Genomic DNA, 71,140 nt, shown 5'->3' with positions numbered 1-71,140 from the left:
AAGGGAGCAGAGATCTTCAGTGGACAAAAGATGCAACCTGAGCCTTCAACCAACTAAAGAAAGCCCTTATGTCAGCTCCAGCCGTAGGACTTCCAGACATGAGTAATCCATTTTTCCTGTTTTCTCATGAGAAGCAGGGGATTGCCTTGGGAATATTAGCACAGAACTTAGGCCCGTACCAGGGGGCAGTGGCCTATCTTTCCAAGCAACTGGACACAGCAGCTAAAGGATGGCCAGGGTGCCTCAGAGCAGTTGCAGCAGTAGCAATAAACATCCAAGAGGCACACAAATTCACCCTAGGCCAGAAGATGACTGTGCTAGTATCTCACACAATGTCTGCAGTCCTTGAGGCAAAAGGGGGACATTGGCTCTCCCCACAGAGATTTCTGAACTACCAAGCCATACTGGTAGAACAAGATGATGTCGAAATTGTGGTAGCTAACACTGTGAAGCCAGCTTCCTTCCTCAGCGAAAGTATGGGAGAACCAGTGATCCACGATTGCCTGGAGACCATTGAAGCCACATACTCAAGCCTCCCAGATCTGAAGGGCACCCTGCTTGAGGATGCTGACACCTGGTTTACTGATGGAAGCAGCTATGTCGTCAGTGGAAGAAGGCATGCTGGGTATGCAGTTACCACAAGCAAAGAGGTAATAGAGTCTGGACCAATACCAACAAATACATCTGCACAGAAGGCTGAAATAATTGCCTTAATCTGAGCCCTAGAGCTGGCAAAAGGAAAAGAGATCAACATCTACACGGACTCAAGGTATGCATTCGGAGTGGTTCATGCTCATGGAGCCATCTGGAAGGAAAGAGCACTGCTGAATTCACAAGGCAAGAGTATTAAACACGCACAAGAGATACTGAGGCTATTAGATGCCATACAACTACCTGAGAGAGTAGCCGTAATGCACATCAAGGCACACCAAAAAGTGAGCTCTGAATTGGAAAAAGGGAATATGCTGGCAGACAGAGAGGCAGAAGAAGCAGCAAAAGGTGAGGTACCTGATAAGGCTGTTGAGGCAGCATTGATTCCAGATGGAAAAGTTTCTATTGAAGGTAAGCCAGTGTACAATAAGAAAGATAAGAAACTTATCAAGGTAGAAAAGGCAAGCTATAACCAGGAAGGATTGGTTGTAACAGAAGAAGGGAAATTTGTAGTACCCTCCTATTTGTCGTGGTCATTAGTACAGAGGGAACATGAGAAAACACACTGGGGAATAGATGCCCTGTATAACCATTAGAAAGAAAGAATCATGGCCAGGAAATTGCAGGGCACAGTGATCCAAGTAACTCATCAGTGTAGTCTTTGCCTCCGAACTAACCCTAAAAATACCCCAGAGCCTAAAGTGGGACAAATTGGGAAAGGTTGTGGACCTGGGCAACAATGGCAAATTGATTTTACAGAACTGCCCAGGAAGCGAGGGTATCGTTACCTATTGGTGTTAACGGATACCTTTTCAGGATGGCCAGAAGCCTTTCCTGCCGGGACAGCTAAGGCCCGAGAGGTGACCAAAGCGCTGTTGCAAGAAATAATACCACGATTTGGAGTTCCAGCCACCATATCCTCAGATAGGGGACCACACTTTATTTCGAAAATTGTGCAGCAAATAAGTCACCACCTGGGAATAGACTGGGAATTGCACACCCCATACCACCCTCAATCTAGTGGCCAGGTGGAAAAGATGAATCATTTGATTAAACAACAAATTGTAAGATTGGGGCAAGAAGCAAATTTGCCCTGGCCTCAGGCTCTCCCATTGGCCTTGTTGCGAATTCTGACAAAACCAAGGGCAAAAGAGAAACTAAGCCCTTTTGAAATATTGTATGGAAGGCCATATGCAGTTCAAGGGGGAACAGCATCCATTCAAGTAGGGGAAGAAACCCTACATGGATATATGGTGGCCCTAAATAAACAACTTAGAGAAATTGAGAAATATGTGGCTGGAACTCAAAACAGAGAACTGGATGGGGCAGTACATGATGTACAACCTGGGGATTATGTGTATGTTAAGTCTTTTGCAGAAAAAACCTTAGAACCACAGTGGGAAGGACCATTCCAGGTGCTCCTCACTACCTTCACTGCAATCAAGATCAAAGAACAGAAGGCCTGGATCCATCACTCCCGAGTGAAGAAAGCCCCAGAAGGAATTTGGAAAGCCACACCAGGCGATAACAAACTGAAGCTGAAGCTCACTCGGAACAATGAATAAATGGACTAAGAGTTATTTTGGACATTATGTGGAAAGTTGTAACTATTGTAGTAATTACTTTATCCATAACAGGAGTCAATGTAATACCACGAAGGTATAATGTGACTGGAATATACCAGTGCCAAGGAAGAGCTTATGATCCTTACTCTCGTAAGGCTTTAAACAAGATACTAAAAGCCACAAATGCAAGCTTGTGGGAGGGAAGAAATGTTTGGGGATGTAAGTATGCATTTGTACAGGATGGGTTCCACAAGGCTTACCATCCACCCATGAAACTCATCAGGGTTAGTCCTGAATGCTGTGATAAACGCTTGAGTAAATGTCTGGAGTTTAGGCTCAAAACAGAAGGGTGTGCGATAAGGGGGTATGACATCGACTTTAACGTCACTCAGGTATGTACTGAGTACCATAAGAACCAGACCAAGATTACTCCACCAGTGCCAAGAAAGGCTGTGACTATACACCATGACACAGATACCATCAAAGGCGTTTTTAAAAGGCTTGAGGAACATTTGTCTCATCATTGGTGGGATGTGCTTTTTGAGTAGTCACCAACAGCAACCGGAATATTGAATACCTTAATCCACCCTATAGTTGTGTTGCTTATTTTGGTCAGCATAAGTTTAGTGTTAGCCATTGTAATACTTGTTTGGAATTGGAGGATGCTACGACGAGTGGCAGCTTTAAACTCACTGTCAAAGGCGTATGGCTTGGTCTTGAGAGACACTAGCTGTACAGCTTGGACAGATGAGGAAGACTCTGTATACTGAGTAAAAGAATTTACTCATTTCAAAGAAGAAGTGGGGAATGAGACGTTAATTTTGAGGAAGTTGCTGAACTAGCTGAAATAGATCGGTAATCTTTGTTTGCAGTTAACAGAAGCCAGATCTTAGATAAGCTACCCCGGATCTTGTAACTCATTTCTTGTCAGGTTTATGTTTATGTAGTTTTGCTTGTAATGAAATACAAAATGTGGTAAATAGGACAGAAGATAGCTGCAGATTTCCTGCTTAAAGGACCCATTGAACACAGGAAACTGTAAGTTCTACCAAGGAATCATTTGTCATGAATGCATTGAAAAGGTAGAAAGGTCAGGACGAGGAAGACTCATCTTACTTCCTCATTTTGGGTGACCCCTCCCCAAAACAGACCCCCAACTCATTTTAGGAAACAAAGTACGCATGCTTAATAGCCTTTTTGCCAATTAGCATACCAAGCGAGGAATGGGAGGTTACAGGGGTATGAATATGCATTTGTATTTTGGATATTCAACACTTTTGTAAATAAAAGGCTTTGTAATTACCTGTGAATTTCGCAGTGCGAATTAGGGAACTATCCCGCGTGCTGCCCGGCCGTAATAAACATACACTTTCTAACTTTAAACTGTTAGAGAGTTTTTGTCCGTCACAGTTGGGTATTGATACTAGATCAATACCCATATTTCTTTAATAAGTCACTGAAGTGATTACCCATCTCAAACCTCCAGTTGTACATGGGGTGTGCTTGGTGAAATGACTTTAAAGAGCTCCCCTGTCTTCCAACACACACTGAAGCCAGCATTGTTCTGGCTGTGTTAAGGCTTGTTTTGACCATTATTTTAATTGGAGTGTGATGGATGGTGATTTGGTTTGACTTTTTAAAATTTTGGCTTTGTGTCCAGTGATTTTTTTTTTTGTCAGTACAAGAAAATAATCTTCAAAATAAGTCTTTCTGTCTGAGATGTTCATTTTTCTCATGCTAGAAAGGCCTGTAGAGATCAATTATGGGAACAAAGAATTAGAATCTAGCTCCTCCTCTGGTATTAATTAAATCTTTTATCCTATGGTGAGGAAACAGCATATTAGGCTTTGCCACAGTCCTCAAAGGTATCATTACCACACTTCAATGGATGAGGGCAAATAAAGCCAAAGGAGGCTGTAATTTGCTTTAGGTCATTTTTCCAAATTGATGCAAAATAAAAAGCAGCACAAAATGCCCTGTTCTAGACCAGTTCCTCTTTCCATCAGCCGGTGGCACGCAGGGCAATGTGGGCAGTGGTTTTAGGTTTTACCCTTCCCGGCCCTCCTTGCACATCAAGGATTGCCAAGGCCTCCCTTTCCACTGCCCGCCTCCCACGTGGGTTTGTGTGGGCCTGGCCTAGGGACTGACACTTTGTCACCTCCTCTGTCCCTGCCTTGGGCAGTGATCTCCAGGTTCCACTGCAGGAAACTCTTTTTCCCCTCCTGAGGAGCAGGGGATGAGTTGGACGGAGGCAGGGGGAGCAGCACCATGGAGGCAGCAGAGCCAGCTCTGGCTCTGGCTCTGGCCCTGGCCCTGAGCGGCTGCGGGGCTCTAAGTCTTCTGTGCCTCAGTTTTCCCTTTCCTATGATTAAGAAATTTGAGATTTTTCAGTACTTCCTATATATTTTTTGCCTAAAAGGAACGTTAAAATAAGAACTGACCAAGGAGCATCTTAAAATCTGCGCTCTCCCTGAGACGACAAACGTAGGGCATCACATCCAACGATCTTTGTGGCCCCTTTTTTTTGCTTTAAAACCAACGACAGGTCGACTATTCCGCACAAAGTATCTTGTTATTCCTTCCTTCCTAAACTTCATTCATATAACTCATTTTAAAGTCGCCGGCTAACAGTCCGACTGTCCCTAAGGCTGCAGAGGGTTTTCTGAGGCGATCTCTGGTTGCCGAGGCCGAGGAGCGAGCGGGGGGATTTGGTTCCACCTCAGCCTTGCCATCTGGTGGCCCCGGGGCTCCCGGAGGAACGAGGTCTGCTTGCACCATCTAGTGGCTTCAGGTAACCGAGCCAAAGGCATTTTCTGTTCCCAGCACGCATCCCCAGCGAGCCTGGGTAATAAAAATACAGGTGACGCATCTGCAGTTTCGGGCAACTCCAAGCGAACACAGGGAATGCAAAGAAAAAAGAGCAAACTTACATCCAGGAATAAAAAATGAGAATTTTCTCTTAATAAGTTCTTTTTCCCCCCACACACACGAATTTTATTTACCATTACCATCATTCGAAGCGCAAAAAAGGCAGAATCCTTAAGAAATAAAATAAGCAAGAAAGTTCTTCCACAACAATACAAAAGAAGGCATCTGTCCAATCTCACTTCCAGGATCGATATTATGGAGGTCAGACCGTGATCATCATCAAACATCCTTCCTTTTGCAATTGCTTAAGAACAGTTTTGCTTTCCTCCAGAGAGAAGTAGGGCTGTGAAAGCAAAGCGAGAGAGAGAGCATCTCATCACTCTTATTGAGTGAATAGAAATAAAGGCATCTCCAAAGGCTTCAGAAGTACAACTGGAATGACAGGAGCGGCATTATTCAGGGATAGAGTCATATTAAAAGGTCTTTGGGTTTTGGTTTTTTGGGGTTTTTGGGTTTTTTTTTCCATTGAAGAAAATAAGAGTTTTGCCATTGTCAGTCACTCTGAGTGCGGGAATTTACCTGAGCTGAGCAAACAGCACCTCGTTCTCTCACCATGGAGATCCATGGTTGTGCCAGAGGATGGAAAACCTCCAGGAAGAGAGAGGCACTTGGCTGTGTCAGGTTATGTTTAATGAATGCCTAAAGACGTCTTCAAATACTACTGATTCATTCCTCAAGACAGCATAATATACATAGACAGAACACATCCACTAAAAAAACACAACCTGCTAAACCACCCAGACAGAATTCTTTGTAAATTATATCCTTCACTCAGAATAGCCTTTGAGTCATGTTTGAACAGAAGTACACTGTGACTTGGAAAGACTTTCTAGGAATTTCAGCGCTTGCTGTTTGCCATGAAGTGTTTGTTTCTAGGGTCCTCCTGAAGAGTGCCCTACACTTTGCAGAGCCAAAGGAGCCTTTGGTTTGAAGGGCTCTGGGACTTTAAGAGAATTTGAGCTCCAGAGGACAATTTTTAAAGCATATTGCTTTCCTCTTGTAAATACGAAGTTAACTTCACTCACTGTGATCTCTGGGACTAAAAATTAAATTTATAAAGGAAAATAGTCCAGAGAGTTATCCTGATATTAATCTTGCAGGAAGTAGCAGGGGTGTATTCTCCAGACTGCAGGGATCCAGAGATCTCTCTGTAGAGCTAAAGGAATGAAAGGATGCACCTTGCTTTTCAGTCTCCAGAGATCCATATAAGCCTGCAGAAATGAAGGGAGGGCTATCCTATATCCAGGAGATCATCTCCCTCCCAGGTTTGACAGTTATAACCTATCAGACCATTTGTGCATTGCCCAGCTCCCTCTCAGACATTGTAATCTGCTTTGCTTTGATTTTCTTTCTTTTTCATTAGATCATGTTGGTTTAAGCCCTTCTTGCTATGAAGCTCTCTTCCAGCTAAGCATCTTTCTGTAGGAGTCTGACAAATATTTCAGGGAGTGAGCCAGGAAGGCTCTGAATGGAAACATCTCCTGTGAGGGGACACACTAATGCGTCTCAGTCTCTTCTCAACAATAACAAGCATCCAAGTGTGGCTGCTGTTCTGGCTGATCTCTTTTCTGCACCTGTTCCAGTTTGGTTCTAAGGCATCCCTTGCCTGTGAACAAGTGATGCTCGTGGACCCCAGAGTACAGATTCTTTTACTATAAATCGCTTAATCTGGGCAATATAATAATATGACTATAAACACTCCTATGGAAGTACTTCTCTGACACACATGCCTTCTAGCCCAGTCTCATAAAATGTGATGTTGATTTGAAATTCTGCAGGTTTATCATGTTTTTCTTTCCCCGCTCTAGAGAGGAGGAAACTGATTTCTTCTATCTGTGCTTGTCCAGTTTTTGCTGTGCTGGATTACATCACTCTTGCAGCTTTCCAGGCAGCTTCAAACACCTTGAATGAGAGCTATCCGTCATGAACACTAAATTAAATGTCTGAAGGCTGACGAGTATTCAGAGCTACCCAAGAGATTAATGTAGAGATCAGTAATAATATTTATAAATACTGACACCCAAAGCCAATGCATTGGTCAGGCATTCACTGATTAATTGATTGATTGGCCAGGCTGAGTGTCCAAGAGCTGGACTACAGCTGGTGGGGTGAAGTGGCACAGCTGGAGCAGGACAGATGGGCGATGCAGACACTTCCCTTGTCATGAAATTTCATGGTGCTGCAGGAGGCTTCTGCATTCGCGGCTCCTATTTCACCGAGTTTCTTCTTTTTTGAAATACACCGCAGCTGCTTCACAGATCTACTCAATCACCCAGTGACACATATTTGTGCACGTGCCATAAGGAGTTTCTCTTTCTTGCTCAGCCAGGACAGGCAGGAAGTGATAAAGGCTGCTTTAGTTACAGAGATGCACTCTGCAGCAGGCATGCAGCTAGAAACTCTTAGATAAATGGGGATTTAAAGTCCTTATCTAAGATGCTCCAAGGAACCGCCATAATAAAAGTAATAAACTCCAGAAATAATAATTACTAACAGAATTCAAAACCCCAATCCCATGTTGTGTTTATAATTTCATGATTTTTTTCTGACTTTGACAGAGCTGCTTCCCTCTGAAACTGCTGGAAGTGTAATCAGAGTGAGGGACCAAATCTTTTGGCCTCCTTATTTATAATTGAGCTGCTCTGAAAGGTTGTATAGCCCCATGGTGATGCCATTCAGACTAAAAAGCAGGTGAGAATTTTAGATCAAAGCAGCATTTGCCAAAGGCAGCCACTTCAAATCCTTCTGTGTGAAGTGGTAGGCTGGAGAATTTTACAGGAACAGATTCCCTAATGGTTTTTTATGGCATCTTTTTCCAAACGCTGGAAACACTGAGAACAGTTTCTAGCATGGTTTCCCTTTCCCATCAGTAAAGGCTTATAATTGAGCAAATAAAATACCTGACTCTCAAAACACTGGACTTCAATTAAGCTCAAGTCAAAGTGTTTATTGGAACATCATCCCTAAAATCTATTTTAAAGTCACCTGGAGACTGAGTTTAATGACTACCTTAGTTGCTGTGTTTACAGTGTTGTTATTATTGATGCTGCTGCTTCACTTTTAATGGAAAACAAGGCCAGGAAAGGGAATATATCCACACTTCTCCAAGGAAGAAATAAATCGCTGATCATGGCAGGGTGAGCTTTGCTTTCCTAGGGATCATCACACTCCTGAGGCCCTGCCTGAGGATACAGGGACATGATGGGCCACTGATGGGAGCTCTGAGACAGGGAGCTCTGTTCAAAGCCAATGACAATGGCAAACATTGCAAAAAAAACCCCAAAAAAACAAAAAAAAACCCCAAAACAACAACAACAAAAAAAAACCCAAAAACAAAACAAAACAACAACAAAAAAAAAAAAAAACAAAAACAAAAACAAAAAACACCCACATGACTGCTTAATGAAGGTGTTAAGACATATCTTAATGTCCGTCTATCTTTGACCAAGAAGAACTTGGATTTATTGAGAAGTTGCCTTTTCTTCAGAGTCTGTAACCATGTCCTGATTTCAGGTCAGTGCTGCTGACCTGGAAAAATATCTAGTCCTTTCAAGAGAAAAAAAAAAAAAAAAAAAAAAAAAAAAAAAAAAAAAAAAAAAAAAGACAAGTAATCACTAATTTTGGCTGGTTTTTTGCAGGAAGAAACCTTCCCATGCAAGGACAGTTTAGGCATAAAATGGCTCTTCTAAAACCAGGATCAAAGTGATTAATGGCAAAACATATTCTATTTGTCACTTCTCTCCAAACCCAACTTTTCTAAAGCACTATGAGCTTTGCCATGGATATCAAGAAGATCAGAATTCAGCCTGCTCCTTCCCTAATAGCATTTATGAGTGGCTTTTTAAGAAGGCAAACACATGTACTCTTGGCAGTCCTTAATCTGTTTGAGCACAAAATGTCTTCATTTCCCCGGCAGAGAAAATTGCCATAAAAACCATTTGGCAGCGTAACTTTTCTTGCAGGGGAGATAGAAAAGAGGGGCTGTTGGCTGTCAAATGTTAGCCCAAACATTCACTATTTACAGATCCATTCAGAAAATTTGACTTCTTAGTGCAGCAAATTATGTCCTGCTCCTGAACTCCAAGGAAAATTCATGAGCCTCCACTTGCTCTCCTATTTCCTCTTCCCAGGAAGTACAAGGCTGTCTTGTCATAACGTTATTTAAACTGTTTGAGAAACTTTTTTTTTTTTTAAATCAAGAATGCCACATATTGCTTTGTCTGAAGTAGATCATAGCACTATTTGGTGTTCTCCTGAGAGATATGGAAAAGCTTGGGATGAGCCTTGGAGAAAGCCAGTCTCTTTCATCAGCAGCGTCACCTGTCATCTCTGTGTGAAAAGCTGCAGTTACAGCGACAGCATGGGAGGATCACAAAGAGCTTTATCTCTCAGGTCCTTCCCTCCTTACTGACATGAATGTCCCGTCTCACAGAGTCATTCAAAGGTGGAAGCCTTTCCAAAAGCCCTCTTTTCGCCATCCACGTTTTGCAGTTCAGCCAAAAATACCACCCTACACTTAGATTTGCTTTGAAAACACTTGCAACTTCTGGCTTGCAACTGTATTTGGAAAACCATCCATTAAGCATTAGTGAAATCTAGGCAGTCAGTGCTCTCCTGAGAGTTTGGATGGTTGGTGAGAGATAAACAACCTAAAATCATGTGCATGATCAAGCTGGTGAGCAGAAGATTTGATATATAGTTGAATTCCCCAAATTCCCAAATTCCTTTAGCAGCAACATCTTCTGTTACTTTCCACAAGAAAAGTATAAAGTGGGGAAAATATTAGAAAGTGAGTGTACCCACAGTCAGAACCCCAGCCTCCAGCTCTGGTAATGTTTCTCAGATCTTTTTGCCACATGTGACAAGAGAGAGCAAACAGGTGGCTCTGCCCCACAGGGCACAGATCAGAAAGCATGATGACAGTCTGCAGTGCACAACAGATCAAGGAATTCTCTTCCAGCAGCACATCAAGTACGTTGGCAATTTTATATGCTGATTCTGTGGTGTTCTCTCACTCGGTTTTCCTGTTCACACAGGAATTTGTGGAAGCAGATAATGTAATGAATCAATGTTGTTCGACAGCATCGTTACCCTGATTTCTCATCAGTAGATGCTTAACATAGAAATTCATTTTTCACTGTCAAATTTCAACTCTTTTCTTCTTGCTTTGCTTTACTTTCCCTTCTTGCCCATTGCTTTCCATTTCCTCCGGACTTTGGTGCATCCTGAAAATACACAGACATAAAGTTTTATGCACAAGACCAGTGTTGGAAGGATTCTGTCTCTGGACAGATGCTGAGAGCTTCATCAGTTTGAAAAGGCCAGAACTAACCTCAAAAGAGCTACATTTTATCTACTCAGAGGCTGAATTTTTAACTCAAAGGAAAAAAAATTAAAAAAAAAAAAAAAAAAAAAAAAAAAAAAAAAAGAAGAAGAAGAAAAGAAAAGCTCAGATGCACATGCAAACCCATAAGCACACAAGCCAACTAACATTTGTTCAAGCACTTCCTAAAACTCTCTAATGAAAGCCATGTGCAGACAATCAGTTATTGGCACGTACAAGCAATACATTCATGGACTTCATTGCTCATGAAGGTTTGCACTTAGACCTCAGACTGCTATCCTAAAAATATTGGCTTCATATATGAGAGATCTGCTGTCTTCACATAGCAATGATTTGTTGTATGAGTGATGGAGAAAATTCCTCGTATTTCTGCCACTATCTGTGCCTGTGTACATTAACAGAGTGAGTTGAAATTTATCCTGAGCAGCCTAATCTGCCTTGCTCTGTGTGTAAATGCAGGCTGCCAGGTCAGATGGCTTGAAAAGTATTTTTTCTACCTTATAAGTAGTGCATAAGGTGAGGAAGAAATGAAGAGAGCTCAGCTAAATACTTAAAGTTGGTCTTAGACTGTCCTGACGGACCATGCTGAATACAGACTGTGGAGTTGCTTAGTAAGAGTAATAATAACAATTTTTAAAAACATTTATTGTTGTTACTTACATATAAGAATAATAAATTTTCAAAAGGTGTTTTGTTTATGAAAGCCAGGTTAAATGATAAGACCCGTCCTTCTGGGTTCACAAAACACTCACTTTGCATGCAACAGCCACACGTGCTACATTTGATGCTCCCTGTGGTCTGGAAATTGGGATCACAAGGTATGCTGGGAACCTGGGAGCAAAGAGGACTGCAGGGACTGCTCCCAGCTGGAGTCCCAGCCTTCGCCTCTGCTGAGCCTGCCACCACACACGCAATTAGCATTCATTATATGGCAGTGTTTTTATGATGTGGGTGCATCTCCACCTGGAACAAGTTGAAAAAGCATAAAAGCCATCCAAGCGTTATCAGATGTTATTAACGTTGAGCCCACTAAAATCTGGACTACATCTGAACTACTGGCACACAGATGACAAGCCCTACATCCCGTTAAGAATTTCCTGAGTCCTCAGACGTAACGCTCATGCAAAAGATGCTTCTGAACAAAATGTCATTCTTTGAATAACAGAGCAGATGATAAGAGAAATGTTTCTGATGGTTTCATTAATGGCTTTTCAGTCCAGACCCTGTATCTTCTTTCTGACACTGTTTTATCTCTGAGGAGGATCCCTTGCACAGAGTTTCTGCCCTGCTGTGGCTGCTGGTGGGGAGACCTGTGCTGGAGCCCATCATCCATAACCACTGTGTTGATTTAAGAAGGGCTCTCCAACCAAGCTGGCTGCACAAACCTTCTCAAACCATAAGAACCAGCTCCCACTGTATTTATAGTCTCAAGCATCTCTTCACCATATTTTTGTCGACACAGAAAATGGCTTTTTCCTCCGCCGCTGCTGTCATTTTCTCCTTCTAACCCTTCTGCTCAAAGATTATTTTCTGCTCCTTCCCCTCATTCCTCCATGGTTCCCCTGTGATTCCCACACCAGGAATCCCCTGCCCTCTGCTCCTAAGTGCTCGTGACAGCTGCCATCTTGGCCCAATCAAGGGTGATTGATCCAGCATCCTTCAGCGTCAAGTGCATTTGATCTGTAAAGCTCTCCAGCTGGGGCTGTAATAACTCATATCCGCTGTGGGTTGCACATCAAGCGACTCTTTCCCCATCAGTCACGTCTTCCCTGATAGCAGAGTTCTTCAATGAAGCCCTTCACATCTAATCCACTGTCTCATGCAGATCGTGATGGGAAAAATTTATGAAAAGCAATATTTTGTACTGCTTTGAAGCAAACAAAGCTGATCTCCGTGTCAATTTTTGTTGAATAAAAACTTCTGTGGGCAGACACTGTGAATTCTTCCAGGATTTAGTCCATGATAAGAACAGTCAAGTCATAAATATTTATGCACTAAATGAGCCATTACTCACTACTTTGTTTCATTTTCATTAACTCTCTGACTATGTTTACTGTATTTGCATTCAGATCCTTCTCTGCTGCTGTCACTGTCAGCCCAAGGCTGCTGCACACTGCTCTGCCATCTGGAAACTGCCTTCCAGCTCTGAGAGTAAGAGAATCAGGCCCAGATATTCCTCTTTGTGTGGGATCACTGTTTCAGTGCACCTGAACAGGAGACATAAATCCCTTCTTACACCTGACAATGCAATGGGTGTCCAGATCTCCACCCTCCTCTAGGTTCAAGACACAAGCCAAATGACCACACTGCTTTTACTGCAGACTGGTTGTGTTGTGTTGCCTGAGTCACAATTTTTGGTGATATGTTTTGCACAATCGAACTGGACTGGTTTGTCTACCTGGCACACAAATATGAAACTAAATATCTATATGGGTATTAGATTTGCTGAGTGGGGGGTTTTTTGTTTGTTGGTTTGGTTTTTTTAGCTCTGTAGCAATATGTTTCTATGTATTACAGGCATGGAAATCAGGCCAGAACAGGATGGACAGAATACTTTCTGTCTCTGTGAGATAGTAGGTTGCAAAGAAAAAAATCCAGAGACAGCAAATTCTGTAGAGAGGTTTCTCCTCATCTCCGGTTTAGAACTCAGTGATTGTTGAGCCAGAATTGTTATCTTTGGATTTAATTGTTTTTAAAGTTTTTCTTTCATGGTTTTGTCCCATCTCTCATTGATCTAATGGTAACATTTAATTGCCACATCTTCCCATGACAAGGAGTATCTACGGCTTAATTATATGTTGTTGCGTGAAGGACCATTATCTCTTCTTTCTGTTTCTTTTCTTAAGCCAGTCACATGTGGGATTCATTTGTCAGCCCAAGCTCTCATAGTGAGAGATGTTTGAAAATCATTCCATCATTCCTTGTTTCCCTTCTCTGAGCACTGGTAATTTTACACATCTCTCCATCAGTCTCTCACACCTTTCCAGACTAGAGAGCTACTATACGTGTCCTGTAGGGAAGTTGTTCCCTTTGTTCATCCTTTACCCTGGCCATAAACTTTTTTCCAAATTTATATATCCTTTGGGAGGTGAAGGACCAGAGCTCTGCACAATATTCAAGAGTCAGGTGCATTATTGTTTTACAGAGGGTAATTAATGTTCACGTGATTTTTTCCTTCTCCCACAAAATCAGTTTTTATCCCCCTTAATTGACAGGTTCGATAGGAAAGAAAGCTGTTTACTGCCATCCCTTGGCCATAACTAGAATGATTTGGTGCAGAATCCCTGTAGTAAATCCAGCCAAAATTCCCTAAATCCATAAAGTGAATGGTAAGGTGTGGTAAGGTACTGTGTCAATGAGAAATAGATATAGGGCATAAATTCAGGATTAACTGTTCTCCATAAATGAGACAGAAACAAATTAAATTACATGAAGACCAATTATTAAAAATGCTGACAGATGTAGAATATCACAAAGAAAACCTTTAGGGGCAGGAAGTGCAGTTATCTGATCCAAAGCCCACGATATCATGCAAGTCCTCTCATTGATTTCTGAGAACTTTGACATGGTACCAAAGTTCTACGCTGATTTTTAGTCTGAAGACACGAAATTAGGTAATATGAGACCAGTGATATGAATGGAGGGATTTTCTATGTAAGGCCAAAATCACAACAAACATGACAGAGTTAACTGATGTTTCTTCCAGCTTCTGTAGTTTTTATTTTTATTCTTATAAACCGCTTTTCTATTTACTATCAGACATTATATATCTTGCATATCACCAGTGCTTACTTGCATCTAATTATTAAGGACTAAATACATATTGCCCATACATGGAGTGCAACACACATAAGATGGGATGTAAATATTCTGAAAATCTCAACTCCAACTGGTAAATTTATTAATGGAGAATATGTTACATTGTGTCATAATCAAGCATTTTTTTATTGTTTAGAGATGTTCACATTTAGTGGGCATGCATGTCATCTACAAGTTAAAAGGTGGTTAATTAAAGTTAGTGGTTTCTTTTATATGAATTATATATTTTTTTTTTATTCTAAGTTACCAATTTTAATGAAAAGCTCTTATTGACAATTCAAGTTTTAATAATATAAGCAAAATGTTGAAGAAACAATGATGTTCTCATCCTAGTGTGCTCCACAATTACGTAAGTACAGGATCCTCCCCACATCCCAGTGAAACAGGTGGGCTCTTCCTTCTGCAGGTGTGCCAAGGAGCTCCCAGAGGTCTGTGCAGAGTGAAACCTGGGTGAGGAGTGGGGACCTGTGGGGTCGGTGTTCAACTCGTGCTCCCTGAACAACAAGGCATGGAGCATCACTCCAGGGCTGCAGCCACTCCAGGTTTGCCGTGTGCCTTCCCCAGACACCACCAAGGAGCAGGATGCACCGTGAGCACCTCGGCAGCTGGACACCGTGGGACACTAACTGACTCCAGGCTGAGTACAGACGTGGGGGATCGTGATGGAACAGGAGCGGTTTCAGTGGTTTCAGAACAGATGAGCAACTCTCTGACTGGCTTCTGGACAGGTGACAGAGCTGGAAAGATGTGGTGTCCTTCCTCTCCATGGAACATTTCCCTGGCTGGTGCGAGGTGTGATGTTTGCCATACACAGCAGCTGGGTGCACACCTCTCCTCCCCAGCTCTCTCTGACGATGAGCAGATGGCAGCAGCAGGGTGTCACAGCTCAGGACAGACAGCCACGGCCAAGCTGCCCTTGGCTGCCGAGAAGGTGGCAGGACAGGACCTTCCAGGAGATCTGGGCCTTGCTTGGACGAGTACTGAAAACAAAATTCCTGAATTGCTTGCAGTGGGAGAGGGGACAGAAAGGCTGCAAGGAAGTCAGAGCTTTGCGAGACATGTCAGGGAGAACTGGCAGGGAGAGCCTTCAGGTTCTTCATCATGTAGCATCTTTAATTATTCAGGAGAAGGGACCTCTTTGGAAAGTACTCCCTGGAGATGCCTTCACCAAGTGCCTCCAGAGGTATTCAGCCATTTCACAGTCATTTCTCAGAGGAAATCAGATTAAAATATGGCACCTGCCAGCCCAAGGCAGAAATGCACAGAAACAACTTCATCTCATTGCAGTGGCCAGTGCTGACAAGTGAAGGAGAAATGAGTGCTCTTACTTTGGATATATCTTCTTTGATGGCATCTTTTTCTCTGCACAAAATGAAATCACCTTTTTATACAGAACAATTAAGCGGTCTTGGCCCAGCTTAAAAGCAATGAAGACGATTTCCATGCCAATGATAATGTAGAGGGAAAAAAACAAGAAAAACTTGGGATGTTCTAGTTTTGTGTCTCCAAATCCAATAGTGGTCAAAGTGATAAAGCAGAAATAAAAGGCTTCCTGAAAATCCATATTTTTTTCCCAGTTTGGAAGAATAGCAGCTGCACAGGAGATGTACACAAAGATAACGAGCACCATCAATACAATGGGTACGTCTAATTTTTCTAACTCTTTTCCTATTTTGTCAAAATTCTTGATTACTCTGGACACAGTCTTTTCCCTGGCTAGTTCAGGACATGAGCTCCATCTCTCCATGCTTTTATTTCTTGCTGGTCGTGTGTTTTCATTCTCCCTGGCAATCAACATTTCAAAAAGTTCCACGTTGCGATATTTGACCGGCCTCCGTTTCATACCTGACTGACTTCTCAGCACTTCCATAATCGTCTGGGGCTCGTTGACGACTATTTTAGACTGTGCCCTGGATTTCAGCTCATCCCTTTTGCTACATGTGGATCCAGAACAGAGTTTAGAGGCAAGAATTTTTGACTGTAGTTTCCTGAACTCGTTGTAGGACTTGGATAAGACAGTTGCCAGGATGTCTCCCGTGTCTGTCAGGACCAAGAACATCAGAGGGATCCCAAATAAAGCATACAACATACAGAGATACTTCCCAATCCGTGTCACAGGATAGGTATTACCATAACCTTCAACAAGAACAAGAAGGGGAAGATAAGAGAGAGATGTGATACATAAAATGGTAGCAGAAGATCCGCCCTTTCCCTAAATCCAATTAGGGTATTTACATTTCCTTCCTCTAACATATTGGATATGAAACTCAAATTGTAAGGCAGTGCTTTTCCATTATAGTGGAAGAAAACATTGGTATTATAGTAACGGTATTAAATTTAAACCACCATTTTCCTCCTCCTTCAGAAGACATCCTTCATAAAATATCCCCTTTCAAAAGTTCTTGGCTGCTGTGTTTGTTCCAGGAAATATTCACAGGGCTGAGGATTTTGGTCTCATCCCCAGTGTGTCTCTGACCACCCAGATTCTGTCTTCAAACTGCGGGAAGCTGAGTTTGAACAGTCACCGAAGAGATGAGAGTCTGAGGTTTGAGCTGTGGCGCAGCACACAAGAGCTCTCAGTGAGTACATCAGCTCTCACCCTGTTCCTTGTGCAGGATGAGCTCTTTTTTAAGGTTCAGTTTTGCTTTTACAGTAAGATGCATACCCATGCTGGGATTTGAGCATATCCTACTGCAGTGGAGAAATGTTTTTGCAATTTGATACGATGCTGTGGGAATATTTCCCATCCAGCTTTGATTATGACAAATTTGGATAGACGGTGCCTGGACTTGCCAGCATTTGAGAAAGATTAACAAAGGGATAAAAGTAGCTTTGGGAATGAGCATGAGGAGTTGTATTTAGCAATGCAGAGGGAGCCAAAATCAGAGCAGATGTTTCCATTTGATCTAGGTCCTCCTTTGAAATATGAAGTCAGACTGAAAGATTTCAAAGGTGCGACTTAAACACTATCGTGTGCTGTTAACCCAGAGAAATGTGAACACCGTGGTTAATTACAGAACCACAGATTAACAAAGCTGGATTAGATATAAGTAACTGGGAAGCAATTGAAAGACAATAGCTGCATTATGAATTACCTTTTTCAAAGAAGAAAGCATTACCCAAGAGGACACACAACAGTGGGAAGGATAAGGTTTGACTGCAAAATGGAGATTTCTTTTTAGTTCAGTAGCCCTGTGCCCATCATATATGAATACATATTATATTATATATGTAATGGTGCAGTTAATTAGTGTCTACCATCACTAGTTACTAAATTCTGACTTGTTTCTGTGACTCAGCTATGCCTCTGCAGTCAGTGTTTGCAGAACTGCTTGCAGACTCATCATCAATACTCAGGGGGAAAATTCAAGGGGCTTTGGGCTTTGGGTTTAGAAGGGGTGGTTTTGTTTATTTCTTTGCTTGTTTGTTTAGGGTGGGTTTAATTCTCTGGAAGAAATGCTTTAGAGAAAGCAGCAATAGGAATTGTTTCTGAAGGGTGTTACTTTACCTCTGTACTTACCCACAGTTGTGAATACCGTGCAGCAAAAAAAGAGTGAGCCAAAGAAACTCCATCTGTCCTCTGGATTGATAAACCAGACTGGGTCAGCTGTGTTGAAAAGCTCACGGATGTCTTTCCTAAACATCTTGTCATTTTCTGTCACGTTATCTGTCAGAGTCACAGCAGGAGGCACAGTGAGTGTTTGCAGACCACCACTCAGGGAGCAGCCTGCCTGTTACCCCAGTGAAATACACTCCAGCTGAGGATTTGCTCATATTCTCTTAAAAGATAAAAAATATTCACCTTCTCACCCTCCCCCTTCAAGCCCCTCCTCTGAAAAAATCAGGTGGGTTCAGTGGCTTTGGTGAATAAAAATACAAGGAACAAATAAACATAAATAGAAAGAAGCAGGACAAGATGATTGAATAATTAGCTTCCAGCCTGAAAGTCCTGTTTCATTTTGGACTTCCCAGGAGATTAGTCTCCTTTTGACCCAAAGACACTAAGAAATGTAGGGTCAGCAGCAAGGAGCCAATATGAACCACTTGGATGTCACTGCCCAATGTCCTGCTGTGAATCCCAAAGCCTGCAACCCTTATTCCTCCTCACTGTGCCTGAGCCTTGCTTGAAAGGACATTATTATTTAATTGCCCAAAACTGATCATTGTGTCAGCACAGCCACCTGAGTGAATGAAACACAAGCCCATCTACAAGCCCCATCACAAATCCAGGAGGATTTCTATCCCTTCTTTTCTCCTCTACCCCCTTCAATCAGCGTCGCTGGGTCTGGGGTGCAGAACTGCACCTGTCTCCCTGTGAGCACCCCATCACCAGAGGGCTGGTAGGGAACCTCAGAGCAGGGAAGAGGAGGCTGGAGAACTTTCTGAGAAAGAAGATTCAGCCCCCAGCAAACTGAAGGAAATACCACAGGAATCTCAGGAAAAGCCTTTCCAGGCAGGAACACAAGGACTGGGGAAGCTTGCAGTCAAAAATTGCAGCTAAGGAAGAAAACAGCAGTCATTAGCTAGGCAGAGGGAAAATCCTGTTTGCACGGTCAGCTGTTGGTATTTTAAAGTCCTCAAAAGCAAAAAAAACCCCAAACACGCCGCCCCACCCCCAAACCCAAACTCATTCAAGAAGCAAGAGAATGATTAGTTCCCTGTACAGTTAAGTCATTTTGAAATTCCAGTACATACCTGATAAATTTCTGGCGAGGTACGTCAGATTCTGCAGAAATGTTCTATATGCTTCACTTAGAGTGACATCCCGGGTACCTTCAATGTGGGAAAACATGAGAGCCCCAAGAAAAGCATAGATGACAAGAGACAGAATGAAGCAGGCATGAGGAAACACTGCCCAAAATATTTTTTTACATGTCGTTTTACCTCGCAGAGGCTGTGATGCTGTTGCCATCCTAAGCTCGTCTTTTATTTTTTCTTTTTTGTTGCTTTTTAAATATATAATTTTGTGGAGAAGGCACAGCTTTCAGAAAGAAAGGCGAGGATGTAAAAGCTTTTGCAGCCAAGAAAAGCTTCTCCTGTGAAAACAGGGATTGTTCTGCCTCAGGCGTTCAGATCACATGTCTTTATAAGTGAAGATTGCACTACAGTCCCCACGGAAAAGGAGCACAACTGATCAAGCCCTGAAATACTTCTCAGTCGACGCCACGCCACTCTGTCCCTGAATTATTATTGATCAGCCAGCACTGTAATGCACATGGATTACCAGCTCCTATCGGCTTCCACCGGAGACAACTCGTGCCTAAAGTTTCCTCTCCTGAACAGCAGCTTCCCATTGACAGAGCAGAAACACTTCCAGCTCCCAGCAGGGAAAATGTGCGCTGTAAGGGATGGAGTTCTTTAAAGGTTTCTCCCAGAAAACAAGCAGGAAACTTTAAAATTAATCAAAAGAAGGGGATGGTACTAATTATAACCCCTGGGCAGACCGTAGAACAATTAATTTCTCTTTCAGAGAGCTTACAGAATCTCTCTATACCACTCAGTCTTTGTAGAGAGGGTCTTTTGAATTTTAAATTCTTTTTCTCCCAAGAAGAAATGAAATAAAAAGAGTTGAGAAGGTTTTTCCTAGTTCTCACTTGAATAAAATCTTCTTATATACATAGATGTTTCAATTATGAAATTCCCACTGATCTTAATCAGCCAGAATTTGCAAGATTCGGTTCAGGGTTAGTGATTTTTGCAAACTATATCCAACTTTAAAAAGAAAAAATAAAAATATGTTTTAAAATAAAGCCTTTCTCATCATCGTCTGCTCTAAAACACTTGGAGCAACAAGCAGTATCACTGCCCTTTGCAATTTTTTTAGTGGTAGTAAGGAGAGTTGGACTTTACAGAAAGAGGTATTAAATATTTCATCTCCAGGCATCTTTCATTAAAAATTGAAGCAGTCTTGTGCAGCCAAGACCTACTGAGCTGTATCTATGGAACATGTCCACAAGTCCACACAGAAATCCTACATGCTTACAATGATTTCTTCTAGGTCAAACTCTCAGCAATTTGATCAGAAGATAATTTATATTCATCAGTCTGCAAGTCTCCACTATAAAAAAGAGACTTCTAGGGCTAAGACAGAAACAAGCCTGTGTGCTTGCTGGTTTTCTGGTTACCTGCCTCGTTGGCTCAGTCTTGCTTTTTGGCAACAGACCTATAAATCCTCTGATTGCAGTCAATCTCTGTTTTGTTTTTTACCCCCACTGACCTGAAACACAGGGTTAAAAACTACTGATGTTCACAATTAGCCAAAAGCTACAGAACTCCTGGAGAGGTCGTACTTGGAGATAATGTAGGCAGGCTTGGGGTGCTTTACTCTGGGAATTGTTACAATAGAGACTCAAACTTTGGACAGCTGTTTACTCCTGTCCAAACGCACGGGCTGCACACACCTGGAGCAGCCAGCGTGGGTCTGCCACCCTGCTCTCAAGTAGCACAGTTAAAAACTGGGGAAATCTCAGAAGCAGCAAGGATGGCTGAAGGTGGGGACAGCTTTCAAACAAAGAATGACTGAGCAGTCACTGGCCAGGGAGGGGAAATTGTGACTGAGGAACTATGTCCCAGCAGTCTTCAGTCTCCCAGGTGTTGTGGAGAGAGCAGGTGAGGGCTCAGCTCTCCGTAGCCTCTTCTGGGAGCAGAATTGAGGACCATCAAGAGAAGCAAGTAGAAACCTGCTTCAAAGCAAAACAGGATTGTTTCTCACATAGCTAGAAAAGCCTTTGCAAAGGGATGTTGGGCTTCCATACGTGAAAGAGAATGGAGAGATGTTTGGAAGAACAGTCATTAATACTAACTGCAAACCACACAGGGCTCAATAACCCCCCTGAACTGAAAATAGCTTGCAGCTGTAAAAATAAGATGGGGTACTGGGCCAAATGGGCCCCTGTCTGAGGCAACATATTCACACTGATGTTTTAAAAAAGGTTCTCACTGACCAGTATGGTAATTCTGATACAATTTGTCCCACAGTTTTTCATCTGCAACTCAGTTATAAACATCTTTTCTACAAAGTGCTTTAAAATCTTCTCGGCCTCCTCCTACACATGGTACTGCAAAGTATTTAGCAATTCCCAGGAGCTCCTCAGCCATTTGCAGCATCAGGCTATGAGCTTGTGACAACAAGAAAATTTAATAAAAATAAAACCAGAAATGATTTTTACATTATTTGCTTAATCTAAACCATTTCCCACTATTGCAGTATTACATATTTGAACTTAGTTGCTTAAAAGCAAATCCCACTAACCACAAGTTATTCCAAATTGAGTTACTGGTACTCGTATTGAGAGAGATTTTTGCAATACACATTTCCTATTCACATTAATGGACAGCAAACCTGCACTTGTCCCAACTTCCATTTCTTTGATTAGGGCAAATATGAGCGCTCTGTAAGGTGCTGCTTGAAAGGGAAGCTTTTGACCACAGTTGCAAGGTTAAATAATTCCAGTAAAAATATATTTACGATGAAATTGCTATTTCATCTGGTATTTCCGGATTACATAGGTCAAACCTAGAAGGTCATTGTTAGGGCAGAGAGAAACGTTTTTCAATAATCAGTAAAACTCTCCCTGCATCATCTGCTATGTTGCCAAAGACCTGCTGTGCTGCCTCCTCTATGAAACACCACTGGATTCACCATTCTGTCCTGACAAAGATCATAATGTCATCCTTTTTTAGAGAAAACCAAAGTGACTTGAAGGATGCCAGTGCTTTTTAAAAATAAATGGCAATGGACTAAATTGTTTGCTTTTATTTACACCTGGTATTGATTCTGATGGGAATATTGTTTGATGGAGGACTGAGACCTCAGCCTGGCAGCACTTCATGACAACGAGAATGAAAAACATTCAGTTTGAGGTTGGATGTTAACAAGGATCATGGAAGATTTGATCCATTGCCCTACTATAGGCCCCTGGAAAGTATTTCCAGGATGCATTAATATACCTAAGCTTCCCAAGAGAATGAATGTTTTGGTATCATGGTGGTGTCACCCCCAAGAACCCCAAAACAGCAAAAAACGAGTGGCAGCAGTAGTGGCTTTGAGAAAACAATCTCAGGGCTGTGTAAGCATTAGATTTGATCCCAAGGCACTAGGACACATCACTTGAGGTCAGCTGGCTGGGCGGTGCCAGTGAAGTTTCGCTTTTAGCATCCTCAGCACTTTCAAAGGACTCCTCCCACCCCCCACCCACAATGGTTATCCCAATCCCTCCCAGCTCCGGGGCTCTTTGTGGGGCCCAGCAGCAGCGCTGGCCCAAGCCCAGCCCCAGCATAGACACAAGACATTTATGCAGAGCAAGTACAGCCTGCCAGATGAGCCACACAAGCTTTTAAGATACTCTGCAAACACTTTTGTCCTCACAACCCCTTAATCCCCTGGAATATGAATGCCCCTAACACCTCCTGGGTTTATCATCATGCCCTTACGCCTCACACTGCTGGGATGGAGAGAGAAATGCACGAACTGGCGGTGTAGGGTGTGTTGGATACCCCAGGGAAGGTTTAGCTTTCTTTGTATCCATCTTTAAAAGTCTCAACTTCTGCTTGAGTCAAGTGCTTGAGCTTGTAACCTCTGGGAATATTTGAGAGCACTCAGGACTAACATCCTGACACTACATAGAATGCTAAGTGCATTCAAAGATGGCCAGGACTCTCACCCTGAATAGGAGAATTTCCTATTTCTTGCTTTGTTCACACCAAAGCCCAAGCAAGTGGTCCCATCATTTCACTTAGGAGAGAAAAACACTCTCAGTACACCCCAGGACTAACCAAGGCTTCGGCATTAGTTTCTGTTCCTCCTCTTTCATTTTAAGAGGAATGAAGTCACATAGTCAGAAAACACCTTTGATGGGAGTCTTTTTTACCTGGTAAGGAAACACGGGAGCAGTCTTTGTTCACTCAGGAGCTAACCAGCCACTTGACCCCTGCTCCCTCACCCCCAAATCATTGCCTGGGTAGAAAGACTTCATTTTGCCTTCCTCTTCCCCAAACCTGAGCAACCACAACAGCCTGGAAGCTGAGCCCCAAATGAGGAAATACTAGCCTTCCTCCCTCGGGAGCTGGTGACATCCTCTCTCTCCCAGATCTTCACCCAGTAGCCAGGGGTGCAGCTCACCTGGAGAGTTTGGTTGCTGCAGGGTGAGGTTTCCAACACAGGGAGCTCTGTGTCAGACACTTCCACTCCTGCTGCTCTCTGAAACATGTGGAAAGTCAGAATACACTCAGGGCTGGGAGGGGAAGCTGCTCTAGACAGACAACACTCTTCCAGACCCTCTCTAAAGGGCCACAAGCAAAACCAAGCTCTGGTGGACAGAGGGCAACAATCCTCAGTCGGGGTGGGGACAGCTTTGCAAACAAAGCCGCCTCACTGCTCATTTTTTGACTCCTTTGAATGCTGTGGCATCATTTCAGGGCTCTGTAACGAGCAGAAAGTTGGTACCACCACGAGCCACCAGCATCAGAGCCCACGGTGCAGAAGCCCTGGGTTTCCAGATAAGCAGAGGGGATTACTGAGGTTCAGCCACAAGTCTTATGCCAAGCCTTTACTGAGTTAATGTAGTGAACGTAATGCTGGTATAGTGGAGACTATCTCAGCACAGTAGTTCATTTTAAGGCAAACAAGCTCCCTGTAGAGAGATCAGAAAGCTGCTTCTTAGGAATTTAATTAACATTAGAGCATGTGAGATTATATGCTGCATGAAAGCTAAGCATCATGATTCATGTCAACGCTGCATTTATTTGCAATTCTGCACTTATCTGAACTGGCAGGAAAACCCCACGTAGATTCAAGATGACAAGTCCGCTTTCCTCTTTAAGAATGCTTATTCCTTATCACTATTAATGTGGCATCATATGTATGTAAGCAGTTTGAAAGAGGGGAATCTTAAACCCCAAATATGAGAACAAACTTTTAGCCATAAATATCCACTAGCATTCATGTGGGGCTGTCTCTGTGACTGGCACACACCCTCTCAACTCTCAGAATGCAAAATACTAATGAAAAAAAGAAATAATTTCTTGATCTTATTTACAATGTCCCATACAAGTTCAGTCAAAGAGAACATGGATAAAAAGTCTTCTTTTGCAGGCTGCAGTATTTGCCAAGTATTACAGATAACATCGAGGTCAAATGTATATCTGGAAGAGCTCCGAGGTCATTAAGGACTGTAAATCCCCAAAGTATCCTGCTTACAGTATTTTCTACCCTCAATCATCCACGGCACTTTATAAACCACAGGCAGGAGTCTGTAAGATGCCCACAATCAGACACCTCTCTCTGCCTCCTCCCCCTGGCAATCAGACTGGGCACGGTTTCATGTCAGTGGCTCAGAGTTTCTTGAGTGTCAGGCTAAATTTTCCATCATTTGTTTTCATCCCAATTTTCCTAATGACACTGAGCAATTTCTCTCCTCCTTTTGTGCAAAGTAATCTTAGAGGAGTTTTAACTCCATTATCCTACCGCTCATTAGTCATTGCGGATTTGAGGGGTGGAAGACACTTTCACAGACGGGTGTGCCTTGGGACAACATTGAGTGGACACTTGTCTTCAAATTTCTCTCAATTCTGCTGATTTCCTTTAACTCTGAGCAGTAATACATGAACTTTTCAAATCCTGTCCCACCCATTTCAGCTAATAAACCATTAATAGCTTGCTCTTTGTAATGCTGGCCCTTTAAATGTTTTAGTTTCATGGGAAGAGCACTCAGATGCTTTTTAGTGCATCGGTAAACAACAATTTGCCACCTTAGTGGGGGACACTCAGGTTCTGGGCTGCTCACCTATTTAATGAGTTTAAGACATAACTCCTCAACAATGTGATCTTGCCTGGGCTGATGATTAAGGCCACACTACGAAAACTCTTTATGCAAAATAATTTGGGTTGGGGGGAAAGAAAAAATGCATGCAAAATTGCCTACCTTTTCTGAGGAATGTCTTACAAAAAAAAAAATTGTGCGTGGAATGAAGTCTCTTCTTACACTTTTCTCCACAAGGAAAAAACCATTTAGCACCTCTAAATGAGCCATCTGGGCCACAGTGAACCCTGTGGATTTATCCAGGGGCTGCGGGCTGTTCCCGAGACTGCCTGGCACCCAGGCTGCCCACTGCTGGTTCTCAGACTGCAGGAAAAAGCCCTCTAACTGGCACTGGCCTTCTCCAGGCTCACTGGGGAATTTGAGAAGTGTGGGTGGGGCAGCTCAGCTGCAGGATGAATATAAGTCCAGCGAGGGTTAATGTTTGAATCCTTCCAGGCAGCCGAAGCCAGCTGGCTGCACGGTATTCAGAGAGATGGGGCTTTAGGTTACAGCTTTTAGGGGGTTCTCAGTTGTCTAAACAAAAGGCCGTCAGAAACACATCAGAAATGAAATGCTGAGCAGATTTTAGGTGAGCCCTGAAGGTAGTGCACGCACAGAGGAGGGAGCAGGCAGGGCTGGAGATGGCTGCACGTCCCCATGAAGTAATGAGTGCTGGCAGTGCTGGTTGTGAGGAGAAGCACAGCCTCCCGAATCCTACAGCACCAAGAACCTTCGCTCCATCGCTGCCCTCTAAACGCAGCAAGAGGGAAGGGAGGCTGGAGCTCAGCAGCCAGATCTCAACCAAAGGCTGTGTCCACATCCAGGGGTCTGGCTGGAAAACAAGAGCCTCCAAACAATGGAGCTGCCAGCAGACCTCAGCATGGAGCAAGATGAAAGCTCTGGACAAGACGTCTTATGGACACTGCTTCATTTCCTCGTTTTCCAGCCTAACTGCTGATGGAAGAAGTACAGTGGTAACCACTCCATGCTGTTCTCTTGCACATTCTTCAAGAGCTGTTGCTCAGCTCTTATCTCTATCCAAGAGTCCCATAGCATCTGCTCACTTCAGCTGTTGGGTATCACACCAAACCTGCCAGGATTTCTCAGTCCATATGCCACGACTTTATTTTTCTTTCTTTCCAGAGGAAATATCTGGTCAGAGTGCTGAATAATTTGCTAGAAGGCCACCCTCAACAGCTGTGTGAAATGACTTTATTTTTCTTTCCTTCCAGAGGAAATATCTGATCAGAGTGCTGAATAATTTGCTAGAAGGCCACCCTCAACAGCTGTGTGAAATGCTTGCCCCTAAACAGACCCACATCACATTACATTTGCAGATCACGTTCTCTGGCTGGCGAACAGCACCAGAGGCACAGCACAGAGCAAGGGCACAAACCCCATCCTCTCCTTTCAACATGTTGTGGGACCCAGCTGGAAACACACCGTAAATGTGTGTTTCCTCAACAAAAATTCGATGTCGGGGTCCCCTCATCAAAAATGTTGATGCCACAACTGCATTGGCAAGATGTGCCCAGCCCAAACCTCCTGCTCTTTGTCAGCAAAATCACTGCTCTAGAGCTCACCCAGGCCAGCAGATTGCCTTCAGCATTGCTGGTCAAATTCCTCCTGGATGAGGCATCTCAGATCCAGGAGCTCTGGATATAACTGAGGTTTGTTTCCAAATGCACAAGAGGGTTGCCAAAGGACAGGGAAGCCCTCCTTGCTGAAATTTTGTTCCAACCGTGCATAGGACCTCTCTTCTTCCATGCAGTCAGATGTTTACATAAGCAAAAGTATCTTGGGAAGTGCCTTTTGTAGATTTGGATCTTTCTCTCCCTTCTGAAATGACCAGAATTTTTGTTCATTAATTTGAAACTGAGGCTGTCTGCAGTCCAACACTAATAGCAGAAATGTGCCATTTACACCAATTAAGCATTCAACATAATGCCTTTATATAGCTGAATTTTAGCAGAATTTGGTCAGATTCTGCTTTCTTTTAAACTCATGCAATACGTTTTAATGGATATGAAAGCAGAAATAGCTTTTTTGGTGAGGTTGTTGTTGTTGTTGTTGTTTGTTGTTGTTGTTTGTTTGTTTGTTTGTATGAATTAGCCACTGTAGACATTCTAGCTTTCTTGGGCTACAGCAGATTTCTGCACACAGTTTTTCTGGATCCTAAAAAGGGGTGAACTGTGGCATAGCCAGAAGGATGTGTAAGCAGCCCAAAAAACCCTGTCTGAAGATAGGATAAGGGAGAATGACTTAATCTGAAGGAGGGTAAATTTAGATTATGTATTAGGGAGATTTTTTTTTTACTGTGAGGGTAGTTAGGCACTGAAACAGGCTGCCCAGGCAGCTGTGGATGCCCTATCCATGGAAGTGTTCAACATCAGGCTGGATGTGGCTTTGAGCAACCTGGTCTAGTGGAAGGTGTCCCTCCTCATGGCAGGGAAGTTGCAAGCAGATGATCCTTAAGGTCCGTTTCAACCCAAACCATTCCATGATTCTCTGAAGGTGTGCGCCTCGGCAAAAAAAAAATCTCTCTTTTTGCAGCACCCCGTTGCAAAGTTCTTCCCAAAGAGCACATCTGCCAGCGTCCCCTGCCCTGGCACAGGGGCACGGATCAGCCAGGATCCACCCTGCCCCACTCCTGCCCTCACCTCTGCCTCCATCAGCAGCTGCTCAGGAGAGGACGGCAGCGCAAGGCAAGCTGGAGCGGCATTTTCCCAGAACAGTCTCTTACCCTCAAGCGGTTTGCAGTTCATGGACTCCCTGAGCCTAAGACGATATTTCTGTGGCAAGGAAAACATTTCCAAGCCCTTGAAAGAAACAGGAGTTCATCGAGGGGTGGCACCTGCCGGCTCGGCGCGCTCGTTATCCACCTTCAGCGCTGTTTCCCAGGACAGACCGCTGGAATTCGCCGAGGGAGAAGGAGGAGGAGCCGAAGGACGCTCCTGCTCCAGTTCCGCCGCGCCGCCGCCAGAGAGAGCTCGAAGCCCGCGGGCCGAGCAGCGCCGAGCGCATCCCGCACTCCGCATCCCGCATCCTGCATCCCGCACTCCGCATCCCTCATCCCGCATCCCGCATCCCGCATCCCGCATCCTGCATCGCGCATCCCGCATCGCGCATCCCGCATCCCTCATCCCCCATTCCGCATCCTGCATCCTGCATCGCGCATCCCGCATCCCTCATCCCGCACTCTGCATCCCGCATCCTGCATCCCGCATCCCGCACGCGCATCCCGCACTCCGCATCCCGCATCCTGCATCCCGCATCCCGCACTCCGCATCCCGCATCCCGCACTCCGCATCCCGCACGCGCATCCCGCACTCCGCACTCCGCATCCCGCATCCCGCATCCCGCATCCCGCATCCCGCATCCTGCATCCCGCACTCCACATCCCGCACTCCGCATCCCTCATCCCCCATCCCGCATCCCACCCGGAGCCCGGACAGCTCCCGAGGGTCTGGGACAGGGCCAGGAGCGCTGAGGGACCCCCAGCACCCCCGGCAGCTGGCCCGCTCAGCCTCTGTAGCATGTCTTCGCCGCGGTCCCAACTGCCTTGAAAAGCGAGTCAGGAAATGCAAGAGGGATGGAGAGGGATGGTGTGCAAGAGCGTGGAGTGACAGGACAAGGGGGAATGGCTGCAAAATGAAAGAGAGCTGGTTTAGATAGGATACCTGGGGGAAAAAATCTTTACTTTGAGGGTCGTGATGCACCAAAACAGGTTTCCCAGGAAAGTTGTGGATGCTTCATCCTCGTTAGAATTCAAGGCTGGGTTGTATAAAGCTCTGAGCAGCCTGGGGTAGTGAAGGGTGTCCCTGTCCATGGCAGGGTTTTGGAATTTAGTCTTTAAGGTCCCTTCCTAGGCCACGTTGCATTATTCTAAGATTCTCTGCTACGAATTCTTGGCACAAAAAACCCACAAATATAAACATAATCCCTTATGACCTCCCTTACACACTGCTTTGTGAATTAGGGCTTGCAGACCTGCCATTGCCGGGTCGCTTGGCCAGACAGATATTCTGAGGGAATCAATCTCCAGCTGCTGCAAGCTGTGGCAAGAGGACAGGCAGCAGCCTGGAATAGTTGTGAGGTACTCTGGAGACACTGTGCCACTGGTGTGCTCACCACTGCTCTCCTGGGCACCCTGCCTACTTTTCTTAGGACTTCTTTATTTCTTTTCTTCTTGTTTGCAGCACACCAAAGGGCAGCCCCTGGTTTTGCAGGCAATGGGGGGAGAGTGAGGAAAGAAATCTCCAGAGTTTTGCGAGTGATTATGGTGATTAGCCTGCAGCTATCCAGCTGGTTTGAGAGGTGTCATTTTAACCATAAAAACCTGGAGTTTGTTAGAACATTAACCCTCCCCTGAATCTCCTCTGGATCACATTCACCCCTGCCTGATCTCCAAACAAGTATGAGATGAAAGGGGAGCAGAGACATCATGGGAGCCCACCTGCCTCTCCTTTTTACATCCTCCTCACCAGCTCCCCACGCTGTCACACAGGATGTTCCCCTAAGCTGCCTCCCTGTCACACAGAGCTGCTGCCAGCGATGGAGAAGCTCTCCACTCGTGCTGCTGTTTCAGCAGGGAGAGGAGTGGCAGCTGCTGTTCCACTCTGCTGTGGCATGCCTTGCCTGGGCACACAAGAGTGGTCACCTCTGAGGGGGAAGGTTTCAGCTCTGCACATGCAATGATGATGGGCTCCAAGGAATCTGTGTTACAAGGTTCCTAAACTGAGCATGGCTCTGTCCCAGAAGATGCTTGAGAACTGGTGTAGTCCTTGCTGCCCCAGGAGGCAGGAGCTAAACAGACTCACCTGGTCCCCTCCAAGTCCCACAGCCCCTACCAAATTCATAGCTCCTGGGCCTGTTTCAAAACTATCAATGTCCCAGGCACTTGCTGGGATAAGCAACACACCTGATTGTCTTCAGAAACACCCTCAACAGGGAGCCTTGTCTCTTCCCAGTTGACTTTTATACATCTTCAAGCCAGCCCAGCTGACTGAAGGCTCATACAATCACCCAGGGATAATTTGTGTGTTCCTGACACACCTGAGAGCTCAGAGCCCTACCAATGGGTGACATTCATCCTCATACTATATCTGGTTTAGTCACCTCTTGCTCACTGGATATGCATAATCTTTCACCTTGAAGTCTCTTTAAATACTCAACACTCTTTAAATATGTCATTACTCTCTTGGCAAAGTTCAAGCCCTTAAAAGAACACAAATATTAGTCAGGGAATGTAAAGAAATCAAGTAAAAGTTTTAAAATAGACTAGAGAGAATATATCCTTTCTGACAAGGGTCTCATTAGAGATTATCTGATCTCATCCTCTCGACTGAATTTTTGACTTAGGATATTCTTCCAATCACCTTCTGGCTGGGCCAAATCCCTGTTCTGATTATTTCTGTCCCATGGAAATGAAACCTTGTAAAATGAAAGTTAATAATGCACTGGTTTATTTTCACACAGATGTAATAATTCATGAACTACTCTTGGAATTTTGGCATGAGTTTTAAAACAGGATTCTCAACCTAATCTAAATCAAATGGGAAAATATATCTGTCATTGTGGTAAAAAGTGTGGAGGAGAAAAACTTCCTCTGAGTAGCCCTTTCCTTTCTGCAGTCTCTTCTCTTGCCTGGGGATCAGAGCTGCTTGCACTCCCTTTCCCCTGAGCCGCTATTTCATTTATTTAGCAGAGATCCCAGATGCACTCAGGAAACCTCTGCTGTCACAGCTGGCAGCACCGCAGCATCCCTCTTTGGAAGCACGCCTGCCTTATGCCAGCCTGGCCAATGACTGCAAAGAGATCCTACCTCAAGCCGGGTGGGTGATCACTTTGGATGCCTTCTTAGCAAGCAAAATGAGAGGGGAGGCCTCCTTTTAGTATCTGGGACTGCAAACCGGCCTGAGCCACAGCCCTGAGCAGTCAGTCCCTGGCAGGAGCTTGGCCAGGGGTCTGCCTTGTGCCTGAGTCCTGCCAGAGGCTGTTGTGATAGCAACACAGGCTGGGGACTGTCTCCATTTTGTCACACATGTGTTGAGTCCTTGGATTAACCTTTGCTTAACTACACACCTCGGGCTAAATGCTTTGAAGGTGATGTGAGGGGAACATCACTTACACAGGTCCCTTTTTGCCCCATTCGTCAATTGTGCTGGTGTCACCCCTGGCCCAGGTAGGCTTTAGTAGTAAATGTGAAGACTGAAGCTAAAAGTCATCAGTGCACCTGATGGGATTGTCTGTAACATATATTTCAGCCTTAAAGCCTTTTCAAAAGTCCATAAAATATAGCATTTCCTTGTGTATTTTTTTCCAGTAACAGTGCTAATTTGCCACCTCAGTTGTGCAGATTGTGCTGGGGCAAGAGGTGTTCTGATTATTTCCTTTGTTTATGGTATTAGATTTAAACTATTGTTGATCTTATTGTTCTTATTTGTAACGTGTTCACCTCACTAGGACAGTAATTGTGTCAAGCAAGTTGGAGTCCAATCTACAGAGCTGAATATTCAGAACTGCTAAAGAAAGGCTCCAATTTTTCAAGCAGTGGGCATATTACTCCTCCATTTGGATTATTAAATTCTAATTATAGCCTGTTGATCCAGTTACAATGTTGTTTGTAAATCTAAATACAGTTTTCTAAAGCCTGCATTTTATTTCTTAACCTGTTGATGCTTAGTAAAAAACACCGGTGCGCCTAATAGAGCAGGTGGAGCTTAGCTTGTTTGTGATCAAGCTCTTTTTTCCTCATCTGTATTCCTTCGGATATGTTTAAGAATGAGCGCTTAACATCAGCAAAAGCCATAACCTAAGCACTTCACATAATGCCTTGGTAGCTGTGGACTCAGTAGAGCTGGGCTCAGGAAGAAATTTTCTATTAAATAATGTTGGTGGGGATTCCCAGGTTTTTTGAGAGGAGGGGGAAGGCAGTTGGGTTTGGTTTCTCTGCTCTTTGGGCAATTACCCAAGATCTTCTGGGAATGGCACCTTAAGCATTCCCTCTTACACAGACAATTCTTTTACTTCCTTCTCTCCTTTTCATGCAATGTTTTCTGCCCTTCCAAGCCCTTTTCTTCCCTCTGTCCTCATGAATGTTAAATGCCAGGAAAGCAGAGGAGCCCAAGCCAAGTGGTGTGAGCAGCGATGGTTCCCAGGGACTTCTGCATTTTGTGTGGCTGGAAAGTCTCCACAGCTCTGAGCTCAGAGTGTGCCTGCAGTGTCCTCCCTCACCTGAAAGAGTAGAGAAGCCTTGAGTGAGAAACTACCATGGTGGATGATTGCCCGAGTCCATGAACCATACTTCCACCACAACCTTGTTTTTTCTTCCAAGACTTCCTTTAAGCTCCAGCCCACTCCTGTGCTGACAGTGCTCACAAGGAACTAGCACAGGCCTTTAGCCAGGCTTCCCATTGACCTGGTGAGGAGGCCAACTGTGGCTCGACTGCTGGGCATGGAAATCACCAGGTGCACACTCGGGATTGCCACTAAGTCTTGGAGAGCTCCTCCCTGAGCCAGGCACAGCTCCAGGCAGAGAAGCATCGCCATGTCACAGTAGTGGGAAGGGCTAGGAAGGGGTTGTGGATATTTTGACAGGTGGTGTTGGGGAATTAACCCAATTTCTCCTTTCATCCTTGTCACAGAGATTTTCTGTTGAGGTCTCTGCCCATGAGCACTTTGACAGGAATTTGGGATACTGATCTCCAAAAACAGACAACTCCAGCAGGTACCACTCTTCCACTGATCCTTTCCCATGGGTCCCCAGGAAAAGCCACTAGGGTACAGGTGGTGAGGGTGGAAGGTAAAGGGATTCCTCCTGTTGAAACAGCATCTGAGCTTGGCCTGGGCAAGCGAGGAGCAAGGAGTAAAAGGATTGAAAGACGTTATAACATTCCAGCAACTGGGATGGGGATGGAGTGGGGGGCAGGCGGGGGAGGTAGCTGGAGAACTGGATGCTCACACACACATTTCCGTGCTGAGCTGTGCAAGGCTGGGTGGTGCTCCCTGCTGGGAGGAGAAGTGCTGTTCCCTTGCAAAGCCCAGTGGATAGGCTAAGAGGGCACGGTCTTCAAGCCGTGGGAAAGGCCTGCCTGTAGCTCTGCTTGCACCTCTGTGTCCTCCTGGGTGGGGACAAGAGGGCTCCATCTCCTCCAAGCTGTCACTGAACCTTGACAGTGCCCCCATGGAGGTGTGAAGGAAACTTTTCACTTCTCAGATGGCTGTGACCAATGGGAACAAAATTATTGAGCCCAGGAGCTCTGCCAGGGAAGAGATGAGTTGGGCTGGAGGAGAGCAAGGGGGCTGCTTCTCCTGCAAGGAATGAGGCAGCAAATCCACTTCTCCAGTCAAGCAGAGTGCAGCATGGCACCCTCATTGCTGGGAGTGAGGGCTGGCTGAGGCAAAAGGCTCTTCCTGACCTTCTGCTGGATCCCTTGGCTTCATCCCTTCTGAAACAACCTCCTCCCCCAACCCTTACTGTGCGTGCCATGGGGAGAAAGAGGCTTTTCCTGCATTTAGATGTTCCCAGCAACCAGAGACCTGCAGAAGATGACCTGAGAGGAGAGGGAAGGAGCCTCGCTCTGCCCAAAGAAGAGGCACTTGTGTAGCTCCAGTAAAAACTCACTGCTGTGCCCAAGCAAGGAGGTTTCTAAGGATCCCCGAAAGCCAGAGGGGGAAGATGCAACCCCCGGGATGTCGTGCTGCCTCTGGTCCCCTGCGTTCCCCGTTTCTGCGGCCGTGGGGTGAAGGTGCTGTGCCGTCCCCAGCCCGCAGCATCCGCCGCCGGGGAGCGCCGAACGCCGCCGGCGAGCCGGGCTCGGGGGGACGTCGAGGGAGGCAGAGAGGGTGAGAGCAGGGAGTAGCAACCACAGTGTCACCCCTGCCTGACGCGGGGAAGGCGACGTGGGAACGGGAGAAGGGGAAGGCGCCGACTCCGCGGCTCTCGTCCGGCATCCCCGCGGAGCCTGTACGCCCTGGACGGGGCCGCTGCCCGGTCCGAGCGCTCCGGAGAGAGGCTGCGGCCGGGGGCAGAGAGCCTTCACCCTCCGGGGGCTCTGCCCGCTGTGCCGGCCGTGCCGCGGCTCCGAGCCGCGCCTGCCCCTCGCCAGGGCCGGGGCTCTCCGCTTCGGGTCCCGCACTCCGAGTTCTCCAGCTCTGAGCGCTGGGAGAGGGCGCAAGGGTGGGTTTGCTGCCTCGTGGCTTCGCTGCTGGTTGTACCGGGGAGTGTCCGAGGAGATCCTGGCGCGGAGCCGCGGGAGGCTCCGGACACACCGGCAGCGGCTGCAGGGGATGCTCCCGCTCCGGGGCACCCTCGGCACGGCCCGCGGGTGCGAGACACGGCTGTCCGCCCGAACCTAGGGAGAAAAAAAGAGAAAATAAATGGAAAACAGCGCTCCCCCAGGCTCTGGCCGGGCAGCAGCGGCTCCAGCGCCGGCGGCGAGGGGAGCGGGGGGATGCAGCCGGGGCAGGGGGTGCGTGGCCGGGCTGCGGCTCTCGGCTCGCAGGTTGTGCCCCTGTAACCACTGCCTGCCCGTGGAAAGAGGCACGGAGCTGCGTTTGGGGAGAGGCTCTGGTTAAGCGCCTGTGGGGAGAGGAACTCCGTTTCCTCTGGGTTTCCAAAGCACCTGTAAAATAACAGAAAAGGTGGGCGAAGATCCGCTCTGAAATCCTGGGAACAGAAGGCCGTTTGCAGGCGTCAGCCGGCGCTGGGACCGGCCGGCCCAGGTGCCCGAGATGTGTGTCCGAGCGCTCGCTCGTCCCCGAGAAGGGCACCCTTGGCACAAATAAATTATCTGCAGCATCTGATGGCGCGATTCCGTTTGTTCTATATAAGTTTTCCTTCCTTTAAACGAAAGATGGTCGGTTATTCCTTCGACTCTCCTCCGCCGCGCTTCCTGTGCTGTTGTGGTACCCGAAGACCGTCGACCACGGAGAAGAAAACAATTTTACCGAGAAAATGTAAGGGAAAAAAGAAAAATCAGTATTTTTTGCTTTTCAGAAGCCAGCCCTGACACCGTCTATGGAAAAAAAAAAAAATAAAAATAAAAATAAAAAAAAAAAGAAAACCCCATCAAATAAAGCAAACGCAAATATTTCAAAATCTCCTCTCATTTGAGGTAAAATTCGACCAATCATTACAGGGAAAGATTTTAAAGCAATCGGCAAAGTGTCAAAAGTTTGTTAAAATAAACAAAAATCCGTTTAATTGCTCAGTGATTCTAAACTGTTTAATATCCAAGTGGGTTTTTAGACGCGACGCAACACTTCCAAATAACAGAGCACCACCACCGAAACGAATTTTAGTTGTGCTTCCACGTGCATGGCACATTATCGAGAGAATAAAGTGTGCCATGGAGCTTCGCAAATCTCCTTAAAATTGTATTTGATCAAGATAAATTAATTCATTTCAGTTGTCAAAGAGCACGCTAAAGCATCGTTCCTCGTTTTCTATATTTACCCCCTTTCCTGCGCTTGCTTTCTTTCTCTTTCTTTCTTTCTTTCTTTCTTTCTTTCTTTCTTTCTTTCTTTCTTTCTTTCTTTCTTTCTTTCTTTCTTTCGTCTCTTTCTCTCTCTCCCCCTCCCTTTCTGTGCTTTCTTTTTTCTTTCTCCCTTTTTTCCTTCTTCTCCTGTCATGAAAAACATGATTTACACTCTCAACTCTACAACTAAATAAAGGAAAAAAATTACCAACTCAACCTGACATTTCTCTCTTCATTCCTAGTTTCCCCTCAGCTGAATAAAAGGCAAGCCCACGGTTTTCCCGAGGTGCTGTGGGATGGGTTTCTCTCTGTGCTCTGTCGCTCCTGGCCGCGCTGCGGACCAGCTGAGGGAACCGGGGCTGCAGGGAACCATCCCCGCGTGTGCAGGGGACTCGCAGCCCTAATCCCTCTCCATCTTGGGAGGTGGCACGCACGAAAAAAGAAGGGGGGGAGAAAAGGGGTTTTGTTTCCTCATTGTGCCTATGCCCTGAATAGAAACCTCTGCGGCTTCCGCCCGCCCGGGAGCGGCTGGGCCGGGGGAGGCTGGCGGGGGGGGGCTCGTCCCGGTACCCCCCAGCCGCCCCCGGGGAGCGGGGCTGCAAAATCCCGGCGGTGTCCGCCGGGGCCGGGCCCTTCCCGAGGAGCGGGCAGGACACGCGTGGGCCGGCGGCGGCGGCCCCGGGCCGGGCGGGACGTGCGCGGGGATGCGCCGGGAAGCGCTCGGGAACTGGGGACGCGCGGGGTGGGAGGAGCGCGCGTGGGCGGCGCCGGGCCCGCGGGGCAGCCCCGTGGGGACGGACGGCACGGCTGGGCACGGCTCGGCGCGGCTCGGCGCGGCTGTGCCCGCACGGCTCCCGGAGCGGGCCCTCCTCTGCGCCGCGTGGGAGCGAGGGCAGGGTGGCCCCGGGGCGCATCCGTGCGGGCGGGCTCGCACCCCGCACCGCCGGGCCCGGGCGTGGGAGAGCGAGGCCGCTGTGGCTGGGGCCGGGCTCGGCTCCGTGTCTGCTCCCGCAGCCCCTCCACGGGGCCCGGAGCGGGCGGAAGCTCCGCAGGGGCCGCACCCCGGGGCTCCGCGGCCGCCCGGGCGGGCAGGAGCAGCGCCCCGCGGAGCGCTGTCCCTGCGCGGAGCCCGGAGCGGGGCGGGGGGAGCCTGCCGGGCCGGCGGAGCTGCTGCCGGGCCGGAGCGGGACTCGGGGAGCCTGCCGGGCCGGCGGAGCTGCTGCCGGGCCGGAGCGGGACTCGGGGAGCACCCGCCGCTGCCCCGCTCCCGCCCCGCTCTGGGACCGGGGCTTTCCCCTGCCCCGAGCGCAGCCGGGCCGCAGCGGTGTCAGGCCGGGCGGCGGCATCGCCGACATTGCAGAAAAGGTTTTTGTTTGTCTAGCCCCCTTCTTTTTTTTTTTCACACACAGAAAATTTTCCTTTCTTTTTTTTTTTTTTTCCTTTCCTTTTCCCCCCCCTTTTTATTTTTCTCTTTTTTTCTCTTTGTTTTTCTTTTCCTTCACCTTTCTTATTTCCTTTTTCTTTTCTTTGTTTTTTTTGTCTTCTTGTTTCTCTTCCTTTTCCATTTTTTCCTATTTTTTTTTCATTTTGCTTCCATTTTTCTTCCGTGTTTTTTTCTTCCATTTTTCTTTTTCGTTTCGTTTTCCGTTTCCTTTTTCTTTCCGCCGTAGCGCCATTTCTCCTCGGTTTAAAACAAAGCTGTAAACACCAAGCATCGAACGCCACTTTCCCAATGAACAAGTTCCATAAAGCAGCCCTTTCCTTCTCCTGGCTCCCGGTGCAGCGGGATTCGGGGAGAGGAAGAACCGTTCCTGTCGCACGGGGCAGGGAGCACCACAATGAGGGGTCAGGAAAACCGGCGGGGCTTGTGCCGCACGTACCTGAGCGCCTTACCTTACCCAGAGAAGTTATTTGAAAGCTCTGACTCTGCCCATCATCCCAAAGCTGTTAGCCATTTTAATTTGCACCCGTAATCTATTTAACACGCAAATCTGACGCAGTTTTCCGAGCTAGCTGGCCCCTCGCCATCCGAACTCTGCTGCGAGAGTTACGGCTCCCCAGGACCGGGGAACCCAACGGAGGGAGCCCTCTCGATCCTGTTTTCCCCACCGTCGAGGTGGTGATGGTTTTGCGTAGTTGATTCTAAAATGCTTGGCAGCTTGCCCGTCAAACCATAAGCAATAGGAAAAATGCAAACAAACTCTCAGTTTAATGGTCACCGGACAGTGCAACTAATCCACTGTAAACTGCTAATGGGTATCGATGTCAACAGGTACACGGCGGGAGCCTGATACTCCGCACTCAATGGAAGACACTTCCCTTCTGAATGAGGATTATGTGCAAAATGCAAAACTTGGCAGAAGGATCCAAATTAAATTCATGCTTCAGTTAATTCAGATTAATTTTCCTGATTGCCCTAGCGCACCAGACAACCAAATCCCTGTGTATATTTGCTCCTTTTCTTTTTAAGGAGTTGATACGGATCTCTTCTCCTGGGGAGTGTTGCAAGATGCATGTGCTGAAGGTTGTGATTCTCTCAGGCATTAACTAGAGTAATAAAATACCTGAGATGTATTTTTATATCACTGTTATTACTACAAACATTAGTTTGTGATACTGGATCCCCTACAGACTGTGTTTCCAGTGTTTTTTCACTAATATGCTGCAAGCAACATTCCAGCTAATCACCTTAATGGAAATTAGAGAGGAAAATGGTCTATTAGGCTATTTAATCTATCCTCACTCAGTAGCATTTTCTTACAGTTTTCAGTCCAGCCTTATGTTTAAAAATAGCCTGTAGGAATTATTCTGCAGTCTTGAAAGGTTGTTATACCAACCAGCTCAGAAAAGTGTGAAAATACACTAAAAAGAGGTTGGTGAGAAATGTTTTCTGATGGTCAGCTTTATTTTCTTTCTTTATGTTTCATGTTATGCAATTTCAATAAATCACACATCCCTCTGACAACCTAAATATGTGTTCTCTCTTCCTCACTTGTACTCCTGTCACCATGACCCTGCTGCGTTTTTAATGCGGAGGTTTTGGGGTTTGTTGGGGTTTGTTTTCCCTGCAGAAGGTTAATAAAAAGAGTGTGGGCTTAGCTCCTGCTTCATTCCAGGCAGCACCTTGGCTACTTATTTATGTCCAAATTCTTGCTCTTTTTCTCTTCCCTTATTTGACACCTTGATGGCAAACAGCATAATCTTTCTTGCAGATTTATTTTTTCCTCTGAAATGATAGGAGAAATTGAAAATTTGTTTGCTTTTGCCCCAAGCTGCTTTCTCTGCTGTTTCCTCTATGGAACATTTACATAGAGCTGGTACCCCACGGAGAATAAATGTATGGTACAGCAGCATGTGGGAGCTTTCTGTGTCAGGGTAGTACACTTTATGTCACAGTCTCAATGTAATTTTACCCTCTTACTAAGGGTATGGTCTGCCTCACCCTCTCCCTGGCAGAATTACTCTTTCCATGGGTATCTCCTGGCCCCTTCTCCATCTTCACTGCAAACCCCTCTGCTCGCCCCTGCAGCACAGCCCCCATCTGTGCAGCTGATACAACAGCGACACAGGGCTCCAGCTGGGGGGGACACAGCCATTTTCCGGGTGTTGTTTGGTTCCATCTGCTTCCCCATGCAGTTACTCAGCTGGCACCACTGGGAGAGGCAGCCACGGCGGGATGATCTGCAGGGGTGAGGCGCAGAAATGGCTTAACCGGGCTCTGCCGCCGAAATGATGTCACGGTGCTGCAGTGCAACTTTCTGTCGTCATGTGAAACCTCTCGTGGCATACATCGACGTGAGCCAGCCTGGCCTGCTGCTTTTGGCAGTGGTCAGAGGCTCAGACACAAACCATGTCCCCTCCTGGCCTGCTTGCCCCCACAGGCTGCCCTCTGGTCAGATGACGTGCAATTCCCTCCCTAGACTAGACTGAATGCAGTCCAGTAATTGCCTGAGGAACAATAAATCATACATGAGACAAAGCATTCATTTACACCACTTTATTTCTGTAACAATGAGAGAAACTGAAATGGACCATTGTTAAAGATCACTATTTCCTGCTCTGTAATAAAAGTCTCATCTTCCCTGATGCTTGTTTATTTTATAAATGTCTCTGCTTTGGCTTTCATATTTAGCTGCCAGCGGGACACCATTATTCCCTGACAGCATTCTGTTCCTTCTCCATTGTCATTACTGCTGGAGTGATGTTATATTGCTGTGCTTGGCCTAGATGGTGGTTCTTTCTTATCCTGCATTTCCCATTGCTTTTGCCATCCAGGCTTCCAATGAGGCACAGAGCAGAGGTGGCAACGCTTAAAAAGCAATGTTTTTGTGGAGTATTATCAATTCTGGTTTTTGCTCTTAAAAACCTCAACAACAAAACCCCCACTGACTACTGCTGTTTATTATTGTGTTTTCAAGGCCAATTGAGAAGGACCGAGTTGAAGTGCGTAGGTTGCACCTACACTGCAGCCCTGGGACCCTAAGGACCAAGTGGGTCTCTGCTGTCCCACTTGTGGAGAACTCAACCAACGTGGCAGAGCCCCACAACCTGCAATGGACTGTGAGGAAGAGAAAAAAGGCAAAGACCCTGGGACACAAGTGTTGTTTCCACTTTTTTTTTTTTTTCTTGAGTGGAGGGTTGTGTGCATCAAGGGCAGGGTAAAGGTCTCAACCCTGGTGCCTGTGCACCTTCCAAGGGGATGGGCAGAGTTGACCCGTCCAGATCCACACACTAGAACAGAGCAGAGTGCCTGCGTAGGGTGGTGAGATGAGCAGTGCCAAGCTTGGAGCAAAACTCATCAGAGCCGGTGGGAACATTTCCACTGATTTCAAGGACTTTGTATTATGCTCTTGAACATCTGCAAATGAAAGATATTGTACTTGAGACAACCTATTTCTTAGGGACACGTTGCCCTGCTGCCCATCTGTTTTGTTGATCTCAGAGCATCACCAGCAAAACAGCAAAACCAACAGCAAAGTCCTTGTAGGTACCACACTGCTTCTCCTTTCAAGAGCTGAAATCTAATAATCCCCCTAACTCTCCTGTCCTTCAGTCATGCACACTGCATTCCCTTTAATATTGCTATGTCTCACTTCTCCTTTTCCTTCTTTTCTTTTTTTTTTTAAACAAAATTCCCAAGTGGAGGTATCAAGGTTTTCCTACAGCTCTATTTCACTTAAAAAAATAATTGGATCGTTATTTTCTATAAGGACCAAACTTCAGCAGTAAGTAATTTCTAGAGATGTCAAGTGGCTCAGCATAAAAGTTAATCTTGATCTATTGGTTTGTTAGGTGTGTTTACATCCAACCAGTTAGCTCTCCTTAAACAAGAGTGATTTAAAGCCCTTTCTGGAGAGCATGAAAATGATTCCCCCAGCACTTAGATCCTCAGGGCCGTAATCCAACAAAAGCAGGCTTATCTTTAAGCATATGAGTAGCCCTGCCAAAGTCAATGGGGCTCCAGATGTGTTTAAAGATAAACACATACTTAAGTGCCTTGCTGCATTGGAACTCGTTGACTGTTTTATTTCCATTTCATTTCAATAGTAGACCTGAAATTTTGTACATAGAAGCAGAGGATTCTTGCTGGATGGTACATTAGAATGTTATTTTCAGGGAGGTTGAGTAGGGAAATCCCAACATCATAGAAATATTTTTTGAATTATTCAGATGGTTTATTTCAGCTGTTATGAGTCTATATCTTTTGACTTGTTTTGCTTGGGGCTTCAGGGCAGAAGCACTGCAAACACGGAATTGAGCCACAAAGTTCTGCAAGGCTCCACTCCAGTGCCACAAGTTCAATGTCCCACATTAGGAAAGTTGCTTCACCTGCTCAAGCTTCATCTCACCTCTGCAAAAATGAAGACTATTAACATTTCCTTTATTTCACTTCAGTTGCCTCATAAATGCTTGGACAAGGACTTGATAATAGAAAATGCTGAAAGCTGCTTCTATTGAAAAAATAACACTGGGGGGAAAAAAAAATTGATTGCAAACCTGCTTGGGAAAAAAAAAAAAAAAATTCTTTGAGTTTTCCACACGCTCTAGCAATCAAATTGATCAAACAGCAATTTTATGCAACTGTTTCTTAGCATTTCAGAGAGTGAGCTCTGCTATTCTGGATGACTGAGCCCCAGGTGAAAGTGCAGCAGCAAAATCATCCCCGTGAACTAAACCAAGGAAGCTGAGCTTCATTGCCCAGTGCATTGCAAGGGGTGACCATCTCTACGGCCTTTTCTGTGAAATGCATTTGGGTTGGCTTTGTTTGGGCTCTCCATCTGCTTGAAGGACTCCTTTGGCAGGGTCTGTGCTGCCTGCCCTGCTGCAGGCAGGCTTTCAGAGCACAGCAGAAGAGTCAGCGCCCAGCCAGAGGAGGCAGCAGGATGGAAGGCAGTCAGGGAGGCGCACTGTGTCTCCAGATTCTCCTGAGATTCCTCCTGGAGGGAGAGACAGCCTTTGGGCTCATCTATATTTCAACTGCCTCGGTGGTGCAGCTTATGCGGAGTGGTGGCTGGTGGTCAGACACAGCAGCGCTGCTCTGGATTCTCCTGCAGCTCCCACCACCCCTGAGCAGGGAGCTCAGCACCCAGTGTGCCCTGCTCCTGGCAGGGCCAGAGCTGCATGGAAACATCCTGCTGCACAAGCTGTGAGCGTGGAAAGGGCTGCAAGGCAAGCAGCCTTTCATTGCCGTCGGATTGCGGGCAACCGGAGGGATCCCTTTTAAAAGGAAGGGGATGGGAGGGAGGCACTCAAAGAGTGGGAACATAATGAAATGAAAAGAAATCCAGATGTGGTGTTCATGTGCCTGAAAGGACTGTTGCCTGGGCCTTCCCACGCAGTGCAACAATTGCCACTCCATCTGCTAAGGAAGCAGCTATTCACAGGGAGCAGTCTTCCCACGACACAGCGCAGGGCTGCCCGTGACATCCAGGTTTGCAGCGTAACTCAACAGCCACCTGCCAATGGGGCACTATCAACAAACTTGGGCGAGTGGGTGACGTCCTCCAGCCCAGCTGAACAGACTTTGCAGGAACAGATGTGACAACATGGCCCCATGTGCCACACAGCATCTCCCCAACACATCTCGTGTCCTGAGGTGACAGAGGCGTGGACTGGTAAGGGCACAGAGAGATAACTGGCTCTTTGTGAATGTCCACTGACCTGTGCTGCTTAATTCAAGGCTAGGCACTGGCCCTTGTTTGGCAGGAGAAGGACTGTGTGGTTACTCCAGACTGAGGTTCTACAACTTTTTTTTTTTTTTTTTTTTTCCCCCAGCTGACATTTAGCTCCTCTCAGTAGCTCAGCTTTCCATTTCCCCTTTGCCACGTCTGTTCTGCCAGGAAACTTGCTGGCTGCTTTATTGCCTTGAATGTCCAGCTCTTCTGCTATTCTTTTCACATCTGTACTGCCATTTGTCCTTTTCCTTCTGAATCAGAGCACCGCTCCAAACAACCCTGTGAAGTACAGTCTATTATCCCTTTTCTCCACAAAGTGGTTTTGATTTTTCATATGTAATGCACTATATAAAAATAAAAAACCTTGTCCTGTCTTAATAGCCTAATTCTTAAACAGTTATGGCCTCATTCTCCTTCAAAGTACATAATTCCCATTGACAGCAGTGGGAACACTGCCAACACAATGGTGAATTAGTTCCCATGAAAAAAAGATGCAGACACCAAAAGGTCCAATTCTGCTCTTCATTAGGAGGAAATGAAGGTAGAGCAGACAAAAAAAGATAAAACCAAGACACAGAATTGCACAAAACAGCTCCACACTAACCAGGCTGCTAACTGGGAAGTCATGGGAACTGACCCTAATACAGCAGCAGTGGGAGTCAAGAGCAATTTAATAACATCAGTAGCACCTCATCCCTGTGGAAAAGCTTGGAATCAGTCAGAGCTGTGCCTTCTCCAAACTGGGAAAGGTTGGTACAGCTGGACCCTTACCTGGCACGTGGGGATCTGAGTAAGTGTTTCAAGAACATTTTAAAATCCTGCCCAATGTTTGTTTGTCCTTCACAGCCAGACATCACAAGGATGCTGTCTGTGCCACATTAAAGGGCAGGAGTGGGTGGCGTCATTTCCACACCTGAGAACTCAGCAGCGGGGGCTCGGCATTTATTCACCTTCCCTGCTGTTTAACACCTCTGTTTTCTGAATATTTTTTCTTCTCTTTCTAGATGGTCTTGTGGTTGGAGCACTTCCCTGAGGATCTCACTCCATTTGTCTGGCAGAACTGGGAAAGCATAGCATTCTCTGGGCTTCTTTTTTTTTTTTTTTTATCCTCTATACAATAAAGTAAAACAAAACAAAAAATAATTTCTTCCATCTATAAAAACAAAAGAAATCATATGTCTTCTCTTATCTAATTAGTCTGGTTTTTAAAAACTTAAAGAATACTCAGATTTTTTGGCATGGCATCTAATCCATCAAGAGCACAAACAGATACAGGGATTCCTGATGTTTTTTTAATGTAACATCATTTTTCTTGTGCTATTTAATGGTACAAACATCCTAGAATAAATAAATAAATAAATACCCAAAGACAATCAATATACTAGTAAGACCCAAGCCTTTAGAAACTTATTATTTGAGATTTATATCTCTCTGTTATTTAAATGAATAAGCAAAACTATAACTACACCTAAACTCCTTTACATTCCTAAACAGGAAACTATGGGAGTTTGGTAAAAATTGCCATACTTCTGACCCAAGTGTTTCTGCCTGACAATGAAACTGCTATGTGCCCACTACTGCTCCTTTCACACAAAAGTGAGCCTTGGAACTCAGGCAGCAAGATCTGGACTCCAGGGTGTCTTAAAATCATAGAATTCTTAATGGTCTTTACAGCCTTCAGCCACCAACCCAGCACCAGCACAATGTTCATCATTAAACCATGCCCTCAAGTGCCACATCCACATTTTTGTGAACACTTCCAGAGGTGGTGGAATCATCTTACCTAGATTAATTCCTTCTAGGAATTGGAAAATACAACAAATTATCCTTCTTGTGCACCCAGAGGGGGGAATGCAAGTTCTGCCAGAGATACCCAAGGAGTTTGGTTTCCAAATTTTGCATATCCCTTTGTCAAAGGAATCTGTGGGAGTGCACCAGAGGAAAAGATCTCATTATTGCTCTTCTCTTCCTTGTCCTTGCCTGTGCTTTGCAGAAACTCAAAGCACATCAAACTTCCATAAGCTTGGCTTTACTGAACCTCACTTCTGGGCTGTCCTCCACACCTAGGATTAATGTAAACTGCTATCCCAAATGTACCACTCTAGCTTTGTCCTACCCAATGCCACCAGTCTTTCAGATACCTTGCAGAGTATCCTGCTCCTGGTACTTCAAGGAAGAACAAACTAAATCCCAAACTGATGCACTCCTGCATCACTCCCCAGCGTCAGCAGTGCCCAGCCCTGGGTGTAAGATTCAATCAGGCTGATCATTGTTTCCAGCCTTGTGTAATGAGTTAATCCTAACAATGTCCAACTCACTTTAAAATCAGGCCAAGGTATTTGCCTCGGTAACCTCCTGCAACAGCAGCTCCCACAGGTGATGAGACGTGTCTGGGCATTTATTTCTCATTCTAAATTTGCTGGTTTTAAATTTAACCTGATGCTTATTCTCACGTGGTAAAATCAAAAGAGACTCCAAGGTTCAGTGCTTGAGAATTTTGACTTCCACAGTCAGCTCCATCTTCATCTTCTCATCAAAATAATTCCAGTCTTTGCCATGCCTTGTGTATTAACCCCAGCAGCTCTGTAACTATTCTTTATTTGAATTTCTTGAACCGCTTTTTGACTCTACTATGTACCTCAAGAGAGAAGAGGATAAAAAGAATTACACAGATGTAATGTGTAATTGTGGCATAATCCTGCTATATGGCATAAACCAACGATGCTGATGGCTTTACGGCATTCTGCTCTATCTTTATACAATAAAACCAAATAGTGTCTTCTTCTTCTTCTTCTTTTTTTTTTTTTTTTTTTTTTTTTTTAATCTGCTGCCACAGATTAAGATAAATCAGACACTGATGGCTTCTGGTAAAGGTTCTTTTCCCTCAGAGATTGCAGGAAATTTGGGGCTTTTCAGATTATTCGAGCTATACAGTTAATCACTGATTATTTACATTACTTTTCATTTAGCCACACTGAGACAGACAGAGCTGTCTCCCATCATGCTTCTCACCCTCCCAACATGTTTAAATCCATCAGGTATGGTATTCACCATAAAGTGAACTCATCCCATGACCCACAATCTCCAATGAGTTTTAACAAACCAAAGTGCACTGATTTTTTGCCTATCTTTTCCATCATTTCCCATGACAAAATATTAGGAACTGTACTGAATCATTATATTCAGGAGTCCCTCTGAAATACTGAATATCTTTTGGGTAACAAAATCCTGCCAGCATTCAAGCTACATATTCAGTCCAAAAATTTCCTGTGAATGTGCTTGTGTTTCCCTTTATGTTATGGGCAAACCTTCAAGACCCATAGTTCAATAATTTTCTGTTTAGGCTCTTATTTGTTGGATGTAGCCAAAAATCCAGGTAGACAAACCTTTCCAGAGAGATCTGATTTTGTTTGTGGTTTGTACTTGTGATTGCTGCGGACATTTTCCATTTCCATATGGGGAATGAAGTAATCACACAATAATAGAGTGAAAACAGCAATTAAAAAAAAGCAAACTTAAACCATTTCAGGAAGATTTTAACCATGCCTACTGGATGTCTTCTGGGAGAGCCTTAGGATGCTGTCAGAGTTTATCTCACCCTAGAGTGAAGGGACAGTTTCCAGTCTCTCACATCATTCCAACGTGACTCTCCTCTGCAGCCTTCCCAGGATCCTTGGGACCATGCTCATGAATTTTTGAGACACTCTTTATGTTCAATCTGATCTGACTTAAGCTTTCAAAAACAAAAAACTAAATGGTTTTAACCCAAAATTTGACTTTTTAAAAATTATTTTTTATTTTTATTTGAGGCAAAGGTCTTCAGTGTTAAAACTCCAAGTACTGGAAAGAGAACAGTTCACATCTACTACTCTGGACACGTCACCTTTGCAAACGTTTCCTCTTGTTTAAACCTTCAAGCTTGCTTTTATGTACTCGGTGAAAAAATGGGATTGTGAGAGTTTTAGCACCAATAGTAAAGGCTCATGGTCTAACAGCTTTTGAGGTGGTAAATACCCATGAGTGCTCGAGGCAAGCTGGTAACACTCCCTCCCCTCTCAGGAGAGGGTGAAATGAAGGCAGAAGGAGTTTGAGTGCTCAGGTACTGGTGGTTACAGAGGGGGTCAGTGACATGGGTGAGGCTGAAACCAAAGGCTCTCAATCATCTCTCAGAGAACAAACAGTATTTCCTCTTAAATCACAGTTTTCCCTCATGGAAAGAATCCTGTCTCATCCTGTTCAGATGGCTTGCATATGCCCTGGGCACAATACAGGCAATAAAGCTTGGTAATAAGCTACAGTCCAGATTGATAACTGTAAGGAGCATCTCACAATGACCACAACACGATTAGTCATGATACATGTGTGATACCCATGCTCATTATTACTGGCCTCCAGAACAGCACTGCTGAGTCCTGCCAATGTGCCCAGTTCAGTATCTGGAAGAGACAATACTGCAATTACTGCCAAAGTATGCAGGAAAATTTAGAAGCAGTTAGTCCAGGATTCTGCACCAGGCTGGCAATCAGGAGCACAGCAAAGCTTAGGAAGGTAGCAGCTACAAGGACTGACTTAGATTATCTGGGTCTGATGCTTTATTTTAAACAGATCTCTGGGTGTGCCCATTTATTTTAAACAGCTGTCTTGCAGAACAGAAGGAATACATGGGGCACTGGTATGAAGAATATAACACCTGCACAGGAGCTGATGAAGCCTATTTGGAAACAGCTACATCCCAATTCCATCCCAATATCTGATGTTGTTGCCCACTTGTAAGTCAGAGAGAAATTTTCTTTTTCTTGCTGTTGTACCCATTAGATTTCTTGTGAGCCTGTGATGTTTAATTTCACATAAAATACAAGTACTTCTTTCATGTCATGGCCCAGGGATCCACATGCCACTGAAACACACAAATGTACCTGAGCATCAGTCCTTGGAAAGTCTGGGAAAGTGGAATTGGAGATGTTTCTATCCATGCAGACTACCACAAACATGTCAGCCTTACCTTCCACTTCACACAGAGACCTGAACTGAGTCAAAGACTTCAACCATTTCCTTCAAAGGAAGTTTCCAGATAGAAACACGTTGCTGTTCTTCAAGGATACTGCTCCCCTGTCTGGGAAGAGTCCATTTTCCAGGCTCACTTGCAGGAGATGAAGGCAATTCACACTGGAACAAATTGCTATCTGCAGCAGAGAGCACAGCATATGCTTCATAAATGTCCCCTAAATACACAGTAGCATGTACATTTTGAAATTTCCAGAGTTCATCTTCTGTTGTAAGGAAATTTTCCTCACTAGCAGTGAGTAACAGCAAGAGCAAAAGTTGTTAATTACGCTGTGCACTTTGTTTTGAGAAGGTGCTCAATGTTCCTGTTGGTCAACACATCACTGAGACTCGTGGGAAGGAAGAACTTTCTGGTGAACCTGATGATCTTCCTCTTCTGCACTCAGTGCCACTCACACTGGACAGAAACACCCTGTCCAAGAGAAATGTGCACACAATAATGAGGTTTTTCTTGTCTCCTCATAGCGATTCCTTGACATTACCACATGTATCATTAAGAGTAACCACCATACTCTGTGTTAATTGGAAATATCCAGGAAGATGTTCAGCCCCAAGGTACCAGTTCACATCCCCTCTGTGAAACAAGTATCCAAAAAAGGCCTAGCAGCTCCCTGCCAAAAGCATCTGTAAATTCAAAAGCAAATAATCTGAACCAAAATAATCAGGAAAATAATGGAATAAAAATCTGCTTAGGGCTATTAAACCCTGAGATAAATCTTGGAGTCAGATCTCTGAACCATGCTTTTTAGCTTGAAACTTTCACCAACAAAGAAGAGCATAAGGATATACATATACAAATATAATGTGCATCTCTACTGTACATGAAATAGAGATAAAAATAATATAAATAGTGGCAGTCAACGAGAAACAGGTTTTTCAGTTTTCTACATGCTAATGCAAGCTAATAAAACTGTATTTGAAAAGCAGCAAGGTCCACACAGCCAGGTCCAGCCAGGGAGTACCTGTGTAGTGTGCTAAGGCATTTTAAGCATTATTTTAAGGGAAAAAAGTGATCTTTAATCTGCTTATCCAGTGACACATGAGTGTGGGTGTGAGAGTGCTGAAGCTACAGACATTCCTGAAGTTATGGCAGTAAGAGAGGGACACATTATGTCCTGAAAGAACATAACATTCAAGAATGATTTAAGCACATTGTGGGAGAAAAAATGAATGAGAATGGGTGAAAGGAAATTTAGTGACTGCTGGGCTAAAGAAAATGTCACTTTTGTAAATGGCAAAATTCTGATTTTTCCCAGTGCTCTTCTGGATGTTGCTATTTGTTGCAGATGAGCGGGCCTCAATTAAAGTAACTGAGTAGTGTTTGGACAGGCTTGTCTGCTCACTACAAGTTTCCTGCAGGATTAGACTCATTATTTGAATTTCTAGGTCTTCAACAGTGCTATGTTCATAACGTGTGAAAGCAAATTTAACTGGTTCAGTTGGGAATATCTTCTTTATACCACTGAGTTCTATGGACAAAAAGATCCTTGAAATGTATTTATCATAATATGGCACAAGTAGAACAAAATTCCCCTGGTCTTTACTCAGCTTTGGATCAGGGGCTTGTCGGAAAAAAAAAAAAAAACAAACACCAAACCCACCAGATTATTACACAAACATAATATTTAATCTCCAGATATTCTGCTTCAAACAGTGTAATTAAGTTCAATAACTCCATGTTTATTATTATGGCCTATGCATAGAGATTAGCATAAAGAAAACTATGGAGGGAAATGTCATACATACACCCACACACCTATGCAAATATAATCATAATTGCCTCTGTATTTCACAGTAAACCTTTCATGGGAATCACTATGCCTATTCTGTCTAAAATAAAATCTGTTTGGTAAAAGTGTTTGTAGCAGAACATTGTTTTGTTAAGCATTAAACAGACACATCCAGCTGGGGCTGTTGGTGGTGCCTTGCCTGAGCACACACACACACGTGTATGTTTATCTGTATCACACGACAAAGCTGGCCTGCTAAGCCCAGCCTGTACTTCAGCTCCATGAAACATTTCCCTAATCAGCATCCACTTGTTGCATCTGCCTTTGAAAGACCGAATCGCTCGGAAATGTGCTGTTTCCTGAGCATCCTGTCACCCAACAGGCTGCTGAACAACACTGCAAATCCGTGGAGGAAACAAACCTCTCATCCCATCCTCTCTCTATAGCTGCACGAAGCCTTGCACAGTGGGGCTGTGGTTTATTTTGGGTAGGACTGCCATACCAGTAGGAACTAATAGCAGCAGAGCACCACAGATCACTCAGATGTGTTGGCTGTAAGGAAAAATGAAACCTGGTCCATAAGGAGGATGTTCCATGTCTGGTTGTGCGTATAAATATAGTTGAAATGAGAGGGTTTGATAAAGATCTTAGGTACACCTCACCAATCTCTGTCCAACTTTTCAGACAATGGCAATATAAATAAATGATGCTGTGAAAATGACAAAGATTTGAGATTTCCACTAGAGACAGCTCATTGAAATGTACCTATGAACTGCCATCTTATTTTCCTTTCCTTTCCTTTCCTTTCCTTTCCTTTCCTTTCCTTTCCTTTCCTTTCCTTTCCTTTCCTTTCCTTTCCTTTCCTTTCCTTTCCTTTCCTTTCCTTCCTTTCCTTTCCTTTCCTTTCCTTTCCTTTCCTTTCCTTCCTTTCCTTCCTTTCCTTTCCTTCCTTTCCTTTCCTTTTCCTTTCCTTTCCTTTCCGTTCCTTTCCTTTCCTTTCCTTTCCTTTCCTTTCCTTTCCTTTCCTTTCCTTTCCTTTCCCCCGTTCTCTACACGCCCCCAGCCCGTTGTTTTTTTTTGCCTGCCATGAATGTCCTGTTCATGGCGATCAGTCGCCAGCGCTGGATCCTTCGCTCCGTTACACCACCCTGGACACAGCCTGGCTCCCAGGGGATGAGGGTGGCCGGTTGTTCCACCAGCAGAGGCAGGATGAGGCCCATGGAGCTGAGCAATCCTGGCAAGGGTGCCGTGCTCTGCTCGTCTGGCATCATCTGCAGCAAGACGCACCGCCTGCTTCAGGTGGGTGGAATTCCCAGGCAGTGGCCCGGGCAGGCAGAGGACGAGGCAGGGAACGGGCAGCCTGGTGGATACACCGCCATTTGTGCGAAAAATTCTCAGGGAAAATTCTTTCTCTCCCTCTCAGGCCCCTAAACTCTTTGTGAATGGGGCCAGTGCAACATGTGGCCTTTCACCTCGCCCAAGAACCACTGCCAGACAGCCACACTCAGAGAATTGTTTGTTAATAGTCCAATTAGATAATTGCCATCTTTCACTCCTTTTGCTCTACATTTCCCATAAAGGAATGAATAAGGAGAGAAGCATGAAGAGGGCTTCTGCCCTGCAAGGTGACAAGAAGGACTGGAGCATGCTCTTTGCACAAGGCCATTTGCTTGAATTGAATCATTGTAGCCTAATCAATGGTCTTATTGGATTACTGGCTGTTGCGGTTCTCAAAGATATTGTAGCAGAGACAATGAAATAGCTAGAGTAAAACTTTTTTTTTTTTTTCCTCCTTTAGTGGATCACGCAGTTGAGATTTTTCACGGGCTATCTCTCTCTCTCTCTCTCCCTCCCTCCCTCCTTCCCTCCCTCCCTCCCTCTCTCTCTCTCCCTCTTTCTCCCCCTCTCTCTTTCTCCCCCCTCCTGGATCCACTGCACACAAAGCTGGCTTTTTTTTTTTTTTTTTTTTTTTTTTTTTTTTTTTTTTTCAATGAGCAGGCTCTGCGAATAGGTTCAGTGTTTGCGAAGGTGCAGAATTAGCAGACACACATGCATGCACACATACACACACACACAGAGGGAGAAGCACAAAAAGCAAGTATCGGGACTGAAATAAGGAGAGGTAGGAGTTTAAGATGGCTGTCTGTGGGGAGATGTGTTAACGAGGATTTCTGCTGGCCAAGATAACCCGCTTCCTTGGAGAGATCTGCTTGAAGGAAGAACTTTTTGTGTGTGTGCGTTCTGGGGATCTGTTTGTTTGTTTAGAATTCAGGGGGCTTTTTTTCTTTTTTTTTTTTTTTGCTTTTTCTTCACCACCCCCCCTGCAACTGCATTTTTTTTTTTCAGCCTCTCCTAGCAGCTTTATTCAGATTTATTTGGCGTGCTTTGGAGAAAGCCACTATATAATCGGGAGGTCAAAGGCAGACTGAAGAAAGTTAATAATGGCTGCTAATGGTGCTAACAATTCAGGGTGAATCTTGTCAAAAGTTTTGGGTTTTTTTTCCCCTCTTCCCCACCCTTTTTTTCCCCTCTCCTTTTTTTTTTTTTTTTTTTTTTTTTTTTTTTTTTTTTTTTTTTTTTTTTTTTTCTGGAAGTCTCAGTCTTTTGATTGTGTGTTTCCTGAAAGCAAGACCAATCATTTCAGTTTATTCACTGGCTAAACTCTACTTGATTGGGGACAAGCACACAAACCATCCATTACGATCTGATATATTATCCAAACAATTTAGTGTATTCATGAGGTAACCTAAATGTGGAGGCTGCAAAATTACCCGTAATCAATTGAAACAGCGAGTGCGCGTCCCTCTGTGTGTCTAACAACTACATGTCTCTGTAATAAGGCAGACATTAAATCATTTTAGAGTTGTACTGTTGAGTACCTGATCACTGGGCGCTCTGGGAAGCTGGACAGTCACATTAGGACGCTGGGACTGAGGAAGCCGCTGCTTTTCCAGTGGGATAAAACCCGATCTTCCTTACTCAAGGTGCTTTACGGTTCCCCACCGATCTCACCCTAAGTCGTGCAATATCCAGCATAGACTTCGTCTTCTTCTTCTTCTACTCTTCTATAATATTTTTTGTTATCGTTGTTGGCGCATTTTTTTTTTCCTTTTTGGTTTTTTTGGTTTTTATTGCACTACATGTTTGGGAAACAAGACAAAATGGACGTTAGATGCAGTTCAGAGACTGAAGCTAACCGGGTCTCGAAGAACGGACATAAAGAGGGCAAGGAAAGCAAAGGGTCTGAAGGAAATATTTCTACTTCTTTTTTGAAGGATCAGCAAGGGACTTTTTCTGCCTCTGCAGCTACGGAAGGTTGTAATAAAAGTAAATCTAGTTCGGCTGATCCGGACTATTGCAGGAGGATCCTAGTTAGAGGTATGAGTTTGAGGTGTTTGGCGAGGGTGGGGGAAGGTGAGCTGCGCTCACGCCGGGGAGATGGGTTTATTTTGTCGCTTTGCCTCGGGTCTGGCCCTGGGTTGAAAGCCCTTCCTACGGCTCCGGGGGAGAGACCCCGCTGCCCGGCCGGGCTTTGCCCCGGACCCCGCTCCCTCCGGCTTTATCCCGGGGAATTTCCGCCGGCGTCTCGGAGAAAAGTTAAGCCGCGGCGGTTCCCCCCGGCGCTGCCCCGGAACGGAGCAGCCCCGTTTATTGTTGTTTTGTTCTGTTTTTCTCTCCTGCTTCGCAGCTTTCCCGGGGTGCCCGTGCCCGCGGGGAGCCCTCCGGGCGCCGCGTTGCCTCGGGGGGCCGCGGCTCTGCCCCGCGGGCCGGGCGCGCTCCTTCCGCGCCCGCGCATCCCTCCCGCAGCCGGCCGCGTACCACGGCGTGGGGCTGCGGGCGGAAAGGCCCTCTCGGAGGGCAGAGGTTCCCCCTGTTCCCCCCTTTCCCCGTGCCCGGCAGCCCAGAGGAAAGGGCTGTTTTGAAATAACCACCAGCCTGAAAATGAACGGGAGGAATGACGAAGGGCTTTTTAATTATTACTTTTTAATAGTTATACGTTTAATTTCCCTCAATCTTCGTCCCTTCTCCAAGCTAAAACGGCTAAATCATCTCGTTCGTACTCCCTCCAAAACAAAAAAAAATTACCTGAAGAAATTTCAGTTTCATTAAGGTGCGTTTTGGAGGAGGAGGGAGGAATCGGAACAAAATATGTGGGAAGCAGGCCTTGAAAGCCAGAATTAATCCTTGCGCCACTGGTTGACCCAGAGAAGGGTCAGATTAAAATGATGTGATTGTCTCTGATTTAAAACGTACCGAGGAGGTAAAATTATGGCACGTAAAGTTGGGAAGGCTTTAAGGTAACCTGAATCTGGCTCTAGTTTGACAGTCGTGTTAATGAGATTTGTCCCGCTTTCCTTCAGTCGGGGCTACCAGAAAAGTGAGGTTTCTGCGGGCTGGTTGGTGCCTTGGTTTCTATCTCCCTCCGCCCCCCCCCCCCCCCCCCCCCCGCACTTCTTTTTAATTTTTTTTTTTTCCCTCCTGCTTCTCCTCGTTGCCAAAACCCCAAAGCGGCAGCGGTGCAGGGTGGGCTGGAGGTGTTCCCCACGTTCACGGTGGCAGGCAGCCAGGTCGGGGCAGTGCTGCCTCTGCCCGGAAAGCTCCTTCCTTTTTTTTTTTTTTTTTTTTTTTTTTTTTTTGTAAGCATGAGAAACTTGTTATCAAAAATAAAAATAAGAAGAAGGGCTTATATTTTGGGGGGTCGACGGGGTGTGTATGGTGGTTACCAGCAAGTCGTAACCCGGAGCTTAAGGGGAACAAAGAGTAGCCCTGCACTCCAGGCACAAAGCCTGGCCTGGAGGATCTCTCTCTCTCCACAGCCTCCCAGAGGGGCCGTGGGTGATGCCGCAGTGTCGTACTGTGAGTGCAACATATTCAAAGTAATTTTTAAATGGGCTGAGGGGATTAATTATAGAGCCCTGGGCCCCCACCGTCCCCTCCTTCCTTCTCTGTTGTGGGTTTTTTCCCTTCCTTGGGTGCAGTGGCCAGGTGCAGTGGCACAGTCGTAGTGATCCTGCTCCATCCCGACTCGTGTCTCGGTCTCGATGGCGCTGGGGACGGCTCTTTCCCTCGGAAAAATTAGAAAGTATAAAAAGCAGGGGGGGGAGCAGAGGAGGGTTTGCCTGGGTACGAAGCTGACTGCGCCTTTCTTTGCCAGATGCCAAAGGTTCAATCCGAGAGATTATTCTTCCTAAGGGGCTTGATCTGGACCGTCCCAAGCGCACCCGCACCTCCTTCACGGCCGAGCAGCTCTACCGCCTTGAGATGGAGTTTCAGCGCTGCCAGTACGTCGTGGGGAGGGAGCGCACCGAGCTCGCCCGCCAGCTCAATCTCTCCGAGACTCAGGTAGCGCCTGAAGGACGGGGAGCCCTGTCCTGCCCTGTCCTGCCCTGTCCTGTCCTGCCCTGCCCTGCTCCGCGGGACCCCTTTCCCGGCCCCGGCCCGGCCATCTCCGTGCCCTGCGGGCCGCAGGACGCGGCCCTGAGCGCATCCTGCGCGCCACAGCGCGGGCCCCGCGGGGCGAAGCAGCCCCCGAGGGGCCCACGAGGGTCCGGCCGGGGGGATGGAGCTGAGGGGTTCGTGGCTGAGGCGTCCCGGCGAGGGACACCCAGCTGTGTGCGTCCCTAACTGCGTGTGTCCCTAACTGCGTGTGTTCAGGGAAGGGGAGCCGCTGGCCAAGGGGTCCCTCGTGTCCCCGCACGCAGCCCCAGGGGGCGGCCCGAGGGCATCGGAGGGATTTTGGCCACCACGCCGAATTCGGGCCGGGCCGGGAGCGGCTCGCCCGGCTCGGGCCCGCGGGGATCCTCCCGTGCCCCGCCGAGGCTCGGTGTGCCCGGCTGCGCGGAGATTTCGCTGCTGCTGCTGCGGCCGGCGAGAAGCGAGGGGAGGCCGAGCCGCGGGCAGCCCGCAGCCAGCGGGATACAGGCGCTCAAACCCGCAGGGGGAGAAGGGCACCTGCCCCTGGGGCTGCCGCGTTACAGACGTTCGGCCTGAGCTTTCCAGAGTATGAGAGATCCGGGCATGGGGCTGAAATTTGGGCTGTATTCTGGGTCCTTGTATGTCCGAGGGGGAGAATCGCTCCTCCACCCTCCAGGGCAGAAAGGCCGGGGGCCGACAGGAGGCCTAAAACTGTGTAAGAGCGTGGGGAAGCGTCCAAAAAGTCCAAACTTCTCAAAGCCGGTTTCGTATTTCCAGAAACATCATGTAACAGTAAATTCCCCTGACACGTTAATTAGCTTATTTTCTTTCATTGCCGGATAGAAATGACAAGTTCAACAGCTCGTAGGTTACAGAACGTGCCATGGGTGGGTTTTGTTGTGTTTTGGTTTGGTTTTGGTTTTGTCCGTTGTTTTTTGAGTGACTTCCAGTATTCCTTTCTAAAGTTGAATATCATTTAAAATTATTTGGGGGCAGAGAGAGCGTGTCCAGTTTGGAATACGGGGAAAGGAGCTCATTGTTGCTCTTACCCCCAGGAAGGGCAGTCGGAGCAGGCAGCAGCTGCTGGGAACCGCGGAGCGCCCGGGGCTCCGGCTGGGCCGGCTTAGAATAAAGCGGTGAGGAAAAGGGCTGGCTCGGTCTCCCAGAGAATTCCCGGCCTGTAGTAAACTAGGACGAAGTGAGAGGTCTGGTTAAAGATGCAGAACGAAAGGCCCCGGGGTCACCCCGAAACCGGGAACGGGCAGAGGGCGCGGGGGTTTGCGTTCTGTGAGCGCGGCTTTGTGCGTTTTGGAACCGCTCCAGAGTGCCTGCGGGCCCTCCCCAGCCCCTCGGAGCCGCGCAGGGGTCCCGGGGCACCTGGCGGGGGGGGAAGAACCGCTCCTCCCGCCCCGCTGACCCTGCCTCTCTCCCCGGCCCGCAGGTCAAGGTCTGGTTCCAGAACCGGCGCACCAAGCAGAAGAAGGACCAGGGCAAGGACTCCGAGCTGCGGTCGGTGGTGTCCGAAACGGCCGCCACCTGCAGCGTCCTGCGGCTGCTGGAGCAAGGCCGGCTGCTCTCCCCGCCGGGGCTGCCCGGCCTCCTGCCGCCCTGCGCCACGGGCGCGCTGGGCTCGGCGCTGCGCGGGCCCGGCCTGGCGGCGGCGGGCAGCGGCAGCGCGGCGGCGGCCCCGGGCGGCGGCGGCTCCCCGCACCCCCCGGCCGCCAGCGGAGCGGCCGGGCCGCCCCCTCCCGCGGCTCTGCACGGGGCGGCGGCCGCGGGCCACGGGCTCTTCGGGCTGCCGGTGCCCGCGCTGCTGGGCTCGGTGGCCGGCCGCCTCTCCTCCGCGCCGCTGGCCGTGGCCGGCTCGCTGGCGGGAAACTTGCAGGAACTGTCGGCCCGCTACCTGAGCTCGTCCGCCTTCGAGCCCTACTCCCGGACCAACAATAAAGAGAGCGCTGAGAAAAAAGCACTGGATTGACTCTAAGTACCTTCCCCCTATTTATATTTATAGTCTCTATTTGTGGCGGTATTTATGGGACGGGCGGCGCCGCGGCCGCCGGCAGCCGCCCCCGCGCTCCTCGCCGCCCCCCAGGCCCCGGCGCGGCTCCCTCCGCGGGCCGGGCCGGAGCGGGGCCGGGCCGGAGCGGGGCGGGCCGGAGCGGGGCCCGGCGCCCGCGGGGCGAGGCGAGGCGGCGGCCGGGGCCGGGGCCGGGGCGCGGCGAGGGGCTGCGGGCGCCTCCCGGCGCGCTCCCCCTGCCCCGCGCTCCGTGCGTCCGTGCGGGAGGGGCGATCGCGCTGTTCGTTCGTTCGGGAAGGGGCGCGGAGGGTCCGCGGTCGGGGCCAGGGTCCCTTCGATCGGCTTTAGCCAATGCCGAGCGAGGGAGCGCGATTTCGGAGAGAGGAGGATGGAGCTGCCAGGTGATGCCCGTTTTGGGGTGTGTTTTTTGTTTGTTTTTTTTTTTTTTTGTGTATCCCAGACTCGGAGATTTCTAAGCACAAAGGTTTGGGGGCCACACCTGTGGCTCTCGTTTACCCCACACTCGCTGCACTACAGCCCCCGGTTACCGACCGAGCCCTTAACACCAGTCAGGAAATCCTACAGCAACTTTTCTTTTTCACGGTAAATCTTGAATGTGGGAAGGGCCGAAACGGACTGAACGTACAGTCACGAACAGGGGAGACAGAAATCAGTGGCTGCATAAATTTTTAATAAAATTGTCTCTTCCTTCGAGATAAGACAACGTCCCACCCTTCCCCCCCCCCCCCCTTTTTTTTTCCTTTTTTTTTTTTTTTTTTTTTGGAATTTCCACGGGCCAGTCCCGCAGAGCTTATCTGCAGAAACAAGTCTGCAGATAAATCACGGAACTATTTGTATCTAGATTTGTTGCAATCGTAATTTTAATTTTTATTGCTCTATTTGATTTTTCCAAATGATTTCGAAGTTCATCTAAACACAAAAAAACCCTGTAGCCTTCCTTCCTCCTAAAATAACCTTCTCTCATATCGCTCACACTTCATTTAAAACGAACGTAAAATATAATAAGCGTATCTTTTATTGTTATTTTTGTACTTTAAAATACATCTATGTAACAAACTTATTATTTTTTCCCGTATTTCTTATTGCTATTTTCTCCACAAACATATGTATTCCACCTTCTAGTATTCTGGATCGAATATTTTCTGTTCAATTTCGGTACTTGAATTTGCCACAAAAGGGATGCTGTGCTTAGGTAGTTCTTGGGGGAAAAAAAAATATTTACTTCGGTTTTAAGTTTCTTTTATTTCTTCGAACTTTTACACATGGCGTTTACAAACTGTATAAATATGTGCCACCAAACTGTAACCAAAAAAGAAAAAAAAAATTACAAAAAGTGGAATGGTTGCTGTAGAATATAGAATTAACTATAGACCAGAACTGGACAGAAGGAGCTGGATGGAAAGAAAATAGTAATTTTATTGTAAATTATTTACGTCTGAAGTTTCTAGGCAACTAGTCGAAAAAAATAATGAATGAATCGAGCGCTGAGCCCTTGCTACTAACTTTTGTTCTGAATGTTTTGGATATTTGGATGTTTTGTATTTATGTGGTGAGAGTGAAATATATTATATCTATATGATGACGGAATTAGGTGTATTTTCGTCTTATATTTGTAGCACCCAAATTGCCTTCATTTACACATGCACCGCAAACAAACAAACAAACAAACAAACAAAAGGCAACAAAACCCTATCCCTACACAACCTTCCCTATTTTTTTCTTTTATACTTTTTTGTTGTTGTTTTTTTTTTTAAATGAAATTTAATGTTTCATTTCGAGAGGGGGCTGTGAGGTCCATTTCCTAGAGGGTGATTTCCCTCCTGGGGCAGTTTGGGGCATTCCCAGTCCCGTGCTCGGCTCCAGCCCTCGTAGCTCTCCCTGGGCCCGCGGGCCCGATCCCGGCCCGGGGCCGTGTCCGTGCCGGTGCCGGTGCCCCGGGGGTGCCCAGCCTGCCAGCTGCCACCCCGTGCCCACCTCGGAACCTCTCCTGCCAGAGCCGGGTGCCGGGCCCGGATGCACGCCCGTGTGTGTGTGACGGCACGCAGATACACAGCCTCCTCCAAATCCGCACGCACAGCCTCTGTGCACAAATACGGATATTTACAGGTGTTTTCTGAACAGCTCTCGCTTTCGTTCTGATTGGCAGCCCAGCCCTGAGGGTTCAGTGCGGGGCAGAACTCCTGGTTTCCTGGAGCCCCCACAGCGCCCTGGATCCCCAGGCCGAGCCACCCGGGCACCGTGGCACCTGCTCTCCACACGCCTTTGCCCTGCTGCGGTCCCTGGTGTGGCTCTGCCGTGAGCCCAGCCCAGCCAGGGCAGATGCACTGCTCCAGATTAGGAGGGAAGACGCGGTGGTGACGCTGATTTGGTTGGGTATTTTTATGAAGTGTGTAGAAAAGAACTGGGGAAGGGCAACCGGGGTGAAGGAGGGGACCACAGGTGATATTTGAAGAGGTGACATTGAAACTGCTGGTCAAGACAGGAAAACTTCAAAGGGAGGGGAGAGAAAAGTGTCGTTAGAAAGAAAAGAGCTGAATGTGACAAAACAGATCTGCCTAGGAGATCTGGAGGGAGAGGATAGTTTTCAGTTTCTGCCTTGCCTGGACGGCACAGCATCACCCACAGCCCCAGACAAAGAGGGGAGCCTTGGCCTGGGCTGCCTTTGGCAAGGAGGGAATTATCACCACTCAAACCCCCACTGGGTTCCCCTGCCAAACATGGGGCTGAGCTGTGTGATGAATTTTCCCTCTCTTGCAGGACATTTCTGCAGTTGAGATGGGGCCATTTCAGTGCCCAAATTTGCTGCTGCACTGTGAGCCATGGGAACAGCAGCACAAATGTGTTCTGACAGAGATGTCCCAGGTGCCCTCATCTCAAAAGAGGATAGCCCTTCTACTCTCTTTAACCGGAGACTGCAGGTTCCTGTCCCCTCACACAGGTGCCATGAGGCTCTTTTGCCCTGGTTGCTGGCCTGATCTGCAGTCTCAGGGTTGGAGCTGTGGTCAGTGTAAGCTCTCTGCTCCTCTTGTAAGGCAGTTTAAGCCAGCATTAGGCTAAACTGCTGACACAATAGCAGAAGTCCTTGTTTTACAGCTTTGCAGCCCTCAGTACACATGTGAAGAGCTAGGCATTTTTATTAATATTACTATTATTATTATTAATCCTTTCTGAATATTTAAAAGGAAAAAAAAAGTGTGTTTTGAACTGTGAAGGAGTCTTGTCTAAGCATGCAGGTAAAATAAGTGCTTCAGAAAATTTTCCTTTTTTTTTTTTTTTTTCCTTGTCTCCTTCAAATTCCACCTGTCCCACACCTGTATCAGAGGCTGCTCCAGTCCCATGCAGGGCGATCACAGATCACAGTCCTGTTTCAGTCTCTGCTTGTGACTCAGGCCAAAACCTTGGAGCCATATAGGGAGGGAGGCAATTTGTCATTTCCTTTGAAATTTTCAGCATTTGAAAGCATGGGGTTCCTGAGAGCCAAAACACCCTGCTTTCTACAAAACAGACTAAAATATGTTCATCTGTATTTCTGTAAAAAAAAGAAAAAAGAAAAAAGAAAAAAAAAAACCAAAACCACCACCCACCCAAACAAACAAACAGAAAAACCACATGAGGGAATAGCACCTGTGTCATTGCACAGGACAAGTTAAAAATCACTCATACACACATCTGCATATACAGTGAGTCTGAATTCAAAAGCTGCTTTGGTTTTTGTTTGTTTGGTTTGATGGGGTTTTTTGTTTGGTTGGTTGGTTGCTGGGTTTTTTGTTGTTGTTGTTGTTGTTGTTGTTTTTCCCAACTACACCAAAGCAGTTCTGAAGCTGTGTGCTGCCCAGAGACACTGCTTGCTTGTTTGCACTGAAATGCTGAGTTTCATCCTACTGGAGCAATGAACACAAGCCACTGTCCTGAAGCTACTTGCTGCTGAAAGGTTTTGCTGCATTTCGTGCTCTGTTTTCATTTGTGGCCATCACAGGGGCATTAGAGCTCAAACACAGAAATATTTGGCTTATGCAGAGGGAGCATGTGTGAGTGTGAGGGGCAGGAATATTTAGTAGGGAAGCAAATAAACTAAGTATAAATCTATATCTGGCATGAATTTTTAAAGGAAATCACACAAGGATTTCTGTGGCAGGTGGACTTCCTCAAACTTCCCCTTAGCAGCAGCTACACGTAGGGCTTAGAATGAGCAAGGATTTAAAAAATGGAGTGCAGCATGGGTTATTTAAATTTGTTCATCTGAACTCAAGGAGTATTTTCACAGGTACATGGACAGCATCTCTCTCTCTGTGGCTCTCAGGAAGGCAAAACTTCCAAGATCAGCTCCAGAGCACCCAGGGAAAACACAAACCGTGTTAGCCATGTACACATAGGGAAAAGAGGAATTAGTCTATTTAGAGGATTTTTTCAAAAGCATTTGCCCACCCACTTAACACAGACCCTGCTTTATTTGCTGCTCCTCCATATCCCTCATGCCAGGGATTAGTGCAGCCTCTGACCACGTTGTCTCCATTTACAATCCTGTCATCAGCCCAAGAAACATGATCTTGTGACACGTAAAAAAGCACACGAGGTCTCTGATTAACTTCAGAGCATTTCGTTTCTTTTAAGGCAAGAAAAACACTTCCAAAGAATAATTCTTGAACAGAATCAAGTCACAGCCACCAGCAAGTGTTTAACAAAATTACCAGGGAAGCTAAAATGAAAGCAATCGATGTGATGCTGTCTATGGAACGGTCAAAATATAAACTGTGACCCTGGACCATAGCTGTGGCCAAGGTGCTGGCTGGCAGGGGCTGACATGAAACATTTCTGACTCAGGTGTAAGAACTCTCTAACAAGCACTTTAGTCCCCATCTTTCCGCTTCTAATATTTGCTGACCAACTTAAGCACGGTATTTATTTATTATCTTTCTATATGTAGCTGTTAGTGGTCATGCTGTTCTTCATCCCTGCGTATGTGACTGATTCTGGTTTGTATATTAAGTCTTAAACTTTTCTAGTGGAGTGAGTAACACAGTCAATCACGCACAGAGCAAAAATTATTATATTTTGTATATGTTTTCTAATTTTTGTTAACATGAATAGTCTCATGTTCTGTCATTAGAAGTAGCAGAACAAATGTTCCCACTTTCTGCAACCACGTCCTTTTTAATTATTTTACCATGTTACCTTTTCTTTGTCTCCTTTCTACATGAACAATCAAAATCATTTTAACTTATTTTCATTCACAGTTCCTGCAAACTGTACTTAATATAACTGTTTGCCAAGAGGTGTTGCCTTTTTTTTTATTTTTTATTTATTATTATTCTCTCTGTGGAAAAAATAAAGTAATAAATTCCCAGAGCTTTTTTCTCTTCAGCTATCTGCAACACATTCTTCTGTTAGACCTCCCTGCTGTGAGCAAGAATGAAAACATCATACCAGTATAAGGATTTGCCCAGAACACAAACCTTTACTTGGCACTTGATGTCATTGCCAATGCAAGAAAACTGGATCACAGGCCACACCTGATGAGATGCCACAGCCTGGGCAAACAAATAGGTGTTTCATGTTTCAGCTGAAGCAGATAAACCAAGGAACCAGATGTAGCAGAGGACAAATGAAACAGTTCAATCCACACAAGATGGGTCCACAAAATTTGTCACAGAGCCAGGCACATCCACCTGGTAGAAACCTCTTACAGCTCTCACAAGTGAGTGTTTTGGAAACTCTCACTGCTTAAAGAAACACCATCAAAAGTATGGGCAAAAGCAGGGTTTAATATGAATTTGTGGAAATCCATCTTGACGGAGTTTGATGACAAGGTTCATTCTACTATTTACTACACAGGTTAAAGCATAAAAAGGAAGACCAAATTAGAAGCAAAATGAAATGATTTGTATGGAATCTGGGAATGCAAAAGCAGTGTAAAGGATATGGATGCAAAGATAAGGGTGCAAAAGGGTTTAGCAGCACTTAATAATTGAATAATAACATTTACAAAGTGATTCAGTAGGGCTCACTACAATTATAACAATGACTTAACCGTAGATTTGAGATAGTAACATTCATAGCATAATCAATTCACAGGCACAGAGGTAAAATGATGTGAATACCTATTTCTGTGGGTGTAAAGGTACCTATCAAAAATTCCCCTCAGGTTCAGTGAAACACTCACACCAAATCCCTTTGCATTTCCCGACAGGCAAGGGTTTCTCTTCGAGGAATGTAGAGATGTGTGTGTGGGGGGGAGAATCAGGCTCAGCCTTGCTGTCAGAGACAGTTCCTGGGGTATCACAAGCTTGGTTTGGGAGCTCTGAGAGGTGTCCCAGTCAGAAGGAGGTGCCAGTGGAGCTGCTGCTGTCCAGGAGGACTCAAAGAGTCTCATTTAGAGTCACCATTTATAGGGTCACAAGATGATTGACTTTGGCCATCAGTAAGTTTCCCTCTTGACCATAACCCGAGTCAATAACTACTGGGAAATTTCTTCTAGCTTCCCAGAGTGCTGTAACAATGGTATCCTTCCACCCAGGCTGCAATTCACAATGGTGCCACTCCACTCAGGCCACAGTTCAGGTAAGTGGTTTATTAAGGTTACAAAGGAGAAATGCTCATCCTTTGTTTCCCCCTTTCTCAGGGAAGCTGATGTTTCTGGTTCTTTCCACCTCTACCATGCAAGTCCTCCTGGTACAAGCAGGGAGTGTCTTATGCTGGACTGGTGTTGTCAAGGGACACTCACTTCACCACTCAGCTGGTTCCATCAAGGTTTATCAGGAGCTCCTGAGATCTCAGAGCAGGCCCAGGGATGAGGAGGATGGCAGATGCACCATCACAGCAACCCAGAATCACGTCAGTGAAGGTGCATGGAAAGCAGTCTGTGAGATGGATGGAAAACCAAAGGGAATCTGGTTTTTCAATTTTGTCCCCAAATTAAAAAAAAAAAAAAGAAGAATGCTAACATGAATTTAAATTTTTCCTAAGGTTGGTATCATTTACATATCAGAAGACTTTCTGTTAGTCTAGCTGCACAGGGATCAATCCAGAAAAAAAAAAAAAAAAAAAAAAAAAAAAAAAAAAAAAAAAAAAAAAAAGCAAGGAAAACTTTGTGGAGTCCTTATACTTTTAAATTCCCTTTCACTTTTTTTTTTTTTTTTCCTCTTATTTTAGTGGGGGACAAAAGTAGAAAGAAACATCCTGACAAGCAACAAGTTGGCAAGTCATGAGCTGTGGCTTCAGGGATTCAGATTGGATACTCGGAAGAAAGCCAGCCAGGACACAAAAGAGAAAAAAAGGTTACAGAGGTTACACCTGGCTACAAAAATGCTGTTAGAGAGAGAAGCAAATGAAGAACAATCTGGCCAATGTACAGAAGCACGGAAGGATGTCCTCATGGCTTAATTAAGAAGCCAGGAAAATTAAGAAGAAAAATTCTCCTTTTTTTGCCAGGATTTGTCTGATTCTGAGAGCAGTGTTAGTCATTGGTCAGTGAGTTTCTATCTGCTCTTCCTCTGAAATGGGGAAGCTGATGCTCATCTAAACCTACTCAGAAGGAGGCATGAGTGTGTACTTGTACTGAAATAAAGTTGAGGCAAAATTGTGTTCAAAAATTAAACAGTCACCATAGTTGATCCCAATTCAATGAACAGTCACCATAGTTGACTCCAGTTCGATGTTTGCAGTTATTGCCTCTTATTAGCCCTGATCTTTCTTACTTTCTTTATTTTCTTGCCTGGTCTCTAAACCTCTAAAGGGTGTCTACCACTACATGGTCGTAATCTCCTTGAGGCCTCTAAACAATTTCATAAACCAAATCCTAAATGGAAATTAGAAACAGGCAGGAGAATGAAGTGTCTGTTGCCATAAAGAGCTAAGGAGGGATAAATAGGCAATCCAAGGCGTCCTGAGTGCATGCTCCAAGATAATCTCTGTATTTCTCTGGACACAGCATTGTGAACACCCTCAAGATCAGCTGATTACTGAGATGAATTAGCAAATAAGAGCCCATTACATCAGGTGTTGAGGAGGACTTTAATTGTGCTCAGGCTCCAAATAGGAAACCTTATACCATGTCACAGCTGTTAAAACAGCAGAGCCGTATGGAAACAGTGGATTACTGGCCCCATGAAGTGAAACATTTTTAATGGAAGGGATTATGCTTATTATTTCTTAGTGCATTGTGTTTTCTTAGATATTTTTGCTGTCCTTATTATTATTTACCAAGTTAATTGACACACACATGCGTTTAACTATGTTTGCATGTATATTTAATACTTTTTTCCATGGGTGTAATTTGAACGTGGTTGTAGGGAAAATAACACGAGATACATTAAATAGTTGCCTTTTGTTAAGATTAAGATCCTAAGAAACTTGGTCAGTTTGCTTCTCCTCCACTTGCCAAGTGTCTGACTGCCTTTACCTGATGAAATCAGATTCTTTGCCATGTAGAGTTTAAATGGTATTTTGTGAGAAGATGATCACCATAGAGGGACTGTCTTCAGTCTCAGTATGGGTAATTTGTGTTCAGAAGAACTCTTCTCTTTTATCAGAAGAGCCTAATGGGGAAAAACCCAGAGGGATTGATTTAAAGTTTATATATGGAATTTGTCTGTTGCAAAGGGAAAGCTCCAGACTTGTAAGTTGCATTTCATCTGTTAGTCTGTATTTCATTACAATTTTGAGCTCCTGAACTTCATAAATAGAAATGTGGCAGCCTGACTTAGTGCTCCCCAAGGAAATGCCTTGTACTCTGTGCACAGACTTTCATAGGAGCAGGGGCTAAATGTAAAAGAAGAAATGGCCATCTAATCACATAGTAAAAACTCTTCTATGGCACATCTCAAGTTTCTTAGAAGTATGTTCAATGCTGACAACAAACATGTGAAGGTTATTTGAGAAGAGTGGATAAATGGGGAAAAGATGAAAACAATCAATTAATATGGTATTTATTATGAAGCACAGTTATTTAAAAAGGAACCAAGTGAAGAAGAAATATTTTCACTCTGTTGGAAGACGTTCAGATCCAGCCGCCCAGAATATGACTACAGAAATCTCTCCCTGCAAAGAGGAGTTTTGAGCATGCATTTACCTTCTGTGGGCTCTGTGGGCCAGTAAGTACTGTTTCTGTGATGAGACAGTGTTACTGTCTCAAAACTTCTCCATGAGCCAAACCTTGCACCCCTCTGGACATAATTAGTATGAAACATAAGGAGTGAGCTTTACCTCTATCTTTTCATCCACAGTTAAGTCAATTATTCTAATGTTCCAGCTAAATTTTGGCATGTTGTTTTCAAGCAGACACATGAATCAAAGAGGAAAAGCACAACACAACGCTCCAGAGCACCAGCTCAGCCAAAGAGGCCTCAAGGTATGATGCTACAAAAAGGAATTAATAGAAATATCAATACGATCCCTAGGATCCCTTTATGCATAACTGCTCACGTTCAGAGCGGCAGCTGCTCCCGACGCACGCCCAGCCGCGCCAGGTGGGCTGATGTGGGACCTCACCGTGTCTCCACAATGCTCCTGATGAAGGCAGAGCCTTTTCCTCAGGTAGGGCTGAGAGCCGGGGCCGCTCAGCACCGCGGACAGCGGCGGCCCCACCGCGGGGCTGGGGATGGAGAACGCGGGCTGCGGGACCCGCAGGGAATCGCTCCCACCTCCGCAGGGCAGCTCTGGAGTTCGAGAGAAAAGATCCGAACGTCTCACAAAATGCCTCTGTGATTTTAAGGCAGCTCTTGACAAAACCAAGATGACAGGTCAGGGATGAGGCGCCGTGTCATGGATTTCTTTAATCAGGAAAGAGAATTCAGGAAACGCAAAATTGTTTCAAATTAAAGACTCGGTTGCTGCAATTCTCTTTTGATACCACAGTGCACGTCTTAGTTTGGCAGGTTTGCCTGCTCGGTTCAGCCCTGCAACTCGAACAGAGTGATCTCTTTCCTGCAGCTTTGCATGCCGAGCATGATGCCACAGGTAGGAAAACCCCTGTGGGAAGCTGGGGTCATCTGTCCCAGCTGTCCCCCAGCCAGCTCACTGGTGGTGTGGGGTGAGGAGCAGAAAAGGCCTTGATTCTGGGCAAGCAGTGCTCAGCAGCAACAAAAACATCCCTGAATTACAAACACTGTTTTCATCCCACATCCAAAACACAGTCCCACAGCAGCTACTGTGAAGAAAATTGAATCTACCACAGCCAAAATCAGCACACCGTGTTTCATAACCTCCATATAATCCATATGTACATGAAACACAATTTTGTCTTGTCACAGTTAACAGGAGCAAGATTATTTCCTTGACATCACTTAAACGATATTTCTAAGATCTGTAGGTGATGCGGATCTTTATTTAAAAGCATTAAATGATCTTTCCAGAACCATGGTTGCGTGTCTGGGAAACTTCTATGAGAAAGTACAACATTATAGAAATTCAGAATGTGCAGACCTTGGTTGGTAATCAGAGAGCTCCAGTTCTTCCACTTGGTTCATTTGTTTTCCCTTTCCATTCTGCTCCCACTCTTATTTGGTTTATGCTGTAAGATTTGCAGGTAGAAATTCTCCCCTGCTGTGTATTTGCATAATTAGGCCAGTCAATAAGCACTTCTTTCATATGAATAACAATAATAAGTAGCTTTTTCAGTCCATAAGAATGCAGCAAACAGTGGAAAGTCTACAGCCACAAGTTCAAACCCTTTGAAGAGCTGTAATGCTATTTTATATTAAACTCAAGATAAATGATAATTTTGTACCTGATCATTTGTTTTCATGGTTTAGAGGGCAGATATACCCCTCTCTAGATGCATGTGAGTACATTAGCACTATAAAATACTCCTGCTAATACCTGTGTGACTATTTATTGGGAAAAAAAAAAAAAAAATCCAGAGTTCACCTGAGAGAAGAACTTTCCAAGAAGTTTAATATCTGGCTATATGCAAACACAAGAATGCTTCTGCTAAGAACAAATCGTGAAACAGCCTGCGCTCCATAGGTAATTGGTGTGAATATGCAAATAACACAGAAAAAAATCCAGTGGCAGAGAAGATTTTGCAGTGTCTGTTTGAGCAGGCTAAAACAGCGATATCCCAACGGAAGAGCAAATCCAGGAAACAAACTTTGTGTAAAGTTGAATCCTTCTCGCTTTGTTACTCTGAAATTTATTGCATAAGATTCAAAAGAAGAGACCAATCTAATAATAATAATCAGGGGTTTTATGACATTTTCATAAAGAACTATCAGGTATTTCATTGCAAGTTCTTGATGTGTAAAAATCAAGAGGTGAGAAGTACCCGAAAAAGAAGAAAAACCAATTCAACCTATGTAAAATAAATATGTCTGCATCATAATAACAGGACAAGGGACTTCTGTACTTTCAAGGTGTGCTTTGGTGGGTGGTAGTATTGTGGGGATTACCCAAGTGTGTATGGGTTAATACTGAGTCTATTAACTCTTGGTAGTCTGGGATTGGAGATAAACCAAAAATACATTCTGCAACAATGCTAGTAGGCAACACTTTCAGTCTTGATTAATTCAAGGGTTAATCTACTGGTAAACTCCTGCAGTAATTTTCCAGAACTGGTGAGTTTTGCACCACAAAACAGTGCAGGACTTGAATTCAGTCCTTACCATAGTTAGAACTGTGTGTGATTGCTAATTGATATAATGCTACTTGGTCAATGTTGTTATGTAAGAAATACTCATCCTCATGTACATAGTGTGCTTTGAGAGAGGAAAAGGGAATAGCACAGGCAGCAGCACGTTTTCATGAGTTATCTTGCAAACAACCATGTTGAAAGGACTCAACAGTAGTATTTTCTAAAATTACAGGGAAAGTAGAGATGTCCTTAACTTCAAGGAAATAACTTACCTGCCTTATATGACCACCTGTATTTTATGGGGAGAGTAAAATTTTTAAAAGAGAAGTTTGAAAATCTCTCAGTGGAGAAATTCTACTTTGTGTGACAGAAATGCATTGGAGAAGGATGGAGACAAAGCAGAGGATTCTGATGCCCTCAAGAACAAGATTTAGTCAGTACTTAATACTGGAGCGTGATCCCACAGCTCCATTTACCACAAATTCTTGCTGACTGCATTTGGCAGCATAAGGCCTTTGGGGTCAGGGTGCTCACTTTACAGTTTTTTCCTTAGAGTCTCAGAAGTAAGGAAGCATTTCAAACCTTGAGCTTCAGAAAGAATTTAAGACATGCACAAGAGAGCCAACTTTTAAATGAACTGGAAAGATTTTATGAGGACAGAAGATCAACAAGTGACCAGGACTCCAACTGTGAAACAAAATGTGAGAAACAAGCACCTCCTCTAGTGTGAAATTGGTCTAATTCTTGGGGCCTTTAGAGTGGCAGTATCAAACAACTGGCCAATATCGTGTACACTTTCTGCCATCCACATGGCATCAACTCCATTACCACACTCTGTGAAGCAGTCCAATTTGCCACAGGTTTGTTTAACCCCTCATTTCAAAGTGGAGATGGAGATTTTTTTTTTTCCCTCTCACCCAGAGCTGAATGTGTCTTTCTTAATGCACCTGGAAGCCAGTCTTGGCATGAACCTCAGTGCAGCACACAAGCGACTGCAGAAAAAACCTCATCCAGCCAGGAGCTGAATGAGGTGTGGCTGCAGGTGCACATGATCTCAAAGGGGGTTTAAAAGAGAGGTGGGAACAGACTTTTTCACAGTGCTGGCAGAGATACCGCAAGGGGTAATTATTTCAAATATACTGAATGAGTTTTTTACAATGAGGGTGGTCAAACAGTGCCACAGGTTGCCCACGGTGGTGCCCTGTCCCTGGAAACATTCAAGGCCAGGCTGGACAAGGCTGTGAGCAACCTGGTCCAATGGAAAGTGTTCCTGTTTAATCCGAGGGGGTGGGACTAGATGGCCTTTAAAGAGCTCCTCCAACCCAAACCAGTCTGTGGCTTTGTGGCTGCTGGGTGCATTGGTGGGCAGGTAACTACAGCTGTGTCTTGAAAGAGACACCTACCTCGACAAAGCTCTGAGCAAGCTGCTACATTGCTGGTCACCAATATGGGGCTTACAAAAGGGGTGAAGGCTGGCACACCCTTTTGGATATTTAGACATCAGATGTATTTGCTGGTTTTCATTTAGAACATCTGACAACATATTTTTTGCAGTTTTGTGGGGTTTCTAAGTGTGATGGATGAAACAAATCAGAATTTTGTCAAACCCAGATGTGAATGGCACTTCACAGATCTATCATGCTTTTCACCCTTCCCTGCTTTGCACCATCACCTGGAGGAATAGGTGTCACTGGGTCTGCTTGCTGGATCTGCCAGTGCTCCCAGTCCGTGCTTGTGTAGTTAAGAATTCAAACTAATCAGCTACTGCAAAATACCTTGATATGAAAAATGCAGTCTGTAGAATAACTCCTCCTAGCTCCTTCTAGTCTGGCTGCTTTTACTGCTCCATTGACAGCATGCCAGAGGAGCACTTTGGACGTGTGTGTGAGTGATTGTGTGTCTCTCTGGTGGGCAAGGCAGGTAACACTGCTCCTCAGTAAACAGAGACACAGATTTGTTAAACCACCGCTCTGGTGCCCTTGCCAATGCCCATTCCTATCAGATCCCAGCCTACAAAGCAATATTGATCATTTTTCTAAAGGGTGGAATTTCCACAGTGATACTGTTGAAGGAAGGAGGAACATTTTTCTATAAGAGGTATTTCAAGGAAAATAAGCCTCCAAGGAGCATTCATTTTCAAATCAGCAATGCACAAGTATGGCTAACTCACAAAACAGCAGCCAGTTATATATACAGATTTCAATGAGGCTTTTAGGAGAAACAATGGGGCTGGTTTTAAGGGTGGTTGGCCTGTTGAAGTGCATTTCCCTGAACAGATACAATGCTGTGGTGCTGAATGGATTCAATAGTGCTGTCTCAAACATGGCCAGGAGTGTCTGGAAGTGGGTGGAGGTAGAAAGAGCTAGTGGGACTCTTCTTATGGTTGACTCAGGCTGCCTCCTCCAACCCTTTCTTTGCCCTGGCAGGGGCCATGGTTTCCTTCCCCTTTCCCTCTGTGACAAGTGTCCTTCTCTGCACAAACAATCCCCATTTGGAAATAATAGAATGAAATTAAAAAAAAAAAATGTGGGCTTAAAAAATTCAGTCATAACTTTGCCTGAGCAA

The 71,140-nt window shown here is 45.6% G+C and overlaps 2 protein-coding genes across 2 annotated transcripts; one reads left to right on the top strand and one right to left on the bottom strand.

Moving 5' to 3' along the window:
* Positions 1-15,631: 15,631 nt before the first annotated feature.
* On the bottom strand, positions 15,632-19,219 carry KCNK18 (potassium two pore domain channel subfamily K member 18). The gene is made up of 3 exons (XM_040071425.1): positions 19,003-19,219; positions 17,828-17,974; positions 15,632-16,443 (listed from the first exon to the last, which is right to left on the bottom strand). Exons 1-3 carry the CDS (start codon positions 19,217-19,219, stop codon positions 15,632-15,634), a joined length of 1,176 nt encoding a protein of 391 aa, XP_039927359.1.
* Positions 19,220-52,696: 33,477 nt separating this feature from the next.
* Positions 52,697-56,949, top strand: VAX1 (ventral anterior homeobox 1). The gene is made up of 3 exons (XM_040071627.1): positions 52,697-52,934; positions 54,712-54,899; positions 56,413-56,949. Exons 1-3 carry the CDS (start codon positions 52,697-52,699, stop codon positions 56,947-56,949), a joined length of 963 nt encoding a protein of 320 aa, XP_039927561.1.
* Positions 56,950-71,140: the final 14,191 nt, after the last annotated feature.

The sequence above is a fragment of the Hirundo rustica genome, chromosome 8, assembly GCF_015227805.2.
Source record: "Hirundo rustica isolate bHirRus1 chromosome 8, bHirRus1.pri.v3, whole genome shotgun sequence".
Taxonomy (NCBI): domain Eukaryota; kingdom Metazoa; phylum Chordata; class Aves; order Passeriformes; family Hirundinidae; genus Hirundo; species Hirundo rustica.
This window is presented reverse-complemented; position numbering and strand designations above follow the sequence as displayed.

Excerpts from the sequence above, each read along its gene's own strand:
- KCNK18 (XM_040071425.1), bottom strand. The coding sequence starts at position 19,219 with ATGGCAACAGCATCACAGCCTCTGCGAGGTAAAACGACATGTAAAAAA. Across the intron at positions 17,975-19,002 it reads CCTCGCCAGAAATTTATCAG|ATAACGTGACAGAAAATGAC; the intron begins GTATGTACTGGA and ends TGACTCTGACAG. Across the intron at positions 16,444-17,827 it reads CACGGTATTCACAACTGTGG|GTTATGGTAATACCTATCCT; the intron begins GTAAGTACAGAG and ends TTCTTGTTGAAG.
- VAX1 (XM_040071627.1), top strand. The coding sequence starts at position 52,697 with ATGTTTGGGAAACAAGACAAAATGGACGTTAGATGCAGTTCAGAGACT. Across the intron at positions 52,935-54,711 it reads CAGGAGGATCCTAGTTAGAG|ATGCCAAAGGTTCAATCCGA; the intron begins GTATGAGTTTGA and ends TTTCTTTGCCAG. Across the intron at positions 54,900-56,412 it reads TCAATCTCTCCGAGACTCAG|GTCAAGGTCTGGTTCCAGAA; the intron begins GTAGCGCCTGAA and ends CCCGGCCCGCAG.